General features: G+C 39.0%; 4 protein-coding genes across 10 annotated transcripts; 3 read left to right on the top strand and 1 right to left on the bottom strand.

Moving 5' to 3' along the window:
* Window positions 1–23,248: 23,248 nt before the first annotated feature.
* Window positions 23,249–24,367, top strand: htr1fb (5-hydroxytryptamine (serotonin) receptor 1Fb). Its single transcript, XM_051703604.1, has one exon. It carries the CDS (start codon window positions 23,249–23,251, stop codon window positions 24,365–24,367), a length of 1,119 nt encoding a protein of 372 aa, XP_051559564.1.
* A 6,813-nt stretch (window positions 24,368–31,180) lies between these two features.
* Window positions 31,181–32,066, bottom strand: cldng (claudin g). The gene is given in 3 exon segments (XM_051703611.1): window positions 31,181–31,281; window positions 31,442–31,567; window positions 31,569–32,066. Coding segments are annotated over 3 exon segments (663 nt in total). The 3' UTR covers window positions 31,181–31,242.
* Window positions 32,067–33,013: 947 nt separating this feature from the next.
* Window positions 33,014–45,855, top strand: LOC127444306 (zinc finger protein 654-like). Of its 3 annotated transcripts, XM_051703579.1 has the most exons (10): window positions 33,107–33,163; window positions 36,121–36,196; window positions 36,492–36,637; window positions 36,731–36,812; window positions 36,992–37,127; window positions 38,310–38,512; window positions 40,969–41,105; window positions 41,366–41,507; window positions 41,637–45,438; window positions 45,555–45,855. In XM_051703579.1, exons 5-10 carry the CDS (start codon window positions 37,001–37,003, stop codon window positions 45,563–45,565), a joined length of 4,422 nt encoding a protein of 1,473 aa, XP_051559539.1. In that variant the 5' UTR covers window positions 33,107–33,163; window positions 36,121–36,196; window positions 36,492–36,637; window positions 36,731–36,812; window positions 36,992–37,000; the 3' UTR covers window positions 45,566–45,855. The 3 variants fall into 3 exon arrangements, with proteins under 3 accessions (XP_051559538.1, XP_051559539.1, XP_051559540.1); XM_051703578.1 differs by lacking the exon at window positions 36,121–36,196 and having other exon boundaries at window positions 33,014–33,163; window positions 45,555–45,854; XM_051703580.1 differs by lacking the exons at window positions 33,107–33,163; window positions 36,121–36,196; window positions 36,492–36,637; window positions 36,731–36,812 and adding an exon at window positions 38,005–38,083 and having other exon boundaries at window positions 37,075–37,127; window positions 45,555–45,854.
* A 996-nt stretch (window positions 45,856–46,851) lies between these two features.
* LOC127444314 (ADP-ribosylation factor-like protein 13B) lies at window positions 46,852–66,672 on the top strand. 5 transcript variants are annotated; one of them, XM_051703600.1, is made up of 11 exons: window positions 46,852–46,990; window positions 51,788–51,858; window positions 51,966–52,215; window positions 59,077–59,182; window positions 59,318–59,520; window positions 61,600–61,696; window positions 61,788–61,938; window positions 63,588–63,707; window positions 63,993–64,061; window positions 65,158–65,222; window positions 65,311–66,670. In XM_051703600.1, the coding sequence occupies exons 2-11, from the start codon at window positions 51,804–51,806 to the stop codon at window positions 65,350–65,352; spliced, it is 1,158 nt and encodes a 385-aa protein (XP_051559560.1). In that variant the 5' UTR covers window positions 46,852–46,990; window positions 51,788–51,803; the 3' UTR covers window positions 65,353–66,670. The 5 variants fall into 5 exon arrangements, with proteins under 5 accessions (XP_051559560.1, XP_051559559.1, XP_051559563.1 ...); XM_051703599.1 differs by lacking the exon at window positions 46,852–46,990 and adding an exon at window positions 47,017–47,772 and having other exon boundaries at window positions 65,311–66,671; XM_051703598.1 differs by lacking the exon at window positions 46,852–46,990 and adding an exon at window positions 47,790–48,639.
* The last annotated feature ends 5,417 nt before the right edge of the window (window positions 66,673–72,089 follow it).

The raw sequence follows: 72,089 nt of genomic DNA, 5'->3' as shown, positions 1-72,089 counted from the left end.
ACGTATTATCTGATGGGCATGACTCTTTTAGTTGCACTGGTTACATAACTGCTAGATTGCAGTAGGTTTACATGCTGAAATTAATTATTGCCAATTGAACAACCTGGAAGGACCTTGGATAGCATCCTCCAAAGGAGACCACTGGGGTGTAAATATTCACCATAAAATAGATATTTCCACACAGCATGTCTAAAGACATGGATGTCGAAAGACTAGTAGGGAAGTCATTTTTCTCTAGCTAGTTGACAGAGCTTTTGTGAACAAGCAAAAAAGTGAGGGTTTATCTATTAGGCTACTCGATGTAATTGCTGAGTAATTCTTAACTCGATCATAGAGTTGCACCTCCCTCTCATTAGTACCTGCCAGCCGCTCCACAAGCACGCGGCTCCCACGCGCTAGATGAATCGCTCACGCTCTCATCTGAAGAACTTCAGCAGTCTCGCGCAGCTCCGAACACTATCCGTCACGCTTACTGTCAGTCCCATCAACTGTGGAGAATTCTTTTTTCCAGGGAAAACGCTCTGAAAAGGTTTCTTCATATTTCCCACGTTAAACCTGCTCTCTGGAATCACCAAACGTAAGTCAATTTTGACTACCTGTTTGTTGATGAGGAAAATACTTTTTGTAGCCTATTCTCACTCGGTGTCATGCTCTCAGAATCTGTAACAATATGTCTTTACATTGAGTGTATATATATATTGGCTGTAGTATTTTTATATTTTATATATTGATAAAATATACATGTTGATCTCATAGCAAATACAACGATTTTCAGGGTTTCGACTGAGACACGACCACAGGTTTCCTAGACAAATAAATTAAAAAATCATCTAGATTTGCATACAGATTGATTATTCATTTACATTTAAATGTGCTTAACCTTCCAGAACATCTCATGAATTATAAATCCACGTGGAATTTCTCACTCCAACCAGAGAAGAGAATGAAAACAGAGAACAGAGATCCATATTTCCCAAAGGGTTTTGGTCCAAAAGAACTCAGATTATTAAAAGGAATTATTTACAGTAGCTTCTGTCTTCTTACCCATATTCAGTTAAGTTCTCATAAGCTAGGAAGCCTTCTTGCCAGTTAAACTCTTGTCCCTATGGTCACACAGATCATCTTTTCTCTCATCTACTCTCATTTGTATATATTAAGATATTTCTTCAATCCTTTTGACTGTCAGTGTCAGGACATATCTGGTCATAAGTCTTTTGATAGACCTGTTATTATTTAGGTTGTTAATTATCTTGATTAAAATCATATAGTGCAGACGAAAGTCGCCCTCATCAGACTGTCCTAAACAACCTGGAGCAACATTTACTTGGAAGAATAGGCTTAAAGTCACATGAACAGTGTAAGGGGATGCATAGACCCAAAAAGACTGTCATTTTCTGTAAATCTGTCATTTCTGCAGTGGGAGGTTATGCAGAATATTAAATTGTGGAGGTTAAATAATTTGGTTTATTAAATTCTAAACAATTTTCCTCTGTCATTATTGCTAACATTTTTAAGCATGCAGACATTTAAACAATTAAGTTTCAATATAAATATATATATAATTGTTTATTATAAAATTATAATTAAATGTTTAGTTCCGTAAAATGAGAAAATATTTTGCAGTGTTCTGTATTACCTAAATATGTACGTATTTTGGGGAAACTCACAAATCTGTAAAGCAGGAAAGGGATATATCCAAAAATATCAAGTGGTAATGTTTGAAACACCAAGGAATGGTTTCAGGGATCAGCTAAAATATTCCACAAGAAATAAAAAAAGATGTAGTATAGAGACAGTCTGTATGATTCATCAGCTTTTATTAGAGAATAAAAATAACTTCACTGTTAGGTGGTCCCCTAAAAAAAAAAAAAAAAAAAAAAGAAACCGCTTTGGGATAGAATAGGTGATAAATCTCTTTTCAGAGCCATGTTAAAATGACAAATAACTTGTATCTGCAGTATAGAAGAAGATAAAAACACTATATTTATTGACTGAGTGACATCCTTGTGTTATGTTTGCATATCCTGCACATTTGGCCCATATACATACCTAGTTGCCATATGTTGTAACAGAATTTTTGTTCTGGGCCAGTCAAGTGCATTAGACTGAAGAAGAAAAAAAAGCCTTTTTGAATGTACTTTTTTTTTTTTTTTTAAATAGCCTAAATTAATTTAGCTGCATTACCATTGTTTATCAACATGAATGAATTAATGAATGTGTCATTTTATATAGCACTTTTTTTGATACTACACTCAAAGCGCTTTACATAGTGAACAGGGGACTCTCCTCAAACACCACCAGTATGCAGCATCTACCTGGATGATACGACAGCAGCTATAGTGCACCAGTACGCTCGCCACACACCAGCTATTGGTGGAGAGGACAGGACAGGATAGGATAGGGTGATAGAGCCAATTCATGGATGGGGATTATTAGGAGGCCATGATTGATAAGGACCTATGGGGGGAATTTGGCCTGGACACCAGGGTTACACCACTACTTTTTTTTTTTTTTTTTTTTTTTTTGAGAAGTGTCCTGGGATTTTTAATGACCACAGAGAGTCAGGACCTCAGACAGTATCTCTGTCACTGTACCGGGGCATTAGGACCCACACAGACCGCAGGGTGAGCACTCCCTGCTGGCCTCGCTAATACCTCTTCCAGCAGCAAAGTTAATTTTCCCCAGGAGGTCTCCCATCTAGTTACTGACAAGGCTCAGCCCTGCATAGCTTCAGTGGGTAACCAGTCTTGAGCTACAGGGTGATATAGCTGCTGATAAATTTATTAACACAATATACCATAATCGGTGCTAGGTAGATTACTTCTGAATTGTAATTTGGTACTGATTACAAATTACATGGATAAAATTGTAGTCAGTAGTGTAATCTTTTGGATTAAATTTTTTGGTAGTCTAATTTGATTGCTTTTGGATAATGTTTGATTACTTCTGACTAAATTTTTTTTTTTTTTTTTTTATGTCGCACAGAATTGATTTGATCTGTTTTACTCGCTATTTGCCTGAGCAAAATAAAGGCATTTAAAGTTCTTACTACGGCAATTTTGGCATTACAAACACCATCCATCTGTGGTAAAGCTGGGAAGCTAAGTACAAAAACAGTTTGCAAAACTTTAACTTTACCGCACTAATGCAATTGGTTCTGCAATTCCACCAATCCCCTCCATTCGAGAACTCAAAGATTTGTTGAATGTACAATATGTAATCATGCAATTCATAAAAAGTAACTAATCTGATTGAGTATTTTAAAATGTAATTTTATCTAATTATAAGTACTTTTATTTTTATAATCTGATTATGTAATCTATATTACATGTAATCCATTACTACCAAGCACTGACTATAATACATAATTAAAACCCTATTCGTATGGGACTAATTTTCCCTGAGGAGGTTAGGGAAATTAGTGTTTCATAGATCTACTTTGTGATTTTAATCCCGTCTGAATCTGACAAGTCTGTGTTTTTCTCACACAACATCTGTGAGAACAGCAAATTACCTACTGTTTTTTGGCTAACTTGATGGGTCCTCTGATAAATCTAATTCCGTCCAATGTGAATGTCTGTGATTTGCTTATATTGAATTTTCACAATGCTTCTCATGTATTTTGACCTACATGAACTATCGTTAAGACCATACTTATGCATGCCAATCTTCTGCCTGCTGCGCACCTTTCAATATGGATGTAGAATATTTGCCATTCAAAAATAAAATCAACAAGGAGAGCCAAATCGTGGAAACTGCTGTAATATCAGTGTCAGGTAAACTACTAACCTTAATTTCTCCACTCAGTTACGTAATGTTGTAATTATGTAGTTCACAGAAAATTCTTGTTTATTGCAGTGGGTTTATTATAAGAAGTTACTTGTATAAACCCATGCAAAATTTATTTTAATAAGGTTTTTATAATGTTATAATTTAATAATTACATCACAAATTAAATAATTATTTAAAATAAATAAATTATAAGTTATTTTACATTTAAACAGTTTAAAAGATAAGTTAATTTAATTACCTGAATTAAATACATTCAACATTCTGTACTACATCTAGAAAACAGACATTCCTACTTATGTAATAAACACGATACATGAAATCACAGACGTCGGGTGATAATAACTGTAACTCAAATGTTGTTTAGAAAACTAATCGGTCTGAATGGAGCTTAAAAGTACATATAATGTGAACAAGACTTTAACCCCTATTACTTTCATTACAAATAATTATTTACATTCCCCATTATCAAAATATTCAGGTGAAAGTGAATGGCCACTACCCCAAAACACAGCACAGATGTACAGACAGGACCTCAACAGAACTAAATTGTTTTCTGATTGGCTTTATGAATTTATTCATTGACATAAGTTAAAGGGGATATCAAAACAAAAATCAATGTTAAAATGATTCAAAAGAGATACATTTAATCATGCTGAATTTAATTTCTGCCAAATTAATTAATAATAATAATAATAATAAATTATTCCCTTTACATCATTATGTGCACAGTTCCTGTTGTAAAATATACTCTGATTTGTTTTCCCTATTTAAAGTAAAGAATTTTAATAATAATAAGGGAAATGCAGTAAAAGAAAAGCTCACTTTCAAAAGACATTAATGTAGTTTGCTTTTGGCCAAGCATGTGAAATCTATGAAATGTCAAGCAAATATTCATAGGGCTGATAAAATGAGGCATTAAGGTAGGTATCATTTTGACCACGTATCATTGTTTTTGCTTTTTAGTAGAACACCAATTCTTTTGCTTTTGTGAAGATCTCCAACATGGTTGCAGACAGCATATTAAAATGACATGATTTACAATTAGTTCTATATAATTAGTATTTCAGCTAATACCCTATAGAGACAATTTCTGGATGAGAAATGGGGTTTTGAAAGTTGGCTTGTGAGGTTGGCATGAAATATCTCATGAGCCAAATAAACGGTCACATTAAAACAAAAATGAAAATCCTTAATTCAAAATAATTGCAGAAATCTCCTGTGGAGGTGTATGGATAATGAGTTTTTTATTTTTTTATTTTTTTTTTCTAATATTCTTTATTTTTATGAGCCGATATTTTGTAATGTTTCATTGAATATTTTGAGACAATTGATATTGCACATTTTGCTTTGGTGCATCTTTTTTTTTTTTTTTTTTTTTTTTTACTGTTATATTCATGCAACTTAATGAAATGAAGCATTGTTAATGAAAAGTACACTCAATAAGCACTTTATTAGGAAGACCTGTACAGCTACTTATTCATGTGATTATCTTATCAGCCAATCATGTGGCAGCAGTGCAGTGCATAAAATCATGCAGATATGGGTCAGGAGCTTCAGTTAATGTTCACATCGACCATCAGAATGGGGGAAAAAATAATCTCAGAGATTTCGACCGTGGCATGATAGTTGGTGCCAGACGGGCTGGTTTGAGTATTTCTGTAACTGCTGATCTCCTGGGATTTTCACACACAACAGTCTCTAGAGTTTACTCAGAAGGGTGCCAAAAACAAAAAACATCCAGTGAGCTGCAGTTCTGCTGACGGAAATGCCTTGTTGATGAGAGAGGTCAACGAAGATTGGCCATACTGGTTCGTGCTGACTGAAAGTCAGATAACCCCTCTGTACAATTGTAGTGAGCAGAATTGCATCTCAGAATGAACAACATGTCGAACCTTGAGGCAGATGTGCTACAACAGCAGAAGATCACGTCGGGCACTTTATTAGGACCGTAGTGTTCCTAATAAAGTGCTCAGTGAGTATTTTCATCCCATTCATTTCACCCGAAGTTTGATTTGGAACCTTGTGATTTTCATGGATATTGAAGCTAGAAAATCCTGTATATGTATTTTATGCATCAGAATACCTGTGTATGGTTAGCTCTAAGATATTTTCCTTTGGCTTTTGAAGGTGCACCACAAAAATCCACTGACCATGAGCTGGTATAATCAAAACTTTAAAAACAAATCTTATTTGGCACCTCACACACTCCAATTAAATACACATGATTGAGAAATGTCAGCTACGTAAATTGAGACAATTACATTTCCTTCGATTGTGAAGGTCGAGAGTCTGTTTGATGTTGTTCTAGCTCATTTCAGAGGCGTGTGCCATTATTGATCGAGGCTGTTTGGTCAGACAGTCTGTAGTGATCTTGTGATAAGGCCCATAAAGATTTTGCTGCCTGGAAGCATTCCATCTGTTGACTTCCATCTGAACCGAGATCAAACAAGACCTGTAGGCACCCCAGGTGGCCCTTTGTGTACAAACATTCATATCGCTGCTTCATTTTAGCATTTTAGCTCCCTGCGCTAGCTTGGTCTGGTTTTGTGCTCTTTGCTTTTATAACCAAGACATTAATTTTTATAGTATAGCAGAGACTTAAACAGTATTAAAGGGAATGTCATTGCTACCAGGCTGCCTACAGCCTGAACTGCCATCACCACTATAAAACCCAAAAGGAGTTTTGGTGCTGAACAGATATTCAGTCATTCTGCAGTTGGCATTGTATTCTGATATCTCATCCTCACAGTCTGTTGTTGTTTACTCTCTGAGGCAAAGATGGAGAAAAATCGAATAACCTCTTGAGACATGGTTACATAAGAAGTATTTACTCTAGGCACATTTTTTTTAGTGTGGTTAAAAACTCAAAGTCCTGAGTGAAATCCCAACATTCAGAGAGGTTGCATCAGCATTTGAGATAAATGGAACTTAATGAGTGGATACATTCTCCCCTGTAGTGAGGTCCAGTAAATGGATACTTTAAAAACCTTTAGTGCATCAGCCTTTGAAATAGATTGAAACAAATAAACCATATTTCATATGTCCTCCTCAAATATCTCCTCCATGCAACCATCACTAATTAAAAACTAATTAATTTCTCAAAACGATTTGCTTCACAAATTTTACCCATTACTTCTGTTTTCTGTGTGACCATACTGTATTTGTTTACTGTTTCTGATTTGTAATTGAAGATATTTCACATGAACGTGTGAAGACTGATGATGCCAAACCAGCAACATAAACAGTGATGAATCTGCCACAGCATATTAGTGCTCCGTGTATGAACAAAGTCCCACATGGGAAGGAACTGTGAGACTTTCAAATACATCAGGTATATGTATTCACTGTAACTCATCGTAATTACCTTTTAGTCCTACGAGACTCTCCGAGGAGGGGAATTGTCAGGGCAGGGATTTAAATGTCTGTGAGGCACATCAAGTATATAAATACCTTAAATAAAGTGCAAAACAAGGAAAAATTGGTGTGAGATATAAGGTCCCTGTTTTTTGCACACCTAGAATGGATCATCTGGGGAGATTATATGCTTCTTTATAGCTTTTATCTTATACATTAGCCTCTTAAACACTGGAGCATTTTTGCCTGCGGCCAGCAATTTTTCACACTCTAATTTAAAAGCTCACAATTTACAGATGACTCCAATTATTCATAAATAATATTGTATATGTTTACACTTATGATGAATAGAATTATTTATATACACACACATAATTTTCTTTTTTTTTTTTTTTTTTTTTGTCCTAGCTTTGTAAGCATGTAATTCTTGTTCTGTTTATGCCATCTCCCTCCAAAAAGTCTTATTCCACTAGATGGCAGCAAGATATTATATTAAAAAATATTTTTCCTCTTAACCTTCCATCACAAAATGCTGATCTGAATTGCAGGTGGTGCTCTAACGCATTTTAGCCCTCACAGATGTGCACATCGCTTCGTCCGTAGACAGTCTAATTTTCAGTTCCCTATCGATTCAGTTCACTCGACATTGTTATAAGCACTATGGGGAAGTCCTTCTAGATGACCTTGTTGAAACCCTTATACAATCACGGCAATCCTCTGATTGGCAATGGTGTCTGAGCCCCGCCCCTTTAGGCATGCAGTTGGCCTATATAAGTGGGCGCTCCGTAACCATTTCTTCTGAATTTTCTTCAAGACTGCGAACTTCGTCTTTGTCTTGGAACCCTTTCTGCTTCGCCGTCGATATACACTTACAGCAGACGGAACTTCTCAGTGAGACACGGACAGGAAGACTCATCACCTGTGCTTAGCCTCTCTGTGCAGGTGCTTTCCGCTCCCCTGTGTGTTCCGGTGAAGAGTTCTCCACATCGCCGTCAAAGTCACTCTCGGTGAACAGGTTCTTCGCTTCAGATTTTCTTCTTTGATCAACGAGGCGCTTCAGCGAAGACTCCTACCTGCTTCCCATAGGGCTCTGGCTGGAGTTACTGTAAAATTTTATATATATTCAATATTTACTAAAAGAGCCGCTTGCGTGATATGCATCTTTTCAAAGATGTCATTCCACAAATGTATCCTATGTGAATGGAACATCCTGCCACTTGAAGAGCTGTGTTTACTGCCTGGGCTGCACCTATGCACAACTAGCTCTCATGAAGACAGACTGAATCTCCGGACATTGCGCTCTAGAATCGACCTCGTTCTGAGGGAAGATCCAGCCTCTCGTGCCCTCCCACCTGCCTCTTCTATGTTAAGTCCTGAGAGACCACGAGGAGGCACGGCGGGGCAGTGAGGTTGAGCTGGAAGACTTCGAGGAGGATCTTGTGCCGGCGCAAGCCCTGTGAGCCTCCCGAACTTCCGATCTAACGTCCTTGTCTGTGCAATATGCGCATTATGAGCTCCGGCCCTTTATTGGAGTGCACAACCTCATTACATTTAGTGGCTCTGGTGATGGGGATGATGCTGTGTCAACCGCAGCTTCGGGCAAGTGGTTCATGGAGGATGTTGCCGCCTCTTTCCCCAACGAGGGTGAAGACCATCCTCACGAGGGCAGTTGAAAAGTTCGGTCTTGAGTGGTCCCCTCCAGAAGAGCCAGAAAAGTCTCGTCTGGATGGCTGGTTTTTGCAAACCAGCCGTTGTCAACAGACCGTGGTCCGGAGGAGCGCACCATTCTTCCCTGAAGTCCATGCGGAGCTCACAAAGACCTGGTGTGCGCCATTCAGGTCAGAGGTGCTGCTGTCCTCTCTAAAGTGGACTAAGCCAATGAAAAAGGCTATTAAAAGCTTCCCCCGGTGGAACAGGTGGTCGCTGCTCACCTCTGCCGTAATACTGCCATGGGACGGAAATCCCACCCCACCCACCCTTCCAAGCTGTGTCGACTGATATCCACACTGGCTGGAAGGGCTTATACAGCAGCAGGCCAAGCTGATTCAGCACTCCACAGCATGTCGGGGCTCCAGGTTTTTCAAGCTAAGCTCCTTAAACAAATGAATGAGCAAAACTCTGATCTAGAGCTGTTCAAAGAGCTCCGCACTGCTACAGATTTGGCGCTGTGAGCAACGAAAGCTACCACTCAGGCTATCGGCAAAGCGATGAGCAACCAGATTGTTCTGGATCGGCATATTTGGCTAACTCTCACGGAGATGCGTGATGCAGAGAAAGCCTTGATGGCCTCCTTGGCAATGCCATAGAAGTCTTTTCAGAGTGCTTCATCATTGCGCAAAAGCAATCTCAAGCAATGAAACACTTTCTGCCAAAGAGAAGTAGCACTTCCTTTCCCGGCACGCTTCCGATCTAATTCCGGTCAGCGCCCAGCAAAGAATCCATCTCTTGCTGCCCCAGCACAACTGAAAGCTACTACTGAGCCATCAGTGAAGCCACGCAAACCATGGCCCAAGTGTAAGCACCCACTGCCTCAGCGTGAAAAACGGGCCAAAGGAAAACTCCGGCTGGGCAACAGAAATGTTCCTGACTTGCCCAGCCCCGTGAAGAGGAGCCCAAAGCTTGCCATTATTCACAGCCCAGAGCCGAAGAAGGCTCAATTCGAGGCACATAGTGTTTCTCCCCTCTTCCTCGTTACTGTTCATCGGGAACAGGACATTGTTCAAAATGTTGCTTCTGTGTGTATTACTCAAACAGAGGTTGTTCTCACAAAAGAGAAAATATTCTCAGAAAAAGGGCCATTTCTTGTTTCATGCACCCCACACATTATGCTTAATCATTTCCCTATGGTGAGCGGCGCTCTATTGCCTATAGCGAGCGAATCAATAAGCCTGCTATCCTGCTGCACGAACACGTGACGAGCCCTCATGGGCGTGTCAGACTGGGTGTTAATGATCAAGCATGGTTATACGGTTCAGTTTGTAAGCCGGCCACCTCACAAAAATTCACAGTCTCCTCGCAAAAAATGCGATAGAGACTGTCCCAGACTGCGACACACACAGTGGGATTTACAACCATTATTTTCTAGTTCCGAAGAAAGACGGCTTTGGCCCATTCTAGATCTGAGACGCTTGAATCATGTGCTCGTGAAGCGTCCATTCAAAATGTTAACTCAGAAACGGGTCTTATCGCACATCCGTCCTCGGGACTGGTTTGCGTCGGTAGATCTAAAGGACGCATACTCTCATGTACCAATTGCACCATGTCACAAGCGGTTTTTGAGATTGCGTTCGAGGGAACTGCATATCAATTCAAAGTCCTTCCTTTTGGTCTGCCTCTACAGTACTGGCTCAAGCAACACGTTCCACATCACACCTGGAGCCTCGGGCACATGCGCATCTTGGGGACTCGCCGCTATCTGGCTGCCCTAGCACTATGGACCACGCTGGCCTTCTACCAACAGGATGTTATGCTGTGTCAAATTTTCTGAAGAAAAGTGGTGACCACGGATGCATCCAATACAGGTTGGTGTGCGGTGTGCTTTTGGCTCCTGGACAGGTGCAGGGAGGACTGGGAGGACTACTGCACGGGTGTGGCACTTCAACCGCCTAGAGCTACTGGCTGTCTTTCTAGATTTGAGAGGTTTTCATTCCCACATCGTGAATCACCACATTCTGATTTGTTCGGACAACACAACAGTAGTGGCTTGCAAAGGTCGCCAGGGCGGACTCCGATCACCACAATTAATGAGCATGACACAATGCCGCCTCCAGTGGAGCAGGTGTCATCTCTCATTGCATGTGACACATTTCCCAGGCCATCTGGATTTTGGAGTGGATCTGTTGTCAAGCCAGGGAGCATTACCAAGGGAAACTTCATCCTCAGACAATGATGAGGATTTGGGAAATATTTGGTAAAGTGGAAGTCGACCTATTCGCCTCCATGGAGAATGCCCACTGTCCCCTTTGGTACTCCATATTCTAAGCCCTGCTGGCCAAGTATGCATTTTCCCCATGTGCCTCCTTCATTCTGTCATCAGCAAAGTCCGAGTGAACATGGCAAAAGTTCTGTTAATTGTGCCAAAATGGCCCAATCAGTCCTGGTTTCCAGAGATGATAGAAATACTGGATGGCCCTCCATGGGAAATACCGCTGAGGAGAGACCTTCTCTCTCAAGCATAAGGCATGATTTGGCATCCCCAGCCAGCACTCCTATTGGATTTGGCCTCATTTAAACGAGTGGGTGACTTGCAGGCGCTATCGACTGACAGCTCATGCCTGGAGTTTGGTCCAGATCTGTCAAAAGCCACTATTAAACCTAGGAAAGGCTGTGTGCCTAAGTTTTTATCCATGCCCTTCAGGGCTCAGGTGGTTTGTTTGCAAGCCTCTTTTCCCTCACCATTTAATTCAGATGAAGAGCAATCTTTGCATATGTTATGCCCAGTGAGAGCATTGCATACATATGTTGAGCGCACCCATCAGTTTAGGCTGTCGGATCAGCTCTTTATTTGTTATGGAGGACTCGCAATGGAATGTCCATCTCCAAACAAAAGCTCTCCCACTGGATCGTTGATGCGATTGCCCTCACTTATGAATTACAGTGCACGAATTGCCCTATTGGTGTCAAAGCGCATTCAACCAGAGGCATGACCTCTTCATGGACATGGACAAATGGTGTGTCCTTACAGGACATATATTTGGCAGCAGAATGTCCTCACAAAACATGTTCATGAGATTTTATAACCTGGATGTGGCATCCATCTCAAGTCCTCTCTGTATAGAGTGCTTCTTACATTCAAGCAGGAGCCCAAGCCTTTATTACGGGTGGGCTACCAACTATAATCAGCACAGCCACCTAATTATAGGCTGTTGAACTGCCCCTTTTTAAAAGTCATAAGTACTCCCATAAGAAATAAAACCTACTTTTCCATCCATGTTGTGAGAGGGTTAATAAACCATACAGTGTATATCTATATGGTTCATATAGATCCCAGACTACATTCATTTCCATCTGGCATCTGCCATGTGGGACTATTCATATACACTTTAATATGACTTATAAATCATTTGCCTGTGGCCTGTGACTCCTTATAAATCTAAACAGATTTCATAACTCTGGGAGTGTAATGTCATGTAGTGCAGCATGATGGGATACCATTCCCCATAGTACTTGCGGAAATGTCGAATGAACTGAATCGATAGGGAATGTCTCCGGTTACACATGTAACCTCGGTTCTCTGAGATGAAGGGAACGAGATATTGCCAAAGCTGTCCGCACTACAGAGTTTCATAGTCGAGTGACTCACTCTTGTCCCTCAGTCAGAAAATTCTGAAGAAATGGTGACTGAGCGCCCGCTGATATAGGCCAACTGCGCGCCTGAAGGGGCAGGGCTCAGACACAATTGCCTATCAGAGGATTGGCGTGATTGTATAAGGGTTTCAACAAGGTCGTCTAGAAGGACTTCCACATAGTGCTTAAGGCAGTCTTGTTCCCTTCATCTCAGGGAACCGAGGTTACATGTTTAACCGGAGACGTTCACGCTCTGAGTGGACAAGAAGCTCAATCTAGGTGTCATAAGAAAGCTGAGATCCTCCCCTTTGTGACAATGTATGTTGAAAATTATCAATCAATAGTCGATAACATATATTCCCAGTGATTTGTTTGGCATGCTTTTCCTGCTGGCCCGCATATTTTGTTCTGGATGTCTAAGATATAGCATTGTATTATTCACACAAGCAAGCTTACAGACAAATCAAAAATGACACATTTTTAGTAAACTGTCTAAGGTAAAGGCAAATACAGAATTTTTACCTATTTGGGGCTTACAGCAGCTGTGATCGGCGCATATAAGAGACATTTGTATTTGATGTCAGAAATAATATTTCACTTTGTGATTTCTTTTTGAAAGTCTTTTGAACTGTATTTTTAGGGCAACAAAATAAACTGTACAGTCGCATTCCTGAGAATGAGAGCTGTCATTTGATATGATTTGTGTATATGCGTGCTAATTGAAAGACTTTTATATTCATATTAATATTTCTACCACATGACCTCTAGGTTTCACTGATTTCTGATGTGAATGTTTTCAGGCCTTATTTTCTTATTTTATGTGATAAGTGCTGGTTATCTCTGAAAAGTTCAGATTCTAAGCTTTCAAACTATACCACATATGCCTGACTTATGTGTTCAGAGACTTGAACATTAAGCATTAACTGTTCTCATGACATAGCGCCCCCAGAGTTGAAGAGGTTAATTTTAGAGGTGTCATTTTCAGAAACACCACCTGATGATTTGTTTTACCTACTCAAGCAAGCTTCGTGTTTGACATTACTGTCAGTCAAAGGTCTTAAATGGAAGTGCAAGCAAAAAAGATCAAGCTGAAAATGACCTCCATACTTTGTTCATAAACAAATACTGGAAAACACATTGCTGTACACAGCACTAATCTGATATTCAAAATACCTTAATGTCTATTAAAACAATGTTAAGCCCTGTTTATTGCACCATAAAGGTCTTTTAATATAAAAAAAAAAAAAATCATTAGTGAACAGAAGTGTATTGTTAAATAGCTTGATTAGAACGGTCTGATCCCCCTCTAACCAGCAGCTGGAAGTCAGAAGAGCTATTGGCAAGAGCAAATAGCTGGGATCGTGTTAATGTGATCACTAGCATGGCTTGGCATTGATAAAGACAGGGTTGGCCATCCATTCCCTGCTTTGAGCACTTGGTGTGCTCACTGGTATGCTTCTACTGCACTGTGCAAAATTAATCACTAAACTTGTGCGGAGCATTTTAGATTGACAGGGCGTCGCTAACGTCTCAATGTTATCAGTATTTAACTGTCAGGCCAGATTTCTGCCTCATCAGGAGTGACTCAAATGGTAAACATTTTAAGATGCTTTTATCCAGCTTGGCATGCATAAGAATAAATCCTTTGCCCCAAAACAGAAACCTTTTAAGTAATGTGCACAGCATATTTTAAAAAAAGTAGCATGTAATGGAGAAAATCTTCTCATGTTCATATGAGGTGGTTGTTGGATTAAGAAGTCTTCACCAAAGAGACTGCTTAAGTTTACATTTGATGTGAACATATTGTGTGAAAGGGAAGTAAACACAAATTCTCTGGATTTATGTCATGGTTTTGCTGGTATGAGACTTGGAGGATGTTATGTTTTTTTTTTTTTTTTTTTTTCGTTTTTTTTACTTCACACTTCATGATATCAGTGTAAGCTGCTGCAACTTTGGTGACTTGATTCATCTGGCTCATGACATTCTAAATTATTTTCTATAATTTTCTACATATATTTTTTTTTAAACTTCCCATTTCGTGTATATGTGCATTTTATATCTCTCTTTTAATATAAAAGAACCCCATAGTCTGGACGACCCTCGTATACAGCGCCCCTACCTGTGGAGGTGGTGTCTGTCATTATCACCTTGCGGCGACACACCTGTCCCAATGGAACGCCCGACATCAGAAGGTGGGTCTGTTTCCATGGAAACAGTTTGGTAGCACCCACGCATCACTTTGAAGAGACGGAATGCATGTGTCAGTGGTTGAAGTCCCTTTTTGGAGTTCATTTATCACTGAAAAGGACTCGCATGCAACATGCCCAGGGATTGACAGCGGAAGCTGCGATCATGAGCCCCAAAAGCCTGTGAAATGTTCTCGCAGGGAGAACGCGTCCCACTCTGAACATCACTAGACATTGGCGTAATGACAAAAACGCGAGCTGGAGACAGGTGTGTCGGCATCGCCTTGAGTCCAGCTCCACTCCTAGAAACTGGTCTGTTGCCCTGGCAAATCTTTTCTTGGTTTACATGCAGCCCTAGATTGCTCAAATGGCTGAGAACGTCATCTCGTTGCTGGGCAGCCAAAGTCTCCGCGTGGGTTAACACCAACCAATCGTCGAGATATTTCCAAACGCAGTGCATTGAAGCCTCAAGGGCATCAACAATGCATCCAAGCATTTTTGTGAAAATGCGTAGTGCCAGTACAAGTCGAACATAAGGACGCTTTGCCCCCAGAATCGAATCAGAGAAATTGCCTGTGCTTCGGTGCAATTTGAATATGGAAAAAAAATTATAAACGTTCTTCAAATCTGTTGTCACAAACCAGTCCCCCGGCTGCACTTGTGACATTATTTGTCTCTGCATCAGCATTCTGAATTAGAGTGAAATTCAAACGTCTCAAATCCAGAATGGGACGCAAGCGACCTGAATTGAATGACATAACCATGCTTTATCATTGAAAGTACCCAGTTTGAAATGCCCTTCAGCTGCTGCCAAGCCAACAGACGGGCAGACAGAGGAATTAAATCATGGCTCCTGCCTGCAGCACGACCTGTAACTACTAGATGGCGCGCTTGGTTTACCTTTGGCGATAGCCCCAGAACCAGTGGCACAGGAGAGGGATGCCTTCACTCCTCAAATACTGTGGCTGGTTGAAGGGAATTTGATAATGTTTTGCCTTGTATTTAGGCATAAATGATGAGCACCCTGAAATGTATCTACAGCAGGGACACTGACAGAATAAACCTTTTCCCTAGTATTTTGAAAGGGGGAAAAGTGTATGAACACTGGGAGGAATGTTTATTTGAGACAACTGTTCACCACAACGGCCCCAACATTATGGGGGGACAACGTGTGGTGCTTATGTTCACTGTGTTTTGTGTACACTTGTGCTTGATGAATATCGAATTCTGTTATGCATTTCTTGAAACCTTTGGTCATGGAGACAGAGGCCAATTCGATCAGGGAATTAAAAGAGGTCACTCTGAATGTATTTACAGCAGAGAACACCAGATAAACCATCTTCCCAAGCATAGAACGGGGAAGAATGTGCAAACATGAGGGAATTGAGAGCAAGCAGGGTCACCACAATGGCCCCAGCATTCTTTATGGGGGGACAACGTGTGGTGCTTCTGTTCACTGTGTTTTCTGGACACTTGATTTGATGAACATTGAATTCTGTTATGCATGTCTCGAGACCCTTGGTCATGGAGGCAGAGGCTGAATTCAGGAAGCGTTTTATTTTTTTTAAATTTTTTTATAAATGTTCGCTCCTCAGCAAGCTGCAGGGAAAAACGCAACCATATTTTGGTTGTCAGATGTTTGAGGCATGTACAACGACAAACTCATCCCGATACTGACCGAAGGGCAAACAGGAGAGAAACGGATACGTTTATACAGTCCAATTTCATTCACTGAATGTGGGCTCATCCTTTGTTACACAGCAAACCCATCAGGCTCGTGTGTAGACCTATTTTTATTGTACATTGAGTTATATTATGCGTGCCCAAGACCCTTGGCCATGGAGGCAGAAGCAAAACTCAAAGTGAAAATATTCAATGCTTGTTCACCAGCATAAATTACGGGGGAAACTGAGCTAAATTGGTGTACTGAAAAGAGTTGACACTAAACCGGTCCTGGCATATAATGGGGGAACAACATGTAGTACCCGGATGGCACGAAACACCCTCACAAACAAAAGCATCGCCCTGACCAACTCGTTCCCCAGAGTGAGCTTCAGGGGGAAAAACGAGGGAAAGTCCAAATGGAGCCAATATTAACTCAAAGGCATTCTTTAACACGATTCAATTAGTTGGACTGCAAAACTATCGTGTGAAGATCCAAAAGCTGACTGAAAATAGCGACATCCATACCGCCACTGAAAAATCGAATAGAGATAGCAGTGTGCGTCACTCGTCTCGCCAGATTGCCCACATGGTCCATGAATGGGATTTTTTTTTTTAAATACCTCGCATCTCCTGATAGAATCCCAACAGAATAATGACACAGATGAAGCACTCCACGCGTTGGTTCGTCATCAGTCCATTGAGGAATATTCTCTTATTCCAGCCCCCTCGTTCTGCGGCCAGGCACACCGGTCCATGCATAATCCCCTCCGCCACGAGCAGTTAGCTTCGAATGGGGAGGGGAGAGAGAGAGAAAGGCTGAGGCCACTCCTCCATTGCCTTATTCATGTGCATTCTCCCAGAACAACACAGAAAAAGACAATAGGGACAAAGGGGCCAATTTTTTCCCTTCCAACAACAAATTCTCTCATACAGCATTTTGTAATGACGACGGCTCAAGACACGCATAGTATCTCTTTCACATGCTTTGTTCATCTGAAAATGACCGCCGACTCCCACTTTTGCTCAGGGGGAGGGCAACAAACACGCGGAAGAATCCTATGACAGTTCGCACTCCAATCCTCTCAGACACAAATCTGAAATCCCAAATGGCTCTTGCACACAGAGCTCCAAATCTGGAGGCCTTGGAACTGGAACAAGTTAAGTAGTTCAAGATGGCGCCGAGTATGGCTGCTGCACTGCAAGCTCCGACCCAATATTGCAGTTTTTTGTTTGTTTTGTCTACAATTCTTATGTTTTTTGTCTTGGATGTTGTCACCCTTATTGTCTACGATAGACAAACACTTTTGGACATTGGTTCTGCAATAGCACACTGAAAATCAGACTTTAAATACCTCAGTACCAACCCGCTGTTTTCAAACACGACAGCAGAGCCCTTTGTCTAGGCAGCCCGGCTGTGGAAACGCAGCTGGAAAAGGGGAAGGAGAGCCGCTGTTCTCGTCAGACTAAGAAGTCATGCAAATCGACCCCCGCTACCCAGCATTCTACTGGCAAATGTTCAGTCTCTTGACAACAAGCTCTGAGAGCAAGGATCTCTTTCCAACGAGAGACGAGGGACTGCTGCATTATCTGCCTTACAGAAACTTGGATGTCTGCGGAGATGCCAGACTCAGCCATCAAACCCGTGGGGTTCTCGGTGCACCGAGCGGACAGAGTGAAAGACCTCTCAGGTAAAAGCAGAGGTGGTGTATGTTTTATGATCAACAAACCCTGGTGTGATCAGAAGAACGTACATTTTATCAAGACTTTCTGCTCTCCTGATCTGGAATTTATCATGCTTCTGTGTTTGCTATTCTGGCTACCGAGGGAATTCACAGCGGTCATTATCACAGCTGTGTACATCCCTCGCCCCCCCCCCCCCACAAGCCAACACAGACCGGGCACTCAAGGAACTGTATGGGAGTATAAGTGAGCAGGAAACCGTGCACCCTGAGGCCGCGTTCATTGTGACCGGGGACTTTAACAAAGCCAACTTCAAGTCAATAGCACCGAAATACTACCAACGCATCGGTTTCAACACACGAGGGGACCGGGTTTTGGACCATTGCTACTCTCCCTTCTGGGATGGCTACAGATCCCTCCCCCACCCACCATTTGGCAAATCGGACCACTCTTCCATTCTGCTTCTGCCCGTTTACAGGCAGAAACTGAAACAGGAAGCACCCGCTCTCAGAATGATCCAGTGCTGGTCGGACCAATCAGATTCTGGGCTAAAAGTCTGTTTAGATCACGTGGACTGGGAGATGATCGGGTCCACCTCTGATGACGACATCGAGGTCTACGATGATACCGTAATCAGGAAGTGCATAGATGATGTAGTGCCGACCAAAACAATACAGATCTACCCTAATCTGAAACCGTGGATTAATAGCAATGTTCGTGCGGCACTTAATGCATGGACCTCCGCTTTTAATTCCGGGAATGCGGAGGAGCATAAACAAGCCAGTTATGCCCTCCGCAAAACTATCAGTGCAGCCAAACGCCAGTACAAGAACAAGATTGAAGGACTTTTCAACACCGACTCTAGAAGCATGTGGCAGGGAATTATTATCACAGACTTCAAAGGGAATAAAAACTCCTCCTGCCTCTCTCCCGGATGAGCTTAATACTTTTTATGCTTGTTTCAAGGGAAATAACACTGCCCTCGCGGAGAGAGCTCTTGCGGCCGAAGCTACTGAGGTTAGTTCACTCCATCTCTGTAGCGGATGTAACCCTATCTTTCCGACGGGTGAATGTCCGTAAACCCGTGGGTCCAGACGGCATTCCGGGCCGCGTCATCAGAGTGTGCGTGAACCAACTGGCTGGTGTTAAGGACATTTTCAACCTTTCCCTCTCTTTGTCTGTGGTACCCACATGCTTTAAAACGTCCACCATTGTGCCTGTACCGAAGCAATCCAAAATCACTTGCTTAAATGACTGGCATCCTGTTGATCTGACACCTATCATCAGCAAACGCTTGAGACTAATCAGAGATTACATATGCTCTGTGCTGCCTCCATCACTGGACCCATTGCAGTTTGCTTACCACAACAACCGCTCCACTGATGATGCCATTACATCTACACTACACACTGCTCTCTTCCACCTGGAAAAAAGGAACACATGTGAGAATGCTGTTTGTAGACTACAGCCCAGCATTCAACATCATAGTGCCCTCCAAGCTTGATGTGAAACTCCATGCTCTGGTTTTAAACAGCTTGCTGTGCAGCTGGATCCTGGACTTTGTCAAGCAGATGCCAGGTGGTAAGAATGGGGAGCAACATCTCATCACTGACCCTCAACACTGGAGCCTCGCAGGGCTGTGTTCTCAGCCCACTCCTGTATTCCCTGTACACACACAACTGTGTGGCAACACACAGCTCCTATGCCATCATTAAGTTTGCTGATGATACGGCGGTGATAGGTCTGATCACTGACAATGATGAAACAGCCTACAGAGAGGAGGTGCACACTCTGACACACTGGTGTCAGGAGCACAACCTCTCCCTCAACGTCAGTAAGACCAAGGAACTTGTGGTGGACTTCAGGAGAAAAGACAGAGAACACAGCCCCCATCACTATCAATGGAGCACCGGTGGAGAGAGTCAGCAGCTTCAAGTTCCTCGGTGTCCACATCACTGAAGAACTCACATGGTCCATCCACACTGAGGCCATTGTGAAGAAGGCTCACCAGCGCCTCGTCTTCCTGAGACAGCTGAGGAAGTTTGGAATGAACCACCACCATCCTCACACGGTTCTACACCAGCACTGTAGATAGCATCCTGACTGGCTGCATCACCGCGTGGTATGGCAACAGCACCGCCCTCAACTGCAAAGCCCTGCAAAGGGTGGTGTGAACTGCCAGACACACCGTCGGAGGTGAGCTTCCCTCCCTTCAGGACATCTATACCAGGCAGTGTGTGAAAAAAAGCTCAGAGACTCCAGCCACCTGAGCCATGGGCTGCTCTCACTGCTACCATCAGGCAGGCAGTATCGCAGCATCAGGACCCACACCAGCCGACTTCATGACAGCTTCTTCCCCCAAGCAATCAGACTTTTGAATTCTTGATCGCTTATGATACATATATCAGCACCGTACTTTATTAGCCTCCGACTGGACCCATACTCTATACTTCACTTAATAACACACTGGCAACTGACTATCAACCAACAGCTGTCAGCACAACACTTCATATTTATTTCCACTGATTACATGGGGAGGGGGTACAGTGTATTTATTAATTTTTTTGTATACAGTCTTCTTATTCTGTGTATACTGTATATTGTATATTATTAGGTGTATATTGTGTTGAGTAAACTGTTATGTGTTAATCAGATGTTTATTGTAATTGTCATACTGCTATGTTGCTTGGAACCGCACCCAAGACTTTCACCCACTGTTGCACTTGTGTATATGGTTGAGAAACAAAGGGATTTGATTTGATTTTTTGATTTGATAATGCCTTGTGGTGAGAAATTGCGAGCCTCAAAAAGCACTGCTGTCCCTTGTAGTGTTTGGAAAAACCCAATTAAAATTGCTCTGAAACTTATGCTGTATAAATGACATCCTTATGTGTTCACCACTCAAAAGAGAATTAATAATCCTCGCTTAGATGTGAGTCACTAGAAACAAACATGGACTTAGACAAAATCGTGCACTGAAGAACTGAAAATCTGACTCGGTGCGAAAGCGAGCGCCTTTATAGTGCCTCTGACATACACTATATTGCCAAAAGTATTCGCTCATCTGCCTTTAGACGCACATGAACTTAAGTGACATCCCATTCTTAATCCATAGGGTTTAATATGACGTCGGCCCACCCTTTGCAGATATAACAGCTTCAACTCTTCTGGGAAGGCTTTCCACAAGGTTTAGGAGTGTGTTTATGGGAATATTTGACCATTCTTCCAAAAGCGAATTTGTGAGGTCAGACACTGATGTTGGACGAGAAGGCCTGGCTCGCAGTCTTCGCTCTAATTCATCCCAAAGGTGCTCTATCAGGTTGAGGTCAGGACTCTGTGCAGGCCAGTCAAGTTCTTCCACACCAAACTCGCTCATCCATGTCTTTATGGACCTTGCTTTGTGCACTGGTGCGCAGTCATGTTGGAACAGGAAGGGACCATCCCCAAACTGTTCCCACAAAGTTGGGAGCATGGAATTGTCCAAAATCTCTTGGTATGCTGAAGCATTCAGAGTTCCTTTCACTGGAACTAAGGGGCCAAGCCCAGCTCCTGAAAAACAACCCCACACCACCAAACATCACAGTTGGCACAATGCAGTCAGACAAATACCATTCTCCTGGCAACCGCCAAACCCAGACTCATCCATCAGATTGCCAGATGGAGAAGCGTGATTCGTCACTCCAGAGAACGCGTCTCCACTGCTCTAGAGTCCAGTGGCGGCGTGCTTTACACCACTGCATCCGACGCTTTGCATTACACTTGGTGATGTATGGCTTGGATGCAGCTGCTCGGCCATGGAAACCCATTCCATGAAGCTCTCTACGCACTGTTCTTGAGCTAATCTGAAGGCCACATGAACTTTGGAGGTCTGTAGCGATTGACTCTGCAGAAAGTTGCCGACCTCTGCGCACTATGCGCCTCAGCATCCGCTGACCCCGCTCTGTCATTTTACGTGGCCTACCACTTCGTGGGCGAGTTGCTGTCATTCCCAATCGCTTCCACTTTGTTATAATACCACTGACGGTTGACTGTGGAATATTTAGTAGTGAGGAAATTTCACGACTGGACTTGTTGCACAGGTGGCATCCTATCACAGTACCACGCCGGAATTCACTGAGCTCCTGAGAGCGGCCCATTCTTTCACAAATGTTTGTAGAAGCAGTCTGCATGCCTAGGTGCTTCATTTTATACACCTGTGGCCATGGAAGTGATTGGAACACCTGAATTCAATTATTTGGATGGGTGAGCGAATACTTTTGGCAATATAGTGTATCTCCCTATGGCCGTCGCTTAAGCGCCATCAGCCAATAAATCGGCATGATTGTATAAGGGCTTCAGACCACGTGACACTCAGATGGTGTCCCATAGCATTCATACGCCGCTCGAGTTTCTTGAAAGGGAACCATTGGCCAAAAAGAATGGGATCCCTGATTATTATAATTTTACTTTAGTGTTCCTAAAGTGTTAAATGAGTGTATAACTATAGTCCTAATAAAGTTCCTGACGTGGTGTTCTGCTGTTGTAGCACATCCGCCTCAAGGTTCAACATGTTGTGCATACTGAGATGCTATTCTGTTCACTACAATTGTACAGCGTGATTATCTGAGTTACCGTAGCCTTTCTGTCAGCTCGAACCAGTCTGGCTATTCTCTGTTGACCTCTCTCATCAACAAGGAATTTCCGTCTGCAGAACTGCCGCTCACTGGATGCTTTTTGTTTTTGACACCATTCTGAGCAAACTCTAGAGACTGTGGTGCATGAAAATCCCAGGAGATCAGCAGTTACAGAAATACCAATAATCATGCCACAATCACTGAGATCACATCCTCCCCACCCCCATTCTGATGGTTGATGTGAACATTAACTGATGCTCCTGACCCATATCTGCATGATTTTATGCATTTCACTGCTGCAACATGAATGGCTGATTATATAATTGCATGAATAATTAAGTGTACAGGTTTTTCTAATAAAGTGTTCATTGAGTGCATTTGAAAAAATGGTACTGTTTTAGAAAAAGGCTGTCACTGGGTGGTACCCTTGTTGCTGGTACATATCTGTGCCTGTAAGGAGAGGAAGAAAACCTAAATGTAGCTTTAAAGGTACACAACAGGTCCCTAGCGTATAATTATGTACTGAACAAGTTTTCCTGAGAGGTGTAATGTATAATTTTCTGTATAAACCTTATTTTACAAACTTTTGTAGAAATGGGAATGAGTTTTGCCCTTACTCATACACTTTTCTTATCCAAATTTCACAGGTAACAACTATAAAATACTGTAAACATGGACCCAATCAATTGTTCAGCTGTGGACTTCTCTGATGTTCTGGCCAGCAAGATGAGCCCCAGTAAGATCCTCCTCTCCCTGACTCTCTCTTTTTTGGCTGTGGCCACCACGGCCATTAACTGCCTGGTTATCACTGCCATCCTGATCACCCGTAAGCTCCACCAGCCCGCTAATTACCTCATCTGCTCTCTCGCTGTGACAGACCTGCTGGTGGCTGTTCTAGTGATGCCTGTTAGCATCGTTTACATCGCAGAGGAGACGTGGGTTCTTGGTCCGATTGTGTGTCACCTGTGGTTGGGTGTCGATGTTACATGCTGCACCTGCTCAATCTTACACCTGGCTGCTATTGCCCTGGACCGATACCGTGCCATCACTGATGCCGTGGCCTATTCCGAGAAACGCACGTGTAAACGAGCAATCATAACCATTTTTGCATTGTGGGTACTGTCTGTGCTAGTGTCTCTACCACCTTTAGTGTGGAGGAAATTCCCCAGTGTGGAACGCAAAGATGGGAAGAGGCAAGTCATGGACTGCTGGATAGAGCATGACCATGTAGCCTTCACTGTCTATTCCACTTTTGGAGCATTCTATATTCCACTGACCCTCATCCTGGTGCTTTACTACAAGATCTATAAGGCAGCAGAGACACTGCGCAACCGTAGAGGGAGCAGTCGATTGGCCAAACAGACAGTGAGCAGTGTTATGCTTTCTGGAATGAGTTCTGATAAAGATACCTCCCTCAGTCCAGATATCTTCAGCCCAATTGAGAAGTCATTTTCAGATCCATCAACAGATGGAGAAAGGGGCCGCATCACTTCTTCATCAGGGAATCTCATCAGGGTCCGCAGGACCCCTGGGGCTAGGGAGAGACGAGCAGCTTTAACATTAGGGTTAATCCTAGGAGCCTTCGTGGTGTGTTGGTTACCGTTCTTCCTGAAAGAGGTGATTGTCAATATCTGTCTGACCTGCAGTACCTCTGCTGTGCTTGCAGATTTCCTCACCTGGCTTGGATATCTAAACTCCCTCATCAATCCACTAATATACACCATTTTTAATGAGGACTTTAAGAAGGCTTTTAAGAAACTTCTGCCCCTCTGTTGTTGCAACGTCCTGTAAAATGAACTCAAGTGAACTTTTAAAGTGTGCTGGAACTTTGTAAAAAAGAAAAGAAAATTATAGTCACTGAAAGAGAAAAATAAAGTTTCTCTTCTCAGTTGACAAAATCCTAAGATACTGTCATCCTGTAAATCAGCGGATGTTTGCAAGAATTACACATTTATCATAGCTGGAAACTGTATTGAAACAGACTGATCACACTGTGAATTTGATGACAGGTCAAAGTATAGGTCTCTGCAGAACAGTAATGGGTGTTTTCCCAATCTTTTGCCGTTTTCAAATTGGGATGGGCATTTTTCAACTATCCAATGAAAGTAGGGAATCTCAGTGTAGAAGGCAAATCCTGTATAGTGGTTGAAAAAAGCCTATCCCGGTTTGAAAATGCCCACTGATTGGGAAACGCCCATTTTTGTTCTGCAGATACACAAGTCTTGCCATGTCGAAAGTTCTGCTGCTGAAATCTACACTGCCCCAGTGGCCGAAGCTGGAAGTGTTGTTAAACATATGGGCACAGAGGGTGACCAGATGACCATGACAAAAAAACGGGGCGCAACAGGAGCACCGAATACATGGTAATTTTACTCAAGTTAAATGTATTCACGTGTGCTATGGATATTAAAGTTACTGGTTAAAAGACATGTTTTCACTTTAACAGCTCCCTAGTACTGGATTACAATTAACAAGCAAAGACTGCTGCATGGTGTGTGAAGAGCAGTAAATAAACCAGTAACAGCTCCATGATAGGGTTGCAATTAGGACTGGGTAAAAATATAGATTTTCCAATGCATTGCGATCTTGGTTTGAACGAATGCACAACTCTCTACAATGTGAGTAAATCGCTTGCATATGTGACCAAATTTTGCGATATGGGACTAAAAATGTCTGTGATTAGCCAGTGGCTGTTAAATGTTCAGATTTCACTCACCAGTGATTGAGTAGTATAGTGGTGAAAAAGTTCAGCACCATGATCTTTTCACTGTGTTGACAGTAAAAGTTTGGTTTGACTCGTTCTGTGTCCAAAGATGTGATCCATACAATCCATTTGTCATTGAATAATGTCTCTCTTAATATCCTTACTGTGCTTTACAGTCAGTTGTTGACTTAATAAAAAAAAAAAAAAACTTAATTCTGATCACACACAGCATGGATGTGCTAAAACAAAACATACGCGTCCTCTCTCGTTAATATGCGATCACTGGCTGATACCTGTAGTCTTAAAGAGAAAGTACTGATTTAGCACATGCTCTACATATCAGTATAAATACATATATATTTTTTGTTACATATTTATTGTTTACACAATTCATTTGTACTATTTACATGTAATATATGCAATAAGACATTTTTTGATGGAATACACTGAATTTGAAAATGTTTCAAAAGCTAAAATGTGACCAACATGATGGAAAAACTAATGAAAATATAATTGTAAAATTATTTTTTTTAATTGTACTTGGGTCCCTTTATAATTGAGAGTATTAGCTGAGAGAGAATTTCTTTCATATGTAAGTAAAATGGACAATGTAACAGAAATTTTATGAATCGTTATTATATCAAATCGGAATCGAATCAAGAGCTTGTGAATCGGCATTGGGAAATCTGTATAAATACCCAGCCCTAGTTGCAATTCTGTACAGTTGTTTTCAACAAAATGAAAAATTTACATTTGGCTCATTTGGTACATGTGTGTGATTCTACTGACTGTAGCCTACGTCAGAGGAGAGGATATAGTAGGCTGTATGTCGAGGATGCATTTTATTTTGCCATTTCATTATCTTGACCAGTACTGTATGGCGCTATTATCATCAATCCATCCCTGGATTTGGATTCTAGCAGGAGAGGAGACTTTCTACATGGATAGACAGACAGCAGCAGAGGTGGGAGGGTGCAGTGAGGGGGAAAGTTTAGCACAGGCTGGGAGCTACTTGGAGAAAGTACCGCTGATTCTAACTGTGGAAACGAACAATTCTCTCGTTATTCGTCACTTGTTTCTCATGACAGAAAAAGAACGAAGTCAGTTTCCTAAAACATTTTAGCTATTGGCATTGACATTTTGCTATTATCAGGACAAAAGGTGTCCCGACTGTCCCTCCGTTGGGACGTGGCTCGTAAATTTGGGACTCTCCCTGTTTTATTGGGATGTCTGGTCACCCTATGGGCACGTGTGGGCTCCTGTTTTCTGGTGAAATGCCCAAAGAATGGCACCAAAAGCAAGTTAAATGTTTTGTTGAAAATTATGTAAGACATTCATCAGGAATTCCAGTTGTATTAACCATACCCCCAAACCCAAAGCCCAGTCCTAAATCTAACCATCGGTGGTGTGAAAATGCAACCTCGAAATGACATTTATGTAAACATGATTATTTAGTGGTTTCCTTGGGGTTAGAACCCATGTCTCGAAGGTTGTTTGCACAAAACGCTATCAGTAATACTAGAGATAAAGGTGACCACAGATAAAATGCTACAAAAATGCCTAATGGGGGATGTTGCTTATCAATAATTCAGCAGTATATGGGGGTTGATTTCAGGGTACATGAACATTCGTAAGCAACATGCAGATTTCCCATGTGATCATGTTGCTTGAAAATTGCATCATTATGCTTGCATAGTGCCTGTAAATACTTTGATGTATGGTTTAATTTGCTTCTCTTGAAAAGACTGAGTATTTTGAAACGGAGGATTTTATAAAATGATGCATCTAGTGCACAATGTATTGTAAACACAGTTTATAAACTCAGCAAAAAATAAAATGTCCTCACTTTCAACTGCTTTTATTTTCAGCAAACTTAACATGTGTAAGTATTTGTATGAACATAAAGAGATTCAACAACAGACATAAACTGAACAAGTTTCACAGACATGTGACTAACAGAAATGGAACAATGTGTCCCTGAACAAAGGGGGGGGATCAAAATCAAAAGTAACAGTCAGTATCTGGTGTGGCCACCAGCTGCATTAAGTATTGCAGTTCATCTCCTCCTCATGGACTGCACCAGATTTACCAGTTCTTGCTGCGAGATGTTACTTCACTCTTCCACCAAGGCACTTGCAAGTTCCCAGACATCTCTGGGGGGAATGGCACTAGCCCTCACCCTCTGATTCAACAGGTCCCAGATGTGCTCAATTGGATTGAGATCTGGGCTCTTTGCTGACCATGGCAGAACACTGACATTCCTGTCCTGCAGGAAATCACGCACAGAACGAGCAGCATGGCTGGTGGCATTGTCATGCTGGAGGGACATGTCAGGATGAGCCTGCAGGAAGGGTACCACATGAGGGAGGAGGATGTCTTCCCTGTAACGCACAGCATTGAGATTGCCTGCAATGACAACAAGCTCAGTCCGATGATGCTGTGACACACCGCCCCAGACCATGATGGACCCTCCACCTCCAAATCGATCCCGCCCCAGAGTACAGGCCTCGGTGTAACGCTCATTCCTTCGACGATTAACGCGAGTCCGTCCATCACCCTTGGTGAGACAAAACCGCGATGAGCAGGGACCCTGGCCATCTTTCTTTTGGTGTTTTTCAGAGTCAGTAGAAAGGTCTCTTTAGTGTCCTAAGTTTTTATAACTGTGACCTTAATTGCCTACCGTCTGTAAGCTGTTAGTGTCTTAATGAACGTTCCACAGGTGCATGTTCATTAATTGTTTATGGTTCATTGAACAAGCATGGAAATTTTTTTTTTTTTAATTTTAAACCCTTTACAATAAAGATCTGTAAAGTTATTTGGATTTTTACAAAATTCTTTAAAATACAGTGTCCTGAAAAAGGGATGTTTCTTTTTTTGCTGAGTTTATATGCCAATTTAATTTACTTGCCATTCTGTAAACTAACGTTCCCAAAAGAGTCTGTTATACGCAAAATTTACCAGTACCAGATTCCACCTCACACAATTAGTCTATGTTCATAAAGGAATACTAGCTTAATGAATGCTGCACAGTATACACTTAACTGCCTAATGTTTTTTTTTAAATAGACATTATTCCATAATACACATTTCAAACAGCTACATTGTAACATGACATCATGTTGCATGTTTAACAAGTGCAGTCCAGTTATCTAATATTTTTATTACATTTTGTGTAAAAATGTCAACATTTGGCAGTCTGATCATGAAGATGTTTAAAGGGGTCATGTAATATATATATATTTGTATATGTTTTGTTTTTCTCCCTTGAGGTTCACTTATAATGTTGGTAAAGTTTTTCCCACAAAAACAGTTATAATGTAGTATTACTTGACCTTTTTTTTTTTACCCTGTCTTTGGCTCTTTGAAATGTTCGGTTTTCAGAGAAAAATTACGTGTGTAGAACTGTTTTTTTTTTATTTTTTTTACCTAGAATGAAAACGTGCAAGCGATTGACAAAATCACCAAAAGGTACTCAGTCCAGGCAATCATTGATAGCTATGTCCCAATTTATGTGAAGCACACAAATAAATTACAACAGTTGTTCAGCTGAAATAACCAAAAACAGTGTCAACACACTGTTTCTCCCCAATATTAATAAAGCTATATAAACAGCAAAATAGTCCAGACTAACACTTGCTGTGAATGTAAAGGATTAATAAATCTGGATCCAGCTCGTAGGGAGAGTTATAAGGGACAGTCGGTCCTCGGGTTTACCTGCCTCATCCCACTGCTTCAATACGTATCCTGTGTTGGGAAATACGGGATTATTCACCGGGTGGGGTCGAGCCCCCTCATTGATTCACCGTTTGACCGTTGGTGCAGGTCCAGTCTCTGATAAAATATGGGACAATGGGCATCCAAACACATTAATTGTCGCTAAAATAGCGGATGTCCTGGTTAGCACGAGGCAGCTGGCAGCCTTACAAGCATACACTTTACATGTGTCTATCGTTGCACTCCATGCTACACGTTCTTCTTACATTACACAAATTATTTAATATCAAAATCAATATTTAGTGAGCAATAATATATTTCTTTTGTAAGTAACCGTGTAATAAACACGATTCACTCTGCGTTGGAGTCCTGACCATGGTTTATTTTGCAATAAAAATGGCTGACCAATTCCTTACATACTGTATCAAACAAACACAGACAGATGAAACGGTAGTATTAAATTTGCTACTTACCAGCATTACTTTTGTGTGGATATAGTTGGCACTGCTCCATCTTTTAATTTAAGTTTCTTTGCAAAGTCTGAATTATAATAGTTCTCAAAAGAATCCGTAGAGAAATGGGCCGAACAAAGGTTAGTCCTTATTCCTAACATTGGGATCCTTCAGAAGGCTATGCAGAGATGCAGTTGTTCCACAAACAGGAACACCTTCAGCTTATTAAGATCGTACTCCACATCTTAAATCTTTTGTTGGATAAAGCAAACAAAAATTTTTTGATTAAATATACATGACGTTTCAGCCTCCCTCAGAGCCTTCATCAGACATCTGATGAAGGCCCTGAGGGAGGCTGAAATGTCATACAATTTTATTTGATTAAAAATACATCTCTAATTTTGTTTAAAGAGTGAGAGTTGCACCTCCTCCTTTTGAAAGTATGGCATTTCGATTTTTGGTTGCACCTCCTCTTTAGTTAGATGAGCACCTTTTTTTTTTTTTTTGCATTTTTTTAAAAAGCTGTAACAATAAAACAACTTTCAGTGTTGGGATACCTCAGCTGCTCTATTCACTGTGATGATTACCTATATTGTGGAGGTGGGGATGGGGACTATTCAAATGAGCTATGTCACCATGGAGCCGAATTCCAAACAAGTCATTTTTGCAGGGTGGAAACAACAAATGCTCTTTTTGGGCTAGGGAAAGATTTTTGAGTTTTAAGATCTGAAATTTACAGTATGTTTTTATAATACAATGACCTCTTATATGTCAAAATATCAAGAACATTTTTTTTCCCTCATGTCATGACCCATTTAATTAAAAAAAACCTGCTGAAATTACTTCATCACGCTTGAAATGGAAGGTCAGGTATTACATTTTTTTAAATACAATAATCTAAATACAATTTTCCACACAGTATTATTTTGTATACTGCTTATGTAAAAGGTTATCTGGGTAGGGAAGACCGGGGCTAGCGGTCACATGGAGAAGTTGTGTTGTTAGGGAAGTCACATAAAGGGTTGTTATATGGAAGTCACAAGGGCTTTATCTCAGTAACTGTAAGGTTTGAAGTCAGGGTCCAAATTAGCCAAATCTTTTGTTTTCTCTACCAGTGGTTTTGTATGCTGGTTTCAAACACATAGCTCAAAATCCTCTTAAAGAATAATTTATGAATTCTAACATCAAACAAAAATTTTGATATAGCTATCTAATACCGGTTCGGTAACAAGTGAACACAGTAGAACCACAATGGCACACATGAAAGCGTAAATTATATAAATCAGTGATTCCCCAACACTGTTCCTGAAGGCCCCCCAAACACAACACATTTTTGGATATCTCCCAAATTAAACACCTGATTCAACTCATCTGCTTGTAAGTGGAGACTCCAGGACCTGAATTGGGTGTGTCAGAAAAAGAGAGATTTACAAAATATGCAGTGTTGGGCTGGCCTCCAGGAACAGGTTTGGGAACCACTAATATAAATGAAGGTATACTTTAACACAATAGTTTGATATTTCTGTGTGTGTATATATATATATATATATATATATATACACATATATGTCTCAATTGTTTCCTCTTAATTTCACCAAAAAGCATACAATAGGCTGTTTATATTGGGGCATGCTGTCAAGGGGTTTTCAAATTATCTGAATCTTTCCACCCACCTTAGCCAATAATGGTAGAAATGTTCTACAACATTTATCCAAAACTAAGGCATGTTGCTACACAGAGAGAGAGAGAGAAAAAAAAAAAAAAAAAAAAAAAAAAAACCTACACAGGAATAATTTTCATACGTATGCAACACTAAAATTTGAGAAGACCGCCCCCTGTTGGATAAAAAGTATCTTATTAGTGCCATTGACGGCAAATTCAGCAACAGGCTGAAAGGCTTTCCATGTACAGGATGACAAACATACATTTAAAAAAATAAAATATGAAACAAGTACATTTCAGTTCTCATAACAGTCAGAAACACTCTGCACTCACACATTCCAAATGTTCTCTCCCATTCCGAGATGCTGGTTTATATCGACCCCTAATCAACGCTCTTCCGCCAGGGCAAGAGCCACAGAGGAGGCCTCCTCCAATTAACATGAGAACTGCCGCCCCCCCGGCAGATAAAGAGGGCAGCTCCAAACTCCGTCTTCTGAGCATGTGCCACTAGTGGATTGTAGAAGTCAGCAATGACCTTATGGGCGGTCCAACTAGGCGGCACCAAACCCGAAACCCCGGCAGTGATGGAGGCGGCCCCTCCTGCTGCAGCAACCCATGCTTTCATGAAACTGTCTGCCAAAGAGTTGGTACATTTCCCACCTGCAAAACTGGCAAATATGGCTACTATACCAACAAGGGAAGCAATGACAACAATAGCTCAAGAGGCCTGTAGGTCTCGGGGAAGAGCCAGCATGGAGTCGTACACGTTATGCTGCATTTGACCAGTGCTCTGCACCACACAGCTCATCCACAGTCCCTCCCACACAATCTGTGCAGTCACAATGTTGTTTCCCATGAAGGCAGTCACACGCCATAGAGGAATCACACAGGATATGATGATACCCAGCCAGCCAAGTATACCCAGTGTGGTCCCAAACAGCTGTAACCCAGCAGACATGACTGCAATGGAATGATAATAACAGTCAGCCAAATAAAACAGTAAACCAAAGAAATACGTGAAGTACTAAGTAAATTTATAAGTCTCCAAAATAAACTCTACTTACTTGAGAGTTGTAAATTACAACCAATTAAACAGACACAAATCAAACCACAGTTTTTTTTTTTTTTTTTTTTTTTTTTTTTTTAAAAAGTCGCAATGGAAAAAAGAAAATACAGGTGTATGCCTATATAAAGGGAATCACTGTGGATATGTCGTGCCAACAAGAAACTCTATGTGCTTTCGGTTATATTTTCTCCTCAACCATCCTGTCAAGGATTATCCATCAGCGATTGGCTAATTACTAATCAATTGATTCAAGTGATTTGTGGACTAGCACTTGGGAAAATGATTGCTCATCATCAGATTACTCATAAAAGTGATTAAATTACCCAGTTGGTCACAGCTTATACGATTTTGAGTTTACATGTCTTCTTTATATGAATTATCATTCAATAAATCAATTTATTATAATCATTTATTTATATAAATCCAGAGTCAAAGGAACAAAACTGAATAATTGTTAAAATTATAATTATAATTTATAATTATATTTATCACACATTATACATTTGCACATATACAGTGAAATTATTTTTTTCACATATACATGTTAAACATGTTGGAGTCATTGAGGCAAGAAAATAGACGTGCTTTGTGCTTGAAAATTGCATTCTTAAAAAATAATTAACAAAACTTATTTGTTTTGGGGCGTTCACTACTATACAGAAAAAAACATAACGTTCCTGTCTGACCAATCAAGTATCCAACTGTTTGAATGACGGGACCATCGTCCAATCACGAAAAAGACGATTACTGCACCGTGCATGATTGACAGGACAATCCACCAATCACGTTCTTTAGATGGGCTGCCCTCAGCTTCATGGTAACATTCGTGATCGCTGTTGTACGCGCTGGGTTAGACAAGCAGTATGGCGGAAGAAGAGAGTGAATTAGAGTTTGACAGGGTTAAGGAAGAATTGGAGAGTTTGTTGAAGACTAGTGCAAGCGACGAACGCGGACTCCAGAGCAAGGCGTACTGTGAAAGATTTTGCCAGGTAAGACGGGGGACTAAAGCGAGCGTACGTTGTTAGAGAAAGCAAACAGAGATGTGCTAACCAGTGTTAGCAGCATGTCAGCATATTCCCCTCCCCCAGTGCACAGCCACCGTTCAGCCACACATCACGCTCCCTTTAAGCACTATAACTACGAGTGCCTTGCAAATACTGTTTAAAGGGAGCTCAGTAGAGCAATAATGCATTCCTGATCGCTATTTGTAAGTCACGGCCTGTCACTTCCATTGATTTATCTGCATTAGCCTGGTCGGTGGCTAACGGTTAGCTTCACCAAGTTACATTCCAAAACAAACAGGCTGCGTAAGATCAGCTTCTTCAGACTTCACAGTATCTCATACCAGTAATTACTTAGTTTGAAAACTCAGTATGTACGGTATCAAATGATGAAAAAACAGCAGCAGACAGTGCTGTCATTGTCAGCAGTGGTTGTCTGCAAATACTCTTTTTCTACTGTGCCCTTATTTAACTCTTTATTTGTATTCAAAGGATTCTCGAATTAATGAATAGAGATTTCAGCCTAGAAAACAAACTTTTGGGGTTGTTTTACAAAAGTTGGGTTGATGTTGCCTAATTTGTATCACTAGTCCATTTTTCTTTCATTAAATGACAACGACCAACTATAAAAATGCCAGTAAATCTCTTGACTGCAATGATTGACTCTTTTAGGAGCTCCTAAAAGTATTTTCATAACTTTAAAACATCCTTAGAACCACTACAAATGTGATGAGCAGAATTGTTTTTTAATAGAAACCACTAAAAAAGAAGCACTAATATAGCTCGGTAGATAACAAATAACGTGTTCCAATAGCTTTTTTTCCCCAATGTACATGCATGCATAAAGGAATATGTGTATTTTAGGTGCTTTGACAAGTCACCATTTTATCGCCTTATTTTGATCACCTTTCAATTTTTTATTTTTTTTTAGAAGTGCAAATAAACTAGTGTCTCAATTTAAATGAGGTCATGGAAACTGCAAGTCTGATAATTACTGGGTAACATTTTACAATAAGGTTTGCATTTGGTATCATTAACAATGTATACTACAATTGTCCAGCATTTATTAATCTTGGCTAATGCTAATTTATAAAAATACAATTGTTTATTGTTTGTTCATGTTAGTTCATATTGTATTAACTAATGTTAAAAATTGACTAGTATATGTAGACATTAACATTAAATAAAATTATGAAGTATTGTTCATTGTTAGTTCATGTTAACTAATGTTAACAAATACAACCATAAGTGTTACCCATTAAAATCACACTAAATAAGAAAATGCTGTTTAAAATAGTTTTAGATAGTTTTAATTGTATAGGACACTGCTGACAATGCTTGAAATTCTGCTGAAAATGCTTGAAATGTTTATTTAGAGCAACAAAATCAATGAAAATAAAAAGTTGGCCAGAATGTGTGCAAAAGTTAATAAAAGTTAAAACATCTGGGAAAATAAGATAACTACAGCAATGTATAATTTTTTATAAACAAAATTACATATTTGAACTAGGCCTATTAACGCAACACCTCGAAATATATATTTGTAAACAAATGTAAAGAAAAAGCACACCTCTTAGAGAGCTGACATCTTTGCAGATAGGATTTTCCAGATTAATTGCTCATATTTTCACTCTGTGTGAGTGTTTTTGCGTCTTTATATTGGCAGTGTCTGAATTCCTTCCTGTCTAATAATACTGTGAAAAGAGGCCGCGCTCTAGTTCCCATCAATGATTTATTATATATTATTATGAATAAATTATGCAGATTAGTGTGTAGTGCTTAGCTTTACTTTGCCGATTTTAGATACGCTGCTGTTATTTTATTTGCCACTTTCAGTTATTTGTCTTTTTGTGATTATTCAGAGCTCATTTTATACATAATAGGATGTTTTTAGTTCTCACCGTCATTGTGATTTGTATGTTAAATGATTAGGTCCACGCGCGTTGCACGTTATCCAGCGTATAAGCACTCTGGAAACCATTGGACTGCGGAGAATTTCAGATTAAAAGTCATCAGTGTTTTAAATTCTATGACATGTTCACATGCTTTACACGTGTTTGTGGGGCCCCAGGCGGTAACCTGTAGGACGGGCCGGCCCTGTAAAGTAATATTAGTCGGCCCATATTTGGCCTTTTGAGATAATCGGCATTAACTTTACGCGATAACTTGCTAGAGTTATTTATAGCTAGCTAGCTGGGTTATCTAGCTGATAAGATAAACGATAACTAACTAGCCGATAACTTTACCTGTGTGATTGATTAACAGAAGTGGCAATTCCGCCTAGTGTCAGATCCAAAATCTAGTTAGTTGTCAAATTTTAGTGCACATTTTCTGTTTTCGGAAAAAAAAAAATTCTATTGAATTTTGAGGACGGATGCGAAAATGTTACTGATTTTTAACAAGAAACAGTAGGTCGATACCGATAACAATATTTTGCAACTTTTGTTATCAGATCACTGTTTTACTTTGGAATACTTAATATTTTACAAAGAGGTACAAAACCTTCTTCACTGTTCTAACAGTAAATAATTTCCACCGAACACTGGATCTGTTGAACACGACAGGCCAAAATTTTAAAGAGAGCCACAGTGAAGGATACATATAAGATAAAAAAATACAAAAAAATGACTAAATATGATAAAATGATAATTTATATGAAAAAAGGTTATTTTGTACTTTTAAAATGGTTTTTGCACTTCTGTTTTTGCAGTTTAAAACGCAGCCTTTTAACGTTTAGTAATCACACAAGGCCGTATTGCAATTTCAATCTTAATTCAATCAGTCAATCATGCAGCATTAATGGATATCATACCGATATCTCAGAAGTCAAAGTAGGCTGGTTTCAAAGCGTTTGAGTGTTTTTCCTCATTATGTTGCCATTAGGTAAGTTCCGCTTTCACAACTGTCACGTCTGTTTATGCCATTTTTTTCTGCTATGTTCTTAGGAGTGCCAACCCTTCTTCATATTGTGGCTATAATCATTTCTGGATTGTGTATTTGAATTCACAGAGTTTTAAAAAAGTGAGTTACTAATTACTTATAAATCAACCATCGGTTTTTCATATCGGCATTTTCATGCTTATTACCGATATGCCAGTGGTTTTAGTTTGGTCAATAATTAGCAGATAAATAATGACAGCCATTGGTACATCCCTAATTTTGAGTAAATGTTGTGTAAAATAAGGGTTATTTCAAATGCAAGCATTTGTGTATACCCTGCTGTCTAAATATCAGTATTGGCCATTAAAAACCCATATTGGTTCACCCACTAAGTATTTTGTTCTACATCTTCTCTCTCTTTTTCTTCACTGTTTAGTTGGTTGTGGAGCAAACAGGGCGATGGCAGGTGCCTCTTCCCCAGCTCCAGGTGTTGGGACGTGCCCTGTGCTCTTTTGTCCAGGGTACGACATCCTTTCCCCCAGACTGTGAGCATGTGCGATACACCCTGAGTAGCCTGGCCCTGTGAGTATGCACTACTGAAGTTGCCTAGAATCTCATTTAAGACCTGTTGCAGTGATGAAAGATAAAGAATAGTGTCACCTATTTTATCTGCAGGAGTGTTTTTGAACTGCTGTTGTTCTTTGGAAAAGATGAATTCGTCGAGCATCCTTTAAAAGGCATTCTTGACTCATTTCAGGTAACGAATGTCTGAATAGTATTTTTCCTTTGTGGGGACGTGTCATGTAATGTTCCAATTGAGGCTATGCTTTATCCCTTAGCACAGGACTTTCAAGTGCTTTTTGTGGTTTGTTGCCCATATTGTTTTCTATACATGTGGTTTGAAGTTTTAAAACGAGTCCCCCCCCTTGTAACTAGGACTGCTACATGAACCTTGTAAGGCACCAGAATGTGTACCTTCAGCAGGTCAGGCATATTATCAAAGATGGAGGGCCTTGGGCAAGCCCTGTTCTTCAGGCTATTCTCAAGGATTCAGAGCTACCACAAGAGAATGGTCAGTCAATCAAGCTTTTGTTCAAAAACATCTTAATGTGAGAACAGTGTAGTCTTCAAATTGCATTTCCCTAAGGCCAATTCACACTGCCCCAACAGACGCCAAGAAACACCAACATCCAGCAGTTGTTGGGTTTTGTCGGATCAGTGTGTTTACCCTGTTGGAGTTTGTTGGCGTCTGTTTTCACCGATTGAACATGTTCAGTTGGCGTTTGGCGGGTCTTGGAATGTTTGAGCAATCTGGTATGATTTTCCAACAAACTCTGACGTAATCGGACTTCATCTCGAATCGTTGCCATGACAGTGAGGTCAGTGTCCCCGTCAACTAAAAAAAAAATTAACATGCGCAGGCGCAACTGCATTGGCAAAGCCTGAGATCAGATCACAATTATTATTTTTGGTGCGAACTTGTTAAAGCATTCCGTTCCTTTCAAAATAAAGAAAACACAATGGTATATTAGTGTTGGTTGGCTTGTTTCAGTAGTTTGTGTGGATGACACCGGTAAGGGAGTAGACATACTAATAGGCTTTATCGAGACGTGGATGGAGATAGATTTGTACTGAAGCACTCCTCTCACTCGCATGAAAAATAGATTATTTCTCAAAACAGTGTCAAATTACACAGAAAATGCAAAAACTGAACTCCGTAATATATCTGTAATAATTAAAATATCGACTTTTCCCACATTTTACAGACATAAATTATTGTGTAAAATATTTTTGCCGCTGGATTGCTGTCCTTCAACGGAACTCTGTGAATGAAGTTATATAGACTAATGTCACATTGAACACATGCTAAACATATTTAATCAACCAAGCATATATATTTATATATTAAATCACGTGTTTGGCTTCATCCGCAACTTCTTCCTTGTCAGGCATCTTTTTCAAAGGCGAACAACGTCACGCAAAGACGCACGTTTGTTGGAGTTTGTTGTATCAGTGTGAACACGACAGGTATGTTTCTCAACATTATAAATACAACAGCCAACTTTAGAATGTTTGAAGTGTCTGTTGGTGTTTAAGGAAGTGTGAATTGGCCTTAAACTGTATATGTAGTTGATCATACATTGTATTCTTTGCAGTTGTTGCCTTGGTTCTGTAATTGCAGTTTTGGAGGAAATGCTAGGAATGATTATTTTTGCATCAGTCTTCTTTTTATATTTGCTGTGTCTGTTCGCAGTGGAAAGATATCTGAGCTCAGAAGTATCTATTTTCTTTGAGCTGCGTGTGCGTTACCTGGTGGCCTGTGAGAGACTTCAGGAGGCCATAGTGCTGGCGAAGAGATGCAGCCAGCACTCTGTTGCAGGGAGGCATCTATACTTCATGCAAGCCAACCTCACCTGCCTTTTGAGAGCTTCTCTCCATGAACGCTTGTACAAAGAGGTGAGTGAGAGATTATTAATTTGATTTGTTTTATTCAACACCCCCCCCTCCCCTTGGCCCTTTAAAAGTGAAGTATTATAGAATAAAAACAGTTCTGAAAGAACTTGAAGATGTTTAGGTTCAGCCCATACTACCTTGGGTGCACACAATTAACTTGATGGACTAAACAATCCAGATCTTTAAGGCCTATTTACACCAAGGCGACAAAGCAAACCAAATCAGTGATTAACGTCGCAAGCAGTTTTTGTAACCCAGCACAATGAGATTTTTTGTCAGTCTCTGACTCCAGCCATTCATGTGCTTGAAGAAATATGCTGGGTTCAATACAAGTTAAGCTCAATCGACAGCATTTGGGGTGTAATGTTGATTACCACACACACACACACACACACACACACACAAAAAAATCATTTCGACTCATCCCTCCCTTTATATAATCATTTTACAATATTTTTAGGGTTTGTTGGCATTACATCGTCATAGCAACAAAGTTGTAAAATTGGCTATAACTGTACACGGAAAAGGTTAGTAAGCGATTTTATCACACTAAAATCATGTTAACAGGCATATTGTTTGCCTTGTGACTATACTTTTGAAATAGTGAGTATTGTAATGATTACAGATTGGCATTTACATACTTTGTATGTGCAAATGATGTCCAATTTTCCAAATCATGTCATGAGTATGACTGCACGACTTTATTATTATTTTGACAAATATTAAGATTGCAGTTTGATATATAAACTTTTCATATTAATGCTGCTTGGATATCAAGACTTGAACAAAAAGGCAATGATAAAAAATGGTTTTAAAATTTAAGGGTGTTCACACTTGAGTCCTCTGAAAGAACCAAACTCAGAACACTAAGTCTAAGTCAGGGATGGGTCAATAAGGTCGACTTGTTGTCAGCACCTACTGACTAGTCGACTAGTGAGGTTGACTAGTTTATCAATATTTTAATTTTACTTATAAATCTTTTGCACGTGAGTTTTTCCTAATCCCCCAGTGTGAGTTCTTTAATGCGTGCTGTAATTAAAAAATTTAAAACCAGCCTAGTTTAATCACACCGGTTTGATTGAACATGAGAAGAGTTTAATATTTTTAGCAGCAGTGCTTTATCAGGGCTCCAGACTAACATTAGAGCAGTGGCACTGGTGCCACCAAGTTTTACAGATGGTGGCACCAGCACCTGATTTGGTAGCACATGTGGGTTTAAAAAAATAATTAAAAAAAAGGACAGAAACCAGTAATAGGGATATTATTTTTGTATCGCAAATGCAGTTAACAGTATTAATATTTCATATTTTTTTCACTTAGAAATGCACATCTGTCAGTAAAGCGTTGATTTTGAGAAGGGATACAGATGTGAATTTACTGATAAAAACAATGATAAAATCTGAAAGAAATAGTTAACACCTAATTTATGTAGGGCTTTGTTTAAACATTCTGACAGTAAGAATCCATAACTGATATTTTTTTTTCCTTTCATCAGGCTCTTAATTATTGAATTAACTTTTTCCAACAATTAAAGTTCATTACAACAGAACATATTTACAGAGGAGAAATACTCACGTCCTTAATTCATGGTTGCCCAGGCTTTAAAGTCCTTTTGTTAAATAGTATCCGGAGTTTAATTGTGGTAACTCTCATTTCCATAGTAAGATGTAGTATTGGTTTCTAAAATCTATAGAAAAACAATATCCTAAACACATGTAGAAACTATAAAAACAACTGCCATCCACTGACTAGTCGGATTCTAAAAGTATATGTAGTTATGCATATTCCTACCTTCAGTAGACCCAGAGTGGCCTTGACAAACTTCATCCCAGTGGTAACACACAACCAAACATTCATCCATCTAGAAAAGTAGTTTCATATCGAAAGGACAGTTAAATCAACTACAGCTTCAATATCAAACAATATCCAATTTTAAAATAGTTTTGACTAAAAGAATGCTTTAACAAAAATATCAACTTCACATTTCTCCTTTTCAAATAGTTTGGTACACTTGCTCTATAAGCTTCCATTGTAAGTTAATTGCAAATACTGTAAATGTGTTTTTCTTTTGTTTTTGACAAGTCAAAATAATTTTGCCATGCCATAGATACTGTCAGTAAGCATCTTTCCTTTCAAGGAATATTCCTGGTTAAGTTTAACAATGATTATATTCCGCATTTTGTTGTTTTTCCATAAAAAACACAATTGCAATTTGAATCCAATTTCTTCATTCTGTTGTTGATTAACTTCAATTGATTTTGTGAAAATATGAGCTGTGCTCAGGACTGCTTTGTGTGTGTAAGCACAGAGGATAAGATTAGCCTACATGTCATCTAAGAATAATATGGTGGATGGCCAAGTATGAGAGTTTTTTGTTTGTTTGAAAATATTGGAAGATCCCTTTACCTCAGGATGAGCATGGCCATAAATCACTCTGTTCTTTGATCTTTTCTCTAAAGATGGCTGATATCGATGGGAAGGATGCTGTAGAGATACTCTGCATGGCAGAGAATGAGCAGAAAGATGAGACTGTTTTGATGCTGAGTAAAGGCTTTCTCTCTCAGCAGCTCCAGAGAGGAGACATGTACTACCTTTGGTAGGTCTCACAAGCTCACATTTATGAACTTTTATGAAGTGGAATACAATTTACAAGTTCTGTAGACTTCTATACTTAAGGAAAATATTATTGGCTTTTTTGCCTAGTGGGATATTGTGTTCTTGCCTTTTTATTTTATATTTTCATGTTTTAATTCCAACAAACCTGAGCTGAGAATAATGTTGAAGATGCAGATTCACAGAATTATAGTTTAATAAAGTAGAGTCTAATTTGTCATCTCTGTATATTTTTCTATACAGGGATTTGGTCTTCATATGGAGCAGACTTTACTTGCGAGTGAACCCCTCAAAGCAGGCATTTCTAGAGGAATGTAAAGTAATGATTCAGTCAGCCACCAACCTAAAAGCAATTTTCCCATTTATGAAGGTGATTTTGGCAGAGGTGAGAAAATATATTGTCATCCGTTTACTGTGGATATTATGCATGTAAATGTACACACAGAATATTTTAAAATTTGCATGCTTACTGTATTTAAAAAATAAAATAACATTTGTGTTTTTATTTTTTTAGCTGGGAAAAATTGGCCTGGGGTTTTGTGTGGAGCTTTGTGCACAAGCCTTGCAGACTGACCTAAAGAATGATCCAGTCACCAAGTCCCTCATCTACAAAACCATTGCATATCTACTACCTAATGACCTTGAAGTCTGTAGGGCTTGTGCGCTGCTGGTATTCTTCCTAGAGCGAACTGTTGAGTCATACAAGAATGTATTCCTCCTGTACTCTCACCCCGATCAACAGTACCATGCAGATACCAGTCTAGTGGGGAATAATGTTCGCTTTGAGATTCTCCAGATCCTGAAGAAAGGCCTGTACTTTGACCCTGAGTTCTGGAACCTTCTCAATATTGAGAAAAACTGTCTGAAGCTAATGAGTGATAAGGTTTCTGAAGCAGCCTTGTGCGAAATCATGCAAAAGGACAAGTGGGCACCAAGCTACTGTATGAAAGGACATTGTCAGTGTCATTCTGACGACACAAACAGGACTATCAGTGGTGTAGAAAAGCCTACCAACAGAAATGGCCAAGAAGCGGAGTATGTGAAAACGCAGACCAATTCTGCCTCAGGTGAAACATCCTCTAAACCTCCAGGCAAAAAGCGGGGAAGGAAGCCGGGGACACACCTTGTGAAGGATTCAGAGGCCTGTCCAGTTCGACGTTCATTTAGACAAGTGGACTTGGCTAAGGATCATGCCAGGCAACTTAATAGCAGACGTCAGAGATTCCTTGCCCGGGAGGCAGAGAGGAAGACTCTGAATCGCAGGGGTAGGAAACCACAATGGCTTTTGGAGGAGTTAGCTGCCCATGCAGAAAACAGTGTACCTCGACAAGGCAAAAAACCGGGAAGGAAACCAAAGCACTTAAATGTCTTAATGGATATTTCAGTTGAGGTACCAGTCAGTGAAATCCCAATGAGCCTTTCTTACCCTGATAATGAAGTTGACCTCTTTTCTGATGTTCAGGCTTCCACGGAGACCCCTCACTTGACTGAAAGCAGTTCTGAGAAAATGAAAACTGCAGAGGTTCTGAAATGGCCTTCTGACAGTGCTATGTCTCTTATTGAGTTAATATCAGCGGAATCTACTCCATGTAGCAAAAAAGACTTGAGGGTCAAGGAGGAGCTTGTTTTTCGGGAGCAAGGCCTTTCAATGGTTCGAAAATTCCATACATATTCAAGAGTGGCTGAATATGAAGGAATAGCAGTGGACATTTTAAGCAGTGATAAAGAGGTTAAGCCAGACCATAATGAATCCAAGCAAGAAAGACCTTTGCAGTCTTCTGAACAACAGAATGAACCTGCCAATGCCACACAGGTTGAAACTGTAGTAGAGATTGAGGCAACACAAATTCCAGGTACAAATTTAGCGACCTCCGCTCCTGTTGAAGCCACTCTTGGGCCAATTGAAGAAATCATTGTAGAGCAAAAAGCTAATGCTGAATTATCAAGTCTCCAAGCTGCTGATACCAAATGTCCAGACAACACTGTTAGTCCTGAAATTATTAGTGTTGGTCTTCCACTAGAAGTGACCACACTTACCACAGCTGACACCATTCCTGTACTTGATAGTATGCCAGAGAACATCAGCAGTCATCATGAGGATCCTCCTTTTCTCACTAAAGAGACGACGGTCCCTGATAATACACTTACAACTTGTAGTGAAACTCAGGTTGCTGCTCCCTCTGAAATTGTGCCTGAGAATACAGAGGAGCCAGTGGTGCAACAAACATCTGAGGAGACATTACAGAACACAAATGCAGATGTTGATAGTCTAGTCCCTGACCTCATCCCCTCAAGTGATGGAATTCCTCAGCTTTCGCTTAACTGCAGCCTTTGCAATAAAGAAACCAAAAACCATTGGGTTCTACGACATGCACTGTGGCATATTCGGATTGACAGAAAGTGCATGTTTTGTCACAAATGTTACACTCATGGACGCAGACCATCACGCCATATTAAACTGCACATTGAGGAATTGAGAAAGTCCAATGGGCTTTGTAAAGAAAATATTTGCAAGAGTATTGCTGAACTGCCTGAGACAGCCATGCAATATGTCCAGACTACACTGCTTAAACGTGTTAAACATCCTGTGCAGAATAAGTTTAGAAATATTAAAATGAGGTTAAACTGCAGTTTGGAAATTGCACAATTGCATAAGGGATGGGACAGTTCAGAGTCTAAGGTAAGATTGCGGACAAGGTTAGCAAAGCATTCAGATTCCACCGGTACATTGGAAGTAAGAAAGGAGAAGGTTTGCCGGAAGAAGAGACGGCGTTTAAAGAGGGTTTTAGCAGGGAGGTCTCAGTCCACAGATGAGAACAAGAAATTGTTTAGGAAGAAATTAGCAAGGAAGAGAGCAAAAACTATGCAAGCACCAACACCAGAGGAAGACAATTCTAAAACCAAGGGCAACTTTGTTCACAGGATAAATGGATTGATCAGAAAAAGAAGAAAAAAGATAAACGTGATAGAGGCTCAGACATCATTAACACAGGACAACAGAGAGCACAAAATGGAGAATGTACAATGCACACAAATTTGTGCAACCCACAGTGATGCCAAGACTGAATCTGAGAATGTAGAGATAGCTGACCTTAATCACAAAGACATGATTGGGTTAAAAACAGAAGAAAAAGATGAAGAAAAAATTACTCTGAACTCTGGGCTGGCAAAGAAGATCATACCTGAAGATCATAAAGAGGATGTTATAGCTGTAAAAAGGAGGAAGATAACAAATAGTCAGAATGATGGTTCTAAGAAGCAAGAACAAAAAGAGAAAACTACAACAGTTAAGGATATAAATGCATTTGGACAGAAAAATTGGATTGCGACAAAGCCCAAACAGTTATTCACACCATTCCAGGGAAAGGAAACAGGAGCATCTACAGAGGTCAAATGCCCTGTGGAGATTTGTATGTTTACTGCAAAGTCAATCCTTGTCCTTTCACATGTGTTGTCACACCACCATGGTGACAAGAAGGCACTTGTGTTCTTTTTTCATTTTGCTAAAGAAAAATGTCTTTACTGTAGCAGGAAAATATTCAACCTACAGCATTTCTTTGACCATGTGATTTCCCACAAAGGTGAGCTAAAGTTCCCATGTTACCATCAAGGCTGCAAGGAGAGGTACAAAACACGAATGGAGCTTTCAGAACACATGTTAGGACATCATCCTTTGAGAGCAGTGTGCTGCTTTCCTGGTTGCACTATGCAAGTTGAAAGTATTACGCAGCTGTATAGACATGAGAAAACTCATTACCGACTCAATGCAAATTTGGAACAAAATACACTGCCCATAATTACTGAACGCATAGTTCCTCTAAGTCAGGAAGATGGAATGGAGGTAAAGCCAGAGTCAACAACAAATTCTTCAAAAGGTCTCCTAGTCCAGAGAAAAAGTCCTACCTCTGCAACTCAAGATGATGATGGAAAACCTTTGGTCCTAAATAGAGGGTCTGCAATTGACAGTAGCAAGAACAATAGTCTTGTTAATGGGCATGGTGATAGTGACAAAGAAGTTCCACCCAAACCTTTCAATGCAGCCATTAAGGAGAAGGAACCAACAGAAAAACCTACTACTCAAAAATTTATTCGCCCTCTTCCCTCTGCTTATCTGGATGAGTCTTACATTAGCATGCCAAAACGCTGGAAGGAACCACATATGGACTCAAAGTTACTGGGCTCTGTTTCAAAAGCAGTAACCAACTCTACGAAGCAGCGTTGTTCTCGATGTTTTGAGTCTTTCAGCAGTGAGAAAGAGCTGCAATCACACAAGGACAAATGCACATCCCTCTTCGGCTTTGATTCGGATGATGAAAGTAAGTAACCTTTTTTTTTATTATTCGCATGTGTTTGTTATTGAGTGTTAAACTATGCTCATATTTTTAAGGAGATTGCTATAATTTTATTACATAATTTGTTTTTGTCTTTGCAGGTGCCTCCTGAAATTGCAGAACCAGGCCTTTCTACTGAGGCAATGGTCACATCAGTGAGACCCATTGCTAAATGCTGCTGTTGGCAATCAGAGTTCTTACCATATGTGCTTAAAACATCTCTCATTCTATATCTTTATATTAAGGACTACATAGGAAGCAAACTATCATTGTTTGAAGTTCAGTGTAATGTGTTTGCTGCTTGATTTTTTTAGAGCCAAGGTTGAGCTCTGTAATCTCATTGTAAAAGTCTGATGTTCAAAATTGACACGGTTAACCTTACGTGACACTTGGACTACAAGGTGATTTTTTATATATATATATATATATATATATATATATATATATATATATATATATATATATATATAGGTCATCTGCTTTGCTAGCAAAACAATAATTTTGTCTTTAATATATTATTATATTTTTAAGTTGCTTATATTATAAGTTGCTTTTTGACTATTGTCATCACTTGCTGTCCGCCTGTTTGTTTGTCTTTTCAATTCCTGGTTGTCAGAGATCAACCAGAACCACGACTTACTAGAGTAATTTGTATTTCTGGTCTTTGTACCTGTTCTGCTAAGAAAGCACAAAATATTGTGCTCAGTCTGGTGGTTAATGAAAGGCTTGGCTATGTTGTGTCAGGCAGTCAGTTGTATGCCAGTGTTAAGAGCAGAAATACTAGATGAAACACATAGGCTGTTCAAGCTCAAGTATTGCAAGCACACTCTAAATAAGTTCTTTTCTTATTTGAAAATACTTGCTCTGTGACCATATTTGTAAATTGTTACTAACTGCATTTTGCAAATGTCTTTTTCTTGCTTATGTGTAATTCAGTGGATGCTTTGGAAGATCTGAACACCAAGTCTTTATGAAGGACTTTCAAGTAGTTGTAAACACCTGAAGAACTGTTGGTCTATAAAAGCAGGTTGGGCTGCTAAAAGGCCTACTCTCAAAGCTCGCAAGATTGCAAATTCTTCTGATAACATGGGAGTGTATATGTGCCACACAGACTCTTTGGACATTTGGTGTTACAAATTCTAAATGACTTCTCTTAAGAATCAAGAACATTTTAAGGGGAGGATTAAATTGTCTCAAAAAGAGGCATGTTTAAAGCTGTTCCACTGAAGAACAGCAACAGTGTTATTTATTCAGTTTTGTTTTGTATCTTCTGTAAATGTTTGAAGAATATAAATAGCATATAATTGGATTGGGTGGCAGGGTTTATATATCAAAAGCCTTTTTTTGTCCTGATTAATAAATAAACATATTTGAAGGGGAGTGGAGTGCATTTGTTTACTGTAAGACATCCTGATTACTTATTTTACATTGCAATTGAGTCATGTACACGCTCAGAGAAAACATGCTAATATTGTTTTTTTTTTTTTGTTTTTTTTTCCCCCACAGATAGAACTGTGCCATAGAGATGGACCCACTGGTATGTTAAAAGAATTTAGCTATACTTTTGTTTACAACTCTTTCCACTGGAGGCGCTATTATTCCATTTTAGCCGTTTTACAGTGTTGCCAGGTGACTGACCAGATTTTGCACTGAATTTTTTTCTTTCTCCTCGCTTTCAGTAGCGCTGTTCAATCGTGACGTCAATTTGTAGGTGAAACTATAAGTCTAATTTCCTATTTGTTTCTCCGGGATTTTCCTATTTTACTCAAGTTCAAAAACCCCATTATAAAAACCCATAGGGAAATCCAGAGGGATCCCATTGCGAATTGTTTTCCGGGATGTTCAGCCGTGACGTCAATTTGCAGGCGAACCTGGAAGTCTAATCCGCCCTGGTTCCCTCTGGATTTTCCAATGAGGTTTTTAAACGTAAGCGTAAAATAAGGTCTGTGGTGAACTTAATGATAAATTACACACTTTCAGATCTCAAACGTGAATTCTGAAGTCACTATGTGTTTTTTAAACTAAGAATGCAATTCAGTACAGCTTCAAAATTCATGTAAGCCTATGACTGTGTAATTTATATTGAACAAAACATCCACGTATCATCAAGTAATGTTTATCACAGACCTTATTTTACTCATAAATTCCCCTCATAAAAACCCATAGGAAAATCCCGAGGGAACCCATGATTAATTCTCTTCCGGGTTTTTGGACTACAACCTAAACAGCTCTAAACACTATCGCGATTTGTTGTGCATTAACAATTAAGGGTTAAAGTGTATCAACCAGGCTTTCAGACTACACACATATGCTAACAAGGTAAAAAGCAAAGACCTTGTTTAAATAAAAGACTGTTGGTTTATATCTTGCGTCGTGAGTACAAACACCTGGCAACCACAACCTTAAGCAATCGCGGCTGCAGCCATAGCAGCCAGATTCAGCTTGGTAAACAAAGCGGATTGTTAGAAAGCTAACAGTTAGAAAAACACCACGTCTGCAAAAACGGCATAAAATGGAAAGTAATACCCTTGAAAGGTTTTATAATTTTACCGCATAGTTAATATCCTATCAAATTCTCGCTTTGATGATATGATATGCAATTTAATAGTTTTCATGTGTCGTATGCAGTAGCTAACTGGTTAGCCAGTCAAGTTTGATTGAGGCTGCATTGATTGGCAAAGGGAGCGAGGTTAAAATTAGTTCAAATGACAAGCTGTTATTTTGTTTGAGTGTTGTTGACAATTGCTTGATTAATCTGTATTTAAACTCTGACTTCATTTTGATGGGTGTCTGTTTGCATTAGTCTTTTAGTAGCTTGTATTTGGCTAACCAGTTAACCATTTAACATGTAACTGAACCTATGAAATTTCACTTTACGAAGTAACAGTACGAATATTCAATGATTTATCTTAAATGACAATCTTTAGATTTGCTCTCATTTCCCACTAGTTGTACCAAACAAAATGCCTGCACTCAAATCTTTACAAGGTGTTCAGGCAAGCAGATAAAAGCTTGCTAGCAGATAACGGTTTGATAAGAAAATACAACGAAAGACTGCCGGTCAACGCACCAATAAGCCAAAGCGGCTGTCATGAAATAATAATTCTCGATTCAAGCGTTGGGTGAGATGTTCAGCCTGATGGCGAACTGCTGTAACTGGTTGAAAAGGTGGAGAGAGCCTGCGAGGTGAGTGTCTGTAACTTTAATCGCTTGTGTCAGAGAGAAAGTTGAGATATTTACTGTATACCTGCACACATCTGTCAAAGAACCCCCCTACTCTATATTATTTATCTGTGACATGTATAATGCTCTGGACAGAGCAATCCTGCAGCAAACTCCAAATAAATCGACTGTTTTTTATTTATACAGTCAGTTAGGTTACGTGTTGTAGAGAGGTAGAGGGAAGCGATTATAAACAGATTATAAACAATGTCATATTGTAAGAAAACAGCCAGTGCATTTTCCAGGAAGTATATCCATCGTTTCCTCGTGAGGTTGCATTAGAGCTGGTGTCATTTTCCATTTCAGCATTGAATTCCTCATGTCTGGTATACTCTGTTGATAAGTAGTCTACTCTTAACATACACATAGGAGACAATGGGATACAATGTGCCATCCCTTTAAATTTAGGAAACTTTGCAAATTTTTTGTCATGTGACAGTATTCTTAGAAAGGGCATGTGCATATTTACAGCTGCCTATGGCAAGCCCTTTTGACTTTTAATCATTCACAGGATATACATTTTTGATATGCCAATTACATTACAATTTTAGTTAGAATGCTAATTCTTGATATCAGGAATGTCATTTCTTCTAGTGAAAACGACAATTCTTGAAATCAGTAATTACATTTGCACTAGTAAAAATGTTAATTATTGATATAAAAAAATGACGTCCTCACTTGTAGAAATGCACATTCTTGATATCAAAAATGGAATTTCCACTAGTAAAAACTGTAATTATTGATATCTGTAATTGCATTTTCACTAGTAGGATTTCACAATGATCTGTCATTCACTCCCATTCAAAACGCAATTACAGATATCTGCAATTCATTTCTTACTAGTTGAAATTCCAGTGTCACATATCTATGGAAGGCCAAATTATCTTTTAATGTTCTAAGCGTTACTCGTCATAATAGCATTTTTACTAGTAAAAATTTCAATTAGAGAGCTCTACAATTTTATTTTTACTAGTAAGAGTTCCAATTAGAAAAATAATATGAAAAGCACAGTTTGTTCAGGTCAAATGGAGCAACCCTAAGAAAACATCTTGATAATGGTGACTCAAAAAATATTTTACTTGATGGTTACACCATTTGTTTAATATTTTTAAATGTAGGCAGTGATGCGGAATAATCTTTTACTATATTATTATAAATTGTTCTTAAAAAAAAAAAAAAAAAAAAAAGCAGTGAATCAATTTTATTTTAAAATATTAGCTAATATCTGAAAACCTGTTGTCAACCAAATCAAAGTCAGGTGGTGTAACCTACATGCAGGTAACCATTTTGTTGTTCTATGACAAAAATAAAATAAAAAAACATAAGTTAGAGAGGACCCTCTTAGACTCTCATGACAGCACTATCAAGAGAGTCTAAGAGGGTCCTCTCTGATTTGTTTTTTATTTTATTTTAAAATAAAATTCAATAATCAATAAAATAATAAATCAATAAAATTGATTCACTGCTTATTTTTTTTAAAGAAATAATATATAATAATATAGTAAAAGATTATTCTGCACGACTGCAAATGTTTTTTTTAAAGAAGTTTTCAAGAATCTGTATTTATTTTACTGTCTCCAGATGGTTACACCACATTTTTTTACTTTATGCCCCAGAAAAATATCAAAATGACTTAGAAATTGAAAGCATGTTTATCATAGCAGAGGTGTGTTCAAGTAATTGTTTTGTTTAAATTACATGTTTAATGTATTTTTGAATAATTTAATAGATCCATAAAAATAAAATAAAAACAATAATAATTAGCGTCACATCATTTACCCATATTAGTTTTTTTATTTCCATTGATGGGAGACACCCTAAATTATAATTTAAGGTAGCCTATTAGTTTTACTTCGTTTTACTCTCTCGTTGTTATTACCAAGGTAACAATTTAAACTGCTTATCACACTCTCCCATACTGCAGTGTTAAAGAGACATCGGGCACCTGTAATGAAACCTACCTGCACCTTCCACTGTATATGTTTACAAATGACTCCTAGTCTGGCAAAGCCTTACACCCAAGTGATAAATATCTTGAGTACTCGCATCACCTGCTGTGCCTGTAACAGGAGGCTTGATAAGCCAAAATCTGGGTCAGTCGTCTGTATGCAATGGAGATGTTTGGCCCCAAAAGTGCCAGTGATGTTTAGGAGACTAGCTCTCCACTGACAGCACTTAGGCCCACAGGTGACGGCAAATTGTCTAACATATTGGCTTCATTTGATTGGCTGAACAAAGTGTGTCCTCTAGCACCCATCTCTGATCTTGTTGGGCTAAGTAGAAATCCTCAGCTAATCCCTCAGCTACAGAGCTGATCAAGGGCCAGAAGAGAGATGTGTGAACAAAAACAACTGAAGACCAGGAAAAGCTAACTGGCATCTAGCCTTATTCCTGGTCTCTATGAAGGCCTCCTGGCTGCAGAGAACTGTCACCTGGATAGTGCGCCTGATGTCCCTGCGGCGCAAGTGCCGCAGTTAAGTATCTTTTTGGGTGTGTTTATGTGTTTGGTAGCCGTAAGGATTTAAGATTATTTTCCTTTGTGAAATGGTGGTCTCTTCAATGTTTGTTTATGCTGTCTAGCCCATGTGTTTGTCTGACATTTCTTTAGAATTATATTAAGGTTGCTGGGTTGAACAGGGTGTTGAAAAGGTTGTGCTATTCCGCTGATGCCTTGCTATGCCTCTTAAGCCCTATATTGTTTTTGGAAGTCTGGAAGTTTAAACAGCTGTCTCCACAGCCCCTGATCGCTTTTCATAGAATGTATATTTTGGATGTCATTAGTGTAGGAAAAGGCAGCATTATTTACTTTGTGTGTGGTATGCTGAATCATCCATTTTATCACAGTGTGTTTTACCAGTATAAAGAGAAGATGCATTAACGTACAGGCTTAGCTTGTCTTGGCTCACTGCTGTGGGTGGGTTCGTAACTTAATGTGAAGTTTACATATTCGGCAAGAGGTAATAAGTGCATTAACTTGTCTTAATAAACTAATGAACTTTTCATTCTGTGCATTTACTAAAAACCCTTATTTCTCTTTAGAGGGACCGTCTTGACATATGGCAAGTTTGTGGGTGACAGAAAATGAAATGAAGCTCTATCTGTTGTCTTACAGGAAAGTGACTCTTGTAATGGTGGGATTGGACAATGCAGGAAAAACAGCCACTGTCAGAGGTATTCAGGGAGGTAAATCTTCACTTTAATATTTTCTTGAGGATTTTTTTATGTTATTTAGTATTTATTTATTTTATAAGCATTGAAGCGTTCTCACAATGTGTACATTTCTGTCATAGAAAGTCCTTCAGATGTAGCACCTACTGTGGGCTTCTCAAAGGTGGACTTAAAGCAGGGGAAGTTTCAGGTCACAATCTTTGATCTGGGTGGTGGAAAGCGTATTCGTGGCATCTGGAATAACTACTACTCAGAATCGTATGGAGTGGTGTTTGTTGTGGACTCAAGCGATGTCCAGAGGATCCAGGAGACGAGAGACACAATGGCTGAGGTCCTCCGCCATCCTCGTATTGCTGGCAAACCTGTATTAGTGTGAGTTTTTTTAAAGATTGACTTGTTCTTATTGTTGAACTTGACTTAATGGCCGATCTGCACAGTTCTTCAAACATGGAAGATGAGATGGACTTTTAAAAATGCACACAGTTTAAAGACAAATGAACAGAGAACTGCTCGATTTACTGCGCAAGGTTACTTGTCTCTTGTTCAACTGGGATGGCAGTGAATTTTTAAATCTCATTTTTATCATTAATACATCAGAACAGTAGATGCAGTAGACAATGATAAAATTAATACACAACTAGGGCTGCACAATAATAGTTAAAACAACTAGATGATAATTAAACTATTATTAATCAAAATTGTTCTGTCCTTTTAGAACTTCAACAGATTTACACTTCAGCAGATATATTGCTCATTTATTTTAGCCCAAATCAAAAGAATATGGTATCACTGTTTTTAAAAATAAGAAAATGTAAAATAAATAAACAAGTAAAACACTTTTTGATAGGGTCTCAGCTCACTTTTCATTATTTTTGGAATCCAATCATCTTGAAGATTATGTTATTGTAATTTATACCACGGGTCTGTTGAATGCTTGATTCTAAGGTGTGCAATTATTTTCCAGTAAATGCACGGCTATGAAGTAGTTCAAGGTCTTGACCGCATTACGGTTCCATATCACTTCGCCAAATTATTTCCGTTATTTCATAGAGTTGTACAGGCTACCACAGCAAAATAACCAATTAAAACAAAAACACTGGTTCATTAAATTGGATCAGAATGACAAACAATGGCTATAATATCCTAAATTTATTTCAGTTTATTTCACACACACTACACACACACACACACACACACACACACACACTAAACACACGTACATATGCACACACATATAGAGACTCAAGTCACAACCAACAAACAGAGCCTAGATGTCAATGCACCCCCACGATTTGATCAATACAACAGTTTCTATATAATCCGAAATGGCTATTTATATCTGTGGAAAGCATCTTTGTGCTTCCCTTCCTCCTGTGTCTCTCTCTCTCTCTCTCTCTCTCTCACACACACACACACACACACACACACACACAAACTCGTGAGAAACAAACAGAGCCTTCATGTCAGCACACCGCTGTGACTCAGTGGGTTTTAAACAGTTGTTTAGCAACGGAAAAGCTATATACAAGGATGGAGATATGACAACGTTGCTGCTGAGAAGTATACATAAACTTACATCTTGGCAATCTGAAGCGATGTAACTGCTGAGCCGCTGCAAACACAGGTAATCCAACACGCAGTCTCTCTCAGTTTCTCAGTTTCTCTCTCTCTCGCTCGCTCACACACAAAGCACTACATTGTTACTCCATTAAGTGCTTTAAAACACTGCTGCGCTTCGTGACTGCATTACCACTTCAGGAGTGCATTATTTTTCAATACTTCAACGGTTCGTCGATAATTATTCCTTACATAATACTTTGTTGTTATTATTATTATTATTATTATTATTATGTACAATGCTAATATATTTCTGTAATAATTTTTTATGTTCACGCAGCATTGCTATGCCACCTCAAGCTCTTATTTTGGTGGAGATCTGAAGGAAGACAACAGCTTTGTGCTCCTCATTCCAAACATGCTGAAATGCACTCATCTCCTCTTTGGTCCACAAAACCCCGGTGTCATGGAGTTACTTTAGATTTGTTTGGTAACTTGTATTTTGGCCAGACATATTTGTAATTAAAGTAAATCTGAAGCGAACTGAACTCTGAGCACATCTGCTCAAAGAAATGCTCTGAGACCATGTGTAATATGCTACAGACAGCGGCGCATATACGAGCCATATGACACTGCTCTATATTTCAGAGCTTGCTTGAAAGTAATACAGATTGGTCATAGCGAACTTCTGAAGAGAGTGTGATCGGTGAGGTGAAAATGAAATTCTAAAGAGTTTTTGATTTGGTCTGTTATCTATAGAGACAGCCAATAATGAGAATATCTAACAATTTGCAACTTTACCTGGCTGCTATTTTTTTGCCTAATAGCTCACTAATACCACACACGGTTATGCTTAATTAATCGGGAGAGGCAGAAACCGTGATCACTGTTAAAATATGATTATTTGTGCAGCCCTATACACAACAAATATATAGCACTGCCATATACAAAAAACAAATTAAGAACAGAAAAATTTATGTACATACTGATGAGATATGCAGATTTGTGTGTGGAAAGGTGGGGTTAAGTATCCATGGGTAAAGAATGGTTAGTGTCACACATCCAATTATGATCTGATTCTGAATACACTCTGGAAATAATGGTGTCACGGTCCTGTCACCTTGTCAGATTGTGTCTCTGTCAAAGCGTGAGACAGAGACCCAATCTGACAAGGTGACAGGACCGTGACAAATGGAAGAGGCATTTGAATGGGTGGCTGGGTTCCACTTATACTGGTATCCTACATGTTGGGTAGCAAAACACTATTGATAGATTTAACTTACCATACCCTGCCCACTGCAGGTCTTTACAGTATTGTGTGGTGCAGCTCCACTGCCATGAAGTTATACTACCTGACAGAACGCTTTCAATTGTACAGCTGTTAAAAGATCTAAGCACCTGGGGGCCCATCCTCAATTTCCCCAGGTGGCTGAGATAGTAAAGGTATTGAGGAGCCTCTGTCAGATTAAGCGGTTCATGTCAAGTTATCGATCGGCACGTTGTTCTTACTGGTATTTAGTAAAAAAGAATTACCCCAACATTACAGTGTCAGATTCTTCTCCTCAGCACTCTTTGTGATCAGGCCCATCACAACTGTGTTGGAGCTGTTTAACAGCTTTGTATTTATTAGAAGAATAGAAGAGGGCTCAAAACATAACCCTGGGGAATGCCTGTATTGTGAAGGTGACCCTGTTTTTGCCAAGTAGCAGATGTTCCTGGATCTACATCCTTGTAAATCCTGGAACATTATTTCTATCAACCAGTCAGATTTTAGTGTTAGGTTTAGGGTAATGTTAGGTTTAGGCTTAGGGCTAGGGTTAGGGCCTTGTACACCATTCTTATCAACCTATCATTTCCCTCTAATTTTAGGGCTAGGTTATGGATAGGGTCAGGACTGTTTCTTTGACAGCAGAGCTAAAGGAGTTTTTTGGCTGGCCCGGCTTGCTTTGCCAACATTTCTATTGGTCCCACCACAAAACAATGCATTTTATGTGCCAGAATGTTTTTTTTATACTTCGAAGTCAATGTTACATTTTCTTTATATAAAAAAAGTAAAAACTATGTTTGTACTGTAATTTGCAACAATAGCTGGAATTATACAGCAACAACAAAACTATACATTTATAGACTTTTGCTAGAAAGCGATGGCATAAGATGCAAAACATTACTGATTGGTTGGTCTGAATTTTTCAACCCATTTGTACTGATGCTTCCAAGACATGTTAGCTGCTATATGCTTTTGTGATAAGTTCAAATCAGAAGAATTTGCAACAGCAACATTCAGAACATCACAGAAAACCATGTGTTTCATTTTGCAAGGCATTAAAACATGCATGTACAAAATCAACAACTGTAAGATTATAAGTGGTAAAGCAGCACTGGCCCAATCGGGCAAGTGACAGTTTCATCAACTGGCCCGAAACCAACCTGGTCTCATAGTAAATAAACATTACTATAAATACATTTTTGATAAATTAGTTTTACCTGCCTCGTTCTACATATCGCTGCAATTTTCTATGAAATATACACTAGAGGTGCAACAAGAACGAGTTTTATTCTCTTTCACACAAATCACAAGTGATATGGCAGATTAACACTTTATACAAGTTTTAACTGGATATGCAAGCTTATTCAAGCATGACTGATAAGAGTTTCGGACTTTGAACGTGGAAGACCCAGGTTCGACACCAGTACAGCACGTGAGTTGACACGTGAGTTGAAAGTATCATAGAAGCGCCACCTGGCCTGTATTAAATAATCGTCTGATCAAAGTTATTTGATCTAACAATGGTTATTGTGCACTTTAAAATTCCAATCACATTTTACTGTCCAAATAATGGAATGAACTGTGTGTTTGTGTGTCTCATTCAGTTGAACTCCGACTGTCTCACTGAGCCGCACTGCAGACTGCACTGAGTGCAGCTTCTGAAGAGCGTGTGGAGATTAACCGCTTCTGAACCAGACTTGAAGTGCTGTGATGCAAGCATTGTCTGCGGAGGTTCACACCAAACTCCAGCGAAAATATAAACACAGATTTTAGTGAATGCAAAGCACCCCGGTTTCATTTTCATTTAACGATCGTGTTATGGCGAATGCTATTTGTCATTGTGGGTTCATACACACAGTGTTAATGTCACGCAGGAGTTTGTGTCATGCCGACTTACTCTATTTCTATGGCGATTATAGAACACAGAATCTCGGTCTTCATGTGAAATAGGGCTCATAGGTTTAATTGAAGAGCCTTAACGTTTGAAAGCGAATAATTTTGGCCAAATATTTTACTATTGCATACTTTAATATAATAGCTATTCAAGTTGGCTGGTTTCCAACAACTACAGTGTAGGGGCCGGCAACATATGGCACACGTGCCAGCATTGGCACGCGGAGGGGTAATCGCTGGCACGCCAGCAACGGAAAGAGGAGTAGATTATATTTTATTCATATGATGTTCCGCACCTGCATTCCAATCTACATCTTGATGTAATCCTTCCTCATGATCACGCATCGTGTTTTCATGAGCTGAATGGGAGGCTAAACAAAAAGATAAAATGTGACGAGATTGCAGTAAACCCAACAGACTCGTGCAGCGTGTGCAAGCCATTTGCGCTTTCATTGAAGTGTAGGCTATCACAATAACATGATAGGTTTTTGCTCGGGCATTACAAATGGTTACCCCCATGGGGACTCGATTTACCAGGCGGACTCAATTTATCATGACTGCGTGAGTAAACGCGCCCGCTTTGCTTCGGTCAGGCTGCGCAGATGACAACCTACATTACATGTTTCATTTGTTTCTTTTTGCTTTCAGAACAATACGTGATGGAATTAGGAAAACTTTCACAAGATGCTCTGTGAAAATTCACACGCAGCATCATGATTATATCATAATCATTGGGCTTTGCACAACTTTTTCACTCAAACTGTTATGCTGATAATGTCATTTCTAATGAAAAATAAACTACTAAATTAGAAAAATGCAAAATAGAAACATTTTCACAAGTGGACTCAAACTTTGTAAAATCACATACAAGCGCATGTGTTTGTTTTGGTGGGTCGTCAGCACAGCCATTGACCAGGAAAATAAAAAATGGCACTCCATGTCAAAAAGGTTGCTGACCCCTGGTGTACAGTATATGCAATATGGATCAACCCCTAAAGTTGACCAAAAAGACAGATATTTTAATTATTTTGAAATGTAATGATATTTTATATACATTTTTAATGTCATTCATAATTTTTTAAAGCGTTAAAGAAAATTATGCAAAATTTAAATATGAATAAATGACTTAAGGTTTATGAATCACATACTGTATACACCTATGACAAAAGTATAACAATTTGGTATGACAATTAATTGTCATAATCGTGAAAGCCCTAAAACAGACAATTAATCATCGTAACAGTGAAAGCCCTAAAACAGACAATTAATCATCGTAACAGTGAAAGCCCTAAAACAGACAATTAATCGTCGTAACAGTGAGAGCCCTAAAACAGACAATTATTCGTCATAACCGTGAAAGCCCTAAAACAGACAATTAATCATCGTAACAGTGAAAGCCCTAAAACAGACAATTAATCATCGTAACAGTGAAAGCCCTAAAACAGACAATTAATCGTCGTAACAGTGAGAGCCCTAAAACAGACAATTATTCGTCATAACCGTGAAAGCCCTAAAACAGAATATTATTCGTCATAACCGTGAAAGCCCTAAAACGGAATATTAATCGTCATAATCACAATTATTTATTTGACAATTCATCGTCAGCTAAATTTCATAATCGTGACAGCACTGAGTGCTACAAAATGATGTGGGTTCTTCAGCTATTGCGTTTTTCATCTAACATTTATGACACTATCAGTTAGGTGTATGTGTCGGGTTTTGGGTAAGGATGCATGTTTTGTTCACCTCACATTTGCTTCAGTGATACTTTCGGTTAGGGTTAGGGACATTGGGTTTGTTCATTTCAAAACAGAAAAAAAAAAACCACATTCACACTCACATTTGCTTTTTATGACACTATTAGGTTATGGAGGTAGGTTTTATTCATTTAAAAGTTGACAGAGCATTAACCTTAACCTAATCTTTTTGGGAAAACATTAAACTTGCTTTTAGCCCCCCTCAGTGGACATTTCACCTTAAAACTGCTGCGAAATGTAATGAATCACTTAATTTCATTTAGCAACAGTGTTGCCACTGTCATGTAATTTTCATGAGATCAGGCTGCCTGAAACTCACTCAAACAGGTCCCAGGCCAGCAAACCATCCTTATCGTTGAGCCCTGGACAGGAATGTTGTTCCAGTGACCGTGTTGAGAATGGGGATTGGATATGTTCGTTGCCCATCTTCACCACCACCTGCAAGTCTCAGCTTGCTAATGAGCCCAGAGGATTTAATAAATGTTATGTTGAAATCAGTCACAAGCATTCTTGCATGATTGCCCCGCCTCTAGTTCAAGTGCAATAGGGCGGTGTGTCATCATCTATATTTCTGTTAATTAACTGGAGGAGTGAGGAGCAGATGTCCTTGACTAAATATAGTGTGTCAAGAGTGCTTTATAACACAAGGCTAATTATTCAGTCCACCTCAAGTGCAGATCTTGGGTCATTTGTTTGTGACAGCTTACCCAAGGGCCTGCAATTATGACCAACCTCTCGTTTCTTCTGATTGGTTTGCAGACTGGCTAATAAACAGGATCAAGATGGTGCATTGGCTGAGGCAGACATCATCGAAAGCCTGTCATTGGAGAAACTTGTCAATGAGAATAAATGCCTCTGTCAGATTGTGAGTTAAATTACTATCAGCCCAGCTTCAGTTTTGATCTGGAGTTATTAAATAAAAAGGAAATTACAAAACATCAGAAAGTGTTGGAAAGAAGTAATATAAAACTAAGCTAAACATTGTATTCTCTGCCCTAAGGAGCCCTGCTCTGCAGTGCTGGGTTATGGAAAGAAGGTGGACAAATCCATCAAGAATGGCCTTAACTGGCTCCTGACCAATATTGCAAAGGACTACGAGGCAATTTCGGAGCGTGTGCAGAGAGATACAGCAGAACAAAAAGCCCAGGAAGAGCAGGACAAGAAGGAAAGAGCAGAGAGAGTTCGGCGGATCAGAGAGGAGAGGTCAGTGCGTAGACAGGACATACTCTCTATGTCACTTGGATTATAGTTTTTGGCAGTATCCTCTTTCAGATATGGCAAGAGCATTTGTGGCCTGCTTCATCATTTTGAGTCATTTTGACCAGAAACACATTTTGAGATTTATGCACTGAAGTAAAAAAATTCTCAGCAAACATTTAAATGATTATATTGCAGCAACATAATACTAGAAACATAATTATATCACTAGAAAGCTGAGACTTTCCATTTTAATTTAGTGCACAACTAACGTGTTTCTTGGTCATAGTGACTCAAAATAATGGAACAGGCCAAATATGAACTTGTCAGTCACATAGTCACTGGGAATAGTTTGAGAAGATGTTTAATTCAAAAATGATTTCATATTAATATGGGAAGTTTTTATTTGCTCTAATATTAAAATGAATATTCTGGGTTCAATACAAGTTAAGCTCAATCGACAGCATTTCTGGCATAATGTTGATTATTGCAACAAATAATTTCGACTCGTCCCTTTTTGTTTTTGAAAAAAGTAAACATTGCGGTTACAGTAAGGCACTTACAATGGAAATGAATGGGACCAGCCTAAAAACCTTAAAATACACACTGTTTCAAAAGTACAGCCAAAAGATGTAAACACCATATGTGTTGTGTGATAAAATCACTTACAAACAGGGCTGGATTGGTAATCTGGCATACTGGGCATTTTCCCGGTGGGCCGATGCACTTTGGGGCTGATCAGGGGTGGACTGGCCAATTGGGAGAACCAGGCGGCCCGGTGGGCTGGCTGCGATAAGCTCAATTGAGCTGCCGCGTTATGCCGAAGGGGGCAGCGATATGCAGAAAAGGCCAGTTTCTATGTAAAATCCCAGGGCAATTTCTCTTCCCAGTCCACTCCTGCTTACCAGCCTTATCTTTGTAAAGTTATATACAATATTACAACTTCGTTGTCAACCCTGTAATCCTTGTTTGCAAAATGATTACACTAAAATAATGTAGTGTTGAAACTGTGTGTATTTGAACATTAATGGACAGGCTCCATTAATGTGCCTTACTGTAACGGCAATAAAAGAAAAAATAGGGGCGTGTCGAAAATATTTTGTTTTGATATTCAATATTATGCCACAAATGCTGTAGCTTGAGCGTAACTTGTACTGAACATGGAACATTCCTTTTTTTTTCTTTTTTTTCTTTTTTCTTTTTTTTAATATGTTATAGAATTAGGTCTGAATCCTTTTCTTAGTGGGTTGGTTCACCCAAAAATGAAAATTCTCTCATCATTCACTAACCATGATGCCATCCCAGATGTGTATGACTTTCTTTCTTCTGCAGAACATAAATATATTTAGATAAATATATCAGCTCTGTAGGTCCATACAATGCAAGTGAATGGGATCCAAAACTTTCAAGCTCCAAAAAGCACATATAAGCAGCATAAAAGTAATCCATATGGCTATTGGTTTAATCCATGTCTTCTGAAGTGTTCCAATTGATATAGGGTGAGAACAGACCAGAATGTAACTATTTTTTTACTGTTCATCTTGCCATTGCAGTCTCTAGGCATGATCATGATTTCCAGCTCGATTATACTTCCTTGTGCTTGACTCATGTGCAGCGCACTAGATGGTGCTAGGAAGTGTAATCGAGCTTGAAATCATGATCGTCAAGGAGATTGCTGTCAAAACGTATAGTGAAAAATGAGTTACATTTTGGTCTGTTCTCACCCAAAACCAATTGGATCGCTTCAGAAGACATGTATTAAACCACTGGAGTCTAATGGAGTACATTTATGCTGTGATTATCTGCTTTTTGGAGCTTCAAAGTGTTGGACTCCATTCATTTGCATTGTATGGACCTATACAGAGCTGAGATATTCTTCTGAAAATCTTTGTTTGCGTTCTGCGGAATAAAGAAAGTCATACATATCTGGGATGGCATGAGGGTGAGTAAATGTTTTCATTTTTGGGTGAACTATCCCTTTAAATGAAAGGAATAGAAATGGAAATTCAGTGTGAATATTATTGTTAAATTATGTAATATTCAAAATGCAAAAAATGGTTTGATCAAGATATTTTACATGTACAGAGACAAGCAGGAGCAAGATGGGAGGACAGTCAAAGAGGAGCTAGATGATGTCAGCATGGTTAACCCATTCCAGCCATTAAACAATTTTGTTACTGAGGTTGGTTATCAAAAAGTCAAAACATTAACTTTATGCATTGTGGATATTATGATGTAAGGTGCAAATCCTCAGTATATAAGGAAATATTCAGAATCAAGACAGGCTGAGAAAGGAGAAAGAGATGCAGAGACAGAGCGAAGAAGGCCAGCAGGGCAGTTTACAAGAACAGACAGCCCTCCAAGATGAGGAAGAAGAGGATGATGAAGAGAGTGAGAGACAGACCCCAGAGAGCACAGAATCAGGTAGGTCCTCTCTCACTCCTCAAAAAGAGCTTATTAAACTGCAATGCTAATAGTGAACTCTGTGTTTGAGAGTAATGAGATGTTAAAGGTTTCATTTAGAATACAAGCTTGTATCCCATTAAAGGGATAGTTCACCCAAAACTAAAAATTCTGTCACCATGCCCTCACCCTCATGTTGTTCCAAATCTTATGACTTTCTTTTTTTCAGTAGAACACAAAAGGAGATGTTGTTCAGGATGTTAGCTTCAGTCACCTTTTACTTTCATTGCATTTTTCCCCCATACAGTAAAAGTGAATGGTGTCTCCTTTTGTGCTTCATGGAAGAAACAAAGTCATACATGTTTGAAATACATGAGGTTGAGTAAATTATTACATTAAGCATATGAAGCATGAGAAGGATGTAGTGCCTTTTCAGTGGATAAAGTCCTTTAACCCTTATATTGTGTTCTGGTCAAAACGTAACTTTTTTTTTTTTTTTTTTTTTCTTTAAACTGAAGTTTATTTCATTCAGTTGGAATAAACTTCCATGACTTTGTTCACACAGGGCATCTAAACACACACATTTTTAGATCATTTTACTAAAATTGTCTTGGTTTTATTTCACTTTGGTACCCCTGTGGTGTTCCCGGTCTATAGTGATCCGCCATTGGAAATGAATGGATTAGACTAAAAAAAACAGAAATATTAAGTATTCAGGAGCATCCAAATCCTTTAGATGAGCACATATGTGGATGTGTGTATTCAAACACAAAGTCCACGGTCATGTGTGCGCGCACACACACACGCACACACACAGACCCACAACATGTTGAGCACCCTTTTGCGCATTATCTTTTCATGTTCACCCTTTAAGGAATATTTGAAGATCCACTTATCATATGTGTTTGGGCTTGTTTGAATCAGGATAATCTGCTGTTAGTTACAGTATGTGATTGTCTATGTTATATGTATGTTTCAGGAATTAATAAGGAAAAACTTGATAAAAAGACACTCCTGTTTATTATATTTATGTGTGTCATTGGGGATTTCATACACTTATACTCACTGCAGTTTGGCCTCTGAGTAAAACACATTTGCTCATTGCATTTTACTAATTGAGCCCTTTCCAACGTATGTAACACATGGCTATCTCATCTTTTTTTTATGGTTTTACCAAATCTAAATATAATTGTTGTGATAAAATGTGCAAATTATGAGAACAAAACAGTTCTTATTTGCCAGCAAATTAAAAAGCTTTATTTAATAATTGGTAGGATCAGCTATATGCATTGTAAAGTCCAGATTCAAAGTTTTAAAATGACGCCTATTTTGTTTAGATCAAGCAAGTGGTTATTAATTTATTACATAATTATAATTATTTTTAATTTATGCAGGGAATGCCCCCCACTGCCTGGGTATAAGCTTAGTTCAATTAGTCCTTCTATCAATAAAAAAAATATATATATTTTAAATATGTTCAAAAAAGAAGTTATTATTATTAAAAAAGAAGTTGACAAAAAGAGCAAATGCAATATCTTGGGATAATATATGCAATATGAAAGATTTATTATCAATCTTAGTGGGCCGGTCATTTTTGACCGGCAACACAAAAGGTGTTAGCACAAACGAAGACAACACATGGGTTAAATGTTTCTGTCACCTTTAATCAGGAGCTGTGGAGCAGGCCAAGAAGAAAACAAGTAAATTACGACTCAAACGCAAGCACAGAGTCGACCCTCTAAGGGTAGATGAAGCAACACCCAAAAATCCCCCTCCTCCTTCCTTGCCAGGTATGAATACCTTTTTTACCGCTTGTTTCTAAGACTTGAAAAATTCATCCATTTATAAATCCATTTATATGTGAATTGGTTTTTGAATTACAGCAGGCTTCAGGAAAGTCAGAGAGAGAGACTCCATTACACACTTGTTCTTTATCTTCATTTGCTGACATTTTCAAAATTAAATGTTGTGTGCAAATTGTTTCAAGTTTTAACCAACGTTTTGTCATTGCTCTCCTGTGTGTTGCTTCAAGTTAATGACTCAGAATAGCTAATCCTTTCACTTTTTTCTTTTAGTTGGATGGGCTACTCCTAAAGTTTCTAGGCTCCCCAAACTTGAACCTCTTGGTGATACAAGACCTTCTGGTAATTGTCGGTTTAATGTCATTGCGTGTAGTCCCTGCCCGGCATGTCGACCATATCATTAACATTCTTTTGTCCCATTTTGTTTTCTAACCATGCAACAGTCTCCCATCATTCTGTCTTTAAAGCTTTGTTTTCTCTTCATACACACAGCAAGCTTCCCCCCATCACATCCTCCCAGTTCAGTCATCTGTCATCAGCCAACAAATATACCACAACCGTACACCTTGATATTGTGCCTAACAAGTGCTTCTAACATAATCATTTTAACACCTCTATTCATGTGCTGTGATTATTTGTTTTCCTGGTACTCACAGGTTGGATATTTTGAATGCTGCTTGTATTGTTCTGTGTCACTTTTACCTATAAATTTAAAGGGATAATTCACCCAAAAAATGAAAATTCTCTCATAATTTACTCACTTTCATGGCATCCCTGATGTGTGTGAATTTTTTTTCTTCAGCAGAACACAAAGGTTTTTGGAAGGATACCTCAGCTCAGGTCTATACAATGCAAGTGAATGGTGACAAGACCTTTTAAGTTCCAAAAATCACATAAAGGCAGCATATAAGTAATCCATACGACTCCACTGGTTTAATATGTCTTCTGAAGCGATGCAATCACTTAGGGTGAGAAACAGATCAATATTCCACTTTTAGAATGTGAAAGTGGAAATGTATTGCATTGTAATATTGATCTGTTTCTCACCCACACCTATCATATCGCTTCTAAAGACATAAATTTAACCAATGGAGTCATATGGATTACTTTTATGCTGCTTTTATGTGATTTTTTTGGAGCTTGAAAGGTCTAGTCATGATTCACTTGCATTGTATGGACCTGAGCTGAGTTATCCTAAAAATCTTTGTGTTCTGCTGAAGAAAGAAAGCCATACACATCTGGGATGCAATGAGCATGAGTAAGTGATGAGATCATTTTCATTTTTGGTTGAACTATCCCTTTAATCATGTAGTTTAACCATTTAGTCAATGGAAGTTATTTAATCCTTGTTTATTGTTGCAGCTATGAAAAATTGGACATTGCTGACCTATATCTCTCTCTCTCTTTTTTTTTTTTTTAATGACTCTTTCATTTGCAGATTTCTATGGCAAACCTCTCCCACCTGTATCAATTAGACAGAGGCCGAACAGCGATACTCATGATGTAATTTCCTAATACCCTTCCCCCTCACTGGCTTACAATTCTTAAGGGTCCCAACCAATCAAAGTCTTGTTTTGTTCTTATCTTCAAGCACGGGCACTGTAACAATCTACGTGGATGTAATTGCCCATAAGTGAGGGACTGATACCCAATCAGCATACCCAGATGGATCACATGACTTGAGCAACCAATGACTGATGGTCAGCAGAAGCTGTGTTTCCTGGCCAGTTTGGAAAATGAGATGGACAAATGCAAACTCTATGGAGCAGTTATTGATTGGTGGGGGGTGCGTGGTCCATGGACATTCATTGTATAGAATGTTCAAAGAATTTTCTCAAATGGAGAATGGTTCACTATTTCAGTTTAGACTTTTTCTCTGGCAGTCTGTAGTGCCTTTTTTCTTTGTTTTATCAAAAAGAAATGTTGCAAATCAGTATTAACACATTTGAAACACTTTTTTCATTACAAACCTATTTTTTATGAGCAATTAAAAATATGTAAATACATAGTTTAAATTTGTGTACTTGAAATTGTAAAAACATGTCTTTCATGTTTTTATGGTTCACATGCATATCTTTGCCCAAGCTTTAACACTTGTGCAATTGATTGTGATACAGTTTGCCTTGAAAATGTTTTTTTTTCCTGCAGCATCTATACAGTAGGTCTATACACTACGCTGTATGACATTCATACTTGCCAGCAACAGATATCTTCACACTGCAGTCTGAGTGTACGTTTGCATATGGGCCTTGATATGTAATGTTTTGAAGATCTTTATTGAGCAGCACAATTTGAACCAGCATTTTAATCTCACAAATGGTACATTATTCTTTATTAGTGAAGAAAAAAAAGTTGTATTTAGAAAGATGAGTGGGTAATTTCATATCTTGTAGATTTGCAGATATGAAGAGATTCCACTGTTTGTGTAACAATGCACAACCTCTATATTTTAATGGATAATGTCACATACTGTAAACACTGCTTTCATATTTATTTGATGTTTCAAACTTGTGCTATTTTTATACTTCACATTTGTTTAAATGTATGATCAGTTTACATGTTTCTTTTTGTATTTAACACCCACACTCTTATTTGGCAACACTAATATTCAGTTGATGACTTCTAAAGTTCATCCAGTTTGCTTTGCTTTCAGTACATGTGTCTTTTGTATCCAGTTTTCATTTAACATGAATGTCATATTAAAACATATATTTTTACTCGGTTATGTAGTAATTACTCTTTAATTACTATCTAATTTCAGTGTTCTATGTATGTTTTTATTTATTTATTTTCCTTCCACAACCAACCATCCAGGCCCCTCGCTTATGCATTTAACAGTTTCATTCATTAGATAATGTGATTAAATGGTTCAGCGACAAGACAAGTTTAGTTGGTCTTACTATACAGTTGTGCACATATCACTTACAATTACACAGCGTTCCCAAGGTCAACTGGAAACATCAGGGAATTGTAAAATGTTTATTTCCAGGCATGGAAAAGTCATGGGAATGAATAAAATCTATAAAAATCATGCCCTGAAAAAATTTGGAGTGAGGTTTACTTAAAAACAAATGAACAATAAAAAAAAATAATAAAAAAAAAAACCTAGGAAACTTTCCAGGCAGAAAATGCTAGTACATTTAACAGACTGTATTATTCAAACCCGGTGGATGCTGGGATCACAAGCTTCGAAAAGTTACGTAAAATTAACTAATTTTATTTACCTGTAAATTGACTAAAATTAGCAAATATGTATGACAATTTTTTCTCCTTTTAGGATTCATACATGATGCTTTGTAAAGATAACAATCAATCAGAAATAACATTTACTTGCAAGCTAGAGCATACATTTTTACAAGTAGCCTACAAATGTAGAATTTACTTAATATTTTCAAGTTCATATTTTATTCAATGTAGAAAATACTAAATATTTTCTGCTATATTTACTTCACAAAATCTTTTTTTTTTTTCCAGTGTGGAAATGTATTTAGTGATTATAAAACATTTTTAAGTTATGCTTAGCTCTTTTTGAGTGCATGAGCAACTGGGAAAAGAATGGAAACCCTTACTATTACACCATTGTCAGGTATGTTGCTTGTTAAGAATAGGTTTAGCTCAGCAAGCTGCTCTAATTATAATTTAAAATTTGATGTAATTTGTGCAGCAAAGAATATATATAAAAACATATTTGTTTCAGTCACATCAGAAGAAAGTCAATATCCAGTTTAAGATTGTATTTGCTGCTTCTCTGTGTAGTTCTACCGTGTATCTGATAAAGCAGCTGATATTTTACAAAAAATCTAAGATTTCTAGAGTTGAGCAGTTTTTGAACAAAAACCTTTCTATCATTCCAATATTCTGCTGCAGAAAAATAAAATCAAGCCACCACTGCAGTCACAATAGTGATTGGCAGAGGTTTTGGACCATAGAGCAGCCAAACTGTCTTCAAGAATAAGAGAATATGTTCCTGCAGTTGTGAAGGCAGTCAATCCAGTTATGGCACTTTTCCACTGCACGTTATGGTTCAGTTACTTTTCTGAGCTTGCTTTTCCACTGCAGTTTAGTGCCGTCTCGACGTGGGTGGGATTACAGGCTGATCGTCATAGTTGCGTCGCCTCTACTGCCGTGACATCATCTTAAACGCGAAACAAACATTACTGACCATAAACAATAATACCACTGTTAGCTACTAGCTCATTGTGCTGCGTAAAGCAGTTGTTGCATAGTGATTTTACACAAGAGTAACAGTTACATTGGCCTGGTTGTTTTAGAAGCAAGCTTTCCAGTAGCTGGTCAACTAAATAAAGTGAATCTTTATTTAAATTGGAAGTTTCAAAACTGGGAACAGTCAATGTCAGTCAGTCAGTCAGTCAGTGAGAGAGAGAGAGAGAGAGATGTAGCCTACTACAGGTGCAAAAATACATTCCCATTAGCCAACAGTAGGTGTTGGTAATGCACTGTTAAGTTGCGATCCGCCATAAAATAGAAGAAGAGGAAACAAACGGAACTAATTCGATGATCCTTGTTGAGACTGAGCGTGTCGACTTGAGTTGCGGAGGGAGTCAAAGAATAATAATTATAATTTTATTATAACACATATACAGTGAAATTCTTTTTTTCACATATCCCAGCTAAGCTGGGGTCAGAGTGCAGGTTCAGCCATGATATGGCACCCCTGGAGCAGATAGGGTCAAGGGCCTTGCTCTTTGGCCCAACAGTGGCATCTTGGCAGTGCTGGGGCTTGAACCCCCAACCTTCTGATCAGTAACCCAGAGCCTTAACTGCTGAGCCACCACATGTGTGGAAGACACGCGTGTGGAGAAAGATGGCGAAAGAAAGACGCCGCGGTGGGTCTGGTGACGACTGTGATGTGAATGAAGAAAATGAAGTAATGTACAGTGTTGCCAACTAGTTTCAATGGAAAGTAGCTAAAGCCTGCTCGGAAAGTCGCTAAATGTCGCTAGATGACGTCATACGCTAATTAGCATATTTGTGACATCATCGCGTCTCATTTGCAGTTTGCATAGTGTCCGCCCTTTACATGTGTTTGCTTCTCTGTGCTTACCCTGCATACTGTAATACCCTATTAATTCCCTATATCTATCAATCACTCAGAGAGAAAGTTAGAAGCGACAAAATCTTTCGTATCTTTTCTCTCATACAGCGCTCAGCCATAACAAACCACTATGTGCATATTTACAAAAATTCATTGTTTTATTGTCTAAGTAAGTGTCTGAATTCAGAGAGTTCAGAAACAGGAATGAACAACTGTCTAAAAATCTCTTGTGATAAAGTGCATGAAAAGAATAAAAATAAACGGTCAAATTAAATTCTTTAAATTTAAAACAAAAGGGAGCAAACAATACAGGTCCTTGACAACGCTGTTTGCACATGCGCAGCTCATTCACGTCTATGTCAGCTGCCGTGCGGTCAACTGATTGTGTTGCTCCACCTTCTCGCCTGCTCACCTCTCTCTCTCTGTCAGTCTCACTGAACAGAGTAGACGCAGAGAGAGCTGTGCCTCCGAGTCTGGGCAGGAAAGCAAGACCACGCGCTCGCGGGGCAGTACTGGCGACTTTCTTCTATGGAAGGTTGCTAAGGGTTATCCAAAAAGTCGCTAGATTTGTCGCTAGGTGCTTTTTTGAATAAAAGTCACTAAAGAGGTCTGAAAAGTCGCTAAATCTAGCGACAAATTCGCTAAGTGGGCAACACTGGTAATGTAGATGGAGAGGAGGATGTTGAAGACATGAATAGTGAAGATTGGTCTCAGGTAGGGCAGATATTGCAAAAACGGAAAGACAGAGGATCAGATTCCGAGGAAATCGTAGGAGGAGGAGGAAAGAGTAAAACGATGAGGATGGAGGATGAGTACAATGTTATATTAACATTTGCAACAGTGGGTGAAATGAGTAATCCTATGCGGCTAACAAAAGTACTCAAAAAAGCAGTAGGAAACATTGAATCAGCAAGATACTTAACTAACAATCGGGTGCTTGTGTTTTGTTTGAACAAAAAACAAAAAGAGGTGGCTATCAGAAAGAAGGAATTAGGAGGAATAGAAGTGAAATGCCATGTACCAGGTGAAATGAATGGTATTATAGGGGTGATAACTGGGGTTCCAGTATCATTAACAGATGAGGTACTAAAAAATCAGATAACAAATTAAAAGGTTACAGATGTGAAAAGACTGACATCAAATAGAAATGGGAAAAGAGAAGAGAGTACAACAGTGATGATAGTTGTGAATGGTAAAACACTACCAAAAAATGTAAAAACTGGATATGTGAGCTATCCAGTACGTCCATACATAAAACCTGCATTGAGATGCTTCAACTGCCAACTATTAGGACATGTGGCAGAAGTATGTAAAGAAAGAAAAGGTGCTGTAAATGTGGAGGAGAACATGATTATGGGGAGTGTGGAGAACAAGTTGGACCTAAGTGCTGCAATTGTGGAGGTCCACATAGTGCAGCATACAGCACAAAAACAAGCAATGGAAGTTATGAAGTACAAATCAGATCACAATGTATCATATGCACAAGCAGTAAAGAAGATTCAAAATGAGCAAGGAAATAAGATAAGTAACGGAACACTCATAACGATACAAATGAGATATCAAACAAGGGTACAGATATGGATAAAGCGAATGTTGACTCAAGTATGCTCATGGTTAGTAAAGTGAGTTTCATTGCATTTATCACAGAAGTCATTAACTGCACAGCACAAACAAACAAAAGGACAGAGAAACTGAAATAATCATATCTGCAGCAACACGTCAGCTGGGTATAACAGAAATAACAGTTGAGAAAATTCAGACACTCCTAGGTCAATCTGAGAATAATGCAAATTCTCAGGAATTACCAGACAAGCAAAGGTTAAACAAATATAATGACATTCAGGATAGTACAATTGAATGCTAGAAGTCTGATCACAAATGGCCAAGAGTTCAAAAGAATAGTACATAAATTAACAAATCCTCCAGATGTTATGTATTCAAGAAACAAGGCTTTAAACGCGATTAAACTTTGTTATTCCAGGGTACTTATCCATGAGAAAAGATAGAACAGAACAAATGGTGGGTGGTGTGCAACGTTAATAAAGAATGGGGTGGCTTATAGGGAAGTAAATATGAAGGTACTAAGGTGGAGGTATGGACACAGTTAGGAAAAGTAACAATAATAAACTATTACAATCCACGTGAACAGTTATCCTTAATAGAATTAAACAAGATTTGGAGTAAAGAAGGAATGGTGATATGGTGTGGTGATTTTAATGCACACAGTGTTACATGGGGAAGTTTAAGCACAAATAAAAATGGCATAATGGTGGAAGAATATATGGAGGAGAATTTATTGGTATGCTTAAATGATGGGAGTGGAACAAGGTTCAATATCAGAGATTCAACTAAGTCATGTATAGATCTAACAATAGTATCAGCAATAATAGCAGTAAAATGTCAATGGGAAATACTAGATCATTCAACAATTGGGAGTGATCATTATCCAGTAACCTGCACAATAGGATTAGAAATGCAAAGGAGTGTAGTAGCAAAACAATAAAGATGGAAATTTGAGAAAGCAGATTGGGGGATATATAATAGCATATGTAAGACAGAATTGATGAATTATAATATGGAAGATGACATTGATGAGTGTACAGAGAAATTAAGCTCAATATAAATCAGAGCAGCAGAAGAATCAATCGCTACAGGGAAAGGAAAAGGAAGGGAGAAAGTTGTTCCATGGTGGAATGACGATTGTTCCAATGCAATTAAAAAAAAGAAATAAGGCATTTAGAATATTAAAAAGAACACTGACACCAGAAACAGTACAAGAATATCAGAGGGAAAGAGCACAGGCAAGGAGGAAAATTAAACAGGCAAAAAAGAAATAATGGCAAGGTTATTGTTCTTCTAAAGGTAAAGAAACAGGATTGGGTGAGGTATGGGGTATGTTAAAGAAAATGATTGTGATATATAAAACCAGAAATATACCTGTATTAACAGGAGAAGGAAGAATAGCTATTGCAGAAAAAGATGAGGCAGAACTATTAGTTAAAATATTTCAGAAGGCACATAGTAAAGAAAATCTCAATGAGAATTATAGAAGGAAAAGACAAGACATTTTGCTGCAACATCAATATATGTATAATAAAAAATCTGATGGGAGAGTAGCAATAGACGTTGCATTTGAAATATGGGAACTTAAAAGAGTATTATATCAAATTAAACAAACAGCGCCAGGAAAAGATCTGCTATGTTATATTATGCTAAAATATGTAGACAACATAATACTTAAAGTAGTACTGGACTTATTTAATAAGATATGGGTAGAAGGGAGGCTGCCAAGATCATGGAAACATGCCATAATA

This window comes from Myxocyprinus asiaticus, chromosome 7 (genome assembly GCF_019703515.2).
Source record: "Myxocyprinus asiaticus isolate MX2 ecotype Aquarium Trade chromosome 7, UBuf_Myxa_2, whole genome shotgun sequence".
Taxonomy (NCBI): domain Eukaryota; kingdom Metazoa; phylum Chordata; class Actinopteri; order Cypriniformes; family Catostomidae; genus Myxocyprinus; species Myxocyprinus asiaticus.
The sequence above is the reverse complement of the archived record's forward strand: the minus strand, read 5'-3'. Positions and strand labels throughout refer to the sequence as shown.

Coding starts and splice junctions, on each gene's coding strand:
- htr1fb (XM_051703604.1), top strand. CDS start 23,249: ATGGACCCAATCAATTGTTCAGCTGTGGACTTCTCTGATGTTCTGGCC.
- LOC127444314 (XM_051703598.1), top strand. CDS start 48,581: ATGTTCAGCCTGATGGCGAACTGCTGTAACTGGTTGAAAAGGTGGAGA. Junction 59,521..61,599: donor CGGCGGATCAGAGAGGAGAG/GTCAGTGCGTAG, acceptor TTACATGTACAG/AGACAAGCAGGAGCAAGATG. Junction 65,223..65,310: donor CGAACAGCGATACTCATGAT/GTAATTTCCTAA, acceptor CTTATCTTCAAG/CACGGGCACTGTAACAATCT.
- LOC127444306 (XM_051703578.1), top strand. CDS start 33,038: ATGGCGGAAGAAGAGAGTGAATTAGAGTTTGACAGGGTTAAGGAAGAA. Junction 36,813..36,991: donor GCATTCTTGACTCATTTCAG/GTAACGAATGTC, acceptor CCTTGTAACTAG/GACTGCTACATGAACCTTGT. Junction 37,128..38,309: donor AGAGCTACCACAAGAGAATG/GTCAGTCAATCA, acceptor GTCTGTTCGCAG/TGGAAAGATATCTGAGCTCA.